The sequence below is a fragment of the Cebidichthys violaceus genome, unplaced genomic scaffold (genome assembly GCF_023349555.1).
Source record: "Cebidichthys violaceus isolate CVI_PGR_0920_01 unplaced genomic scaffold, fCebVio1.0.p SCAF_181, whole genome shotgun sequence".
Classification (NCBI taxonomy): Eukaryota; Metazoa; Chordata; class Actinopteri; order Perciformes; family Stichaeidae; genus Cebidichthys; species Cebidichthys violaceus.
Genome location: NW_027176352.1, coordinates 121,604 through 182,699, shown reverse-complemented (window position 1 = coordinate 182,699; position 61,096 = coordinate 121,604). Strand labels below are relative to the sequence as shown.

Sequence of the window (61,096 nt, the reverse complement as noted above, 5' to 3'; positions counted from 1 at the left end):
CACTTAACAAGCAGCAGCACCTTGCAAGTGGGTCAGCCATTACAAAAGTATGCTCTGCAGCCAGACAATGCTCAAAGATGGCACTTATGTCTAGCTGAAGTTTGGGGAAATGTGTATTAAATGATGCACAGTGATGGATAAAAAAATCTGGTTCTAATATTTCCCTATAAAACATTGTACAGCTTCAGTAAACAGTTGAAACAACCTGTCACAGAATATACACATACATATATGTATGAGATACTGTCAGGCAGAGTGATGTAAGATTATTTTAACATGAGGGGTGGGGTGTTAAGTTGAAGTTATTGCATCTGTTCTCTCTCATATTTCAGCAGCAGTTTGGTTGATTACTGTCCTAGTTTCAAAAGGTTCAATCTGGTTTTTTTATGCCAACAAGGAGGAAAAACCAAAAACATCTAAATTTGCATGGTAATTGTGAAACTCCATGTGCTTCAAATAATTGCATTAAAATCTCCAGGACAGCTAATAAGTGGACATTGTGATGACATTGTCTAAAAAGGGAATAAATGTGTAGCAAGGCAATCAAGAGCAGTGACACCAAAATACATTATAAAACAAAATCAAGCACCAACAAACACCAGGCAGCAAGACACCCCATGTCTGTGTGTACCCAACCATGGACATGTCTAATGTGGGCAAAACATATGACAATCGATAGATTAAAAAAATAATAATCTCTATTTACCATTAAAATGGCTGGATGAGGCGTGTCGGCGATAAATCGTCCCAGGCATAAGTGCACGTGTGTAGGTATGTCTGTCTGATGGCGGACGAGGGGTTAACTCTAGTCCGAAAAAGCATTCAATTAGTTGGACACTTTCTGTCGGAATAATGTCTTTCTTCAGTAGTTTACAGCTGAAACGTTAACATGCTAAACGTGTCCCTTCATTGCCTTTACTGCGATGTATGTGGCGGACATCGTCTGACAGGAAGTAATCATGGACCCAAACTAACGCAATTCCCTTGATGCTGTCTGTAAACTCTCTCTCTAGACTTTGAATTTCAAGAAGCGATTTTTTTTAATTTAATGTAACTCATAGATCTAACTCAACAGGCCCGTGGTGTGCTAATTTAATACCACCTGAATGTCCGAAATGTAACCTTCCGCTCTTCTGCTCCAACGTTCCGCCCCTACAGTGGAACCCTCCGCACAGCTCCGCACACACTTGACATTTAAAAAAAAAAAGTTTCCTCCGTTATTTATGTACCTTGAATATTTTATATGCCTCTTAGACCTGTGTCAATTTTCAGTTATTTATTATAACGGAACATTTTCTATTTTTTAGGGCAGGGTTTTTGTCTAGATGAGAACCATCAATGTAGTGGCTTCAGAAATTGTAATATAAAATATATAATATGTACAAGATAATGATAAAAACCATACTCTAATCTTAATCTTGGAACTCTAAACTTGACTAAAGTTAGACCCTTCCATCGCCACTGCTTAAAAATGTGAGGCGTAGGTTCTCTGTGCTCAAATAAAGTGCACTTAAGTGAGAGGAGGAAACTCCTACAGTGTAAAAACACTCTGCTCCAAGTAAAAGTCCCGCTTTCAAAATCTTTCTTAATTTAAAGCGCAAAAGTATTTGCATCAAAATATACTCATTATGCAGATGATATATTTTTTACAATTGCATTACTTTATTTACTGTTATGTTGCTTAATCCATAAGAATACATCATCATTTAATAGTTAATTTATTGTTTGTATAAACAAGCTGAATTTGAAGTATAAAGCTTTCAGATGAATGTAGTGGAGTAAAAGTGAAAAGTGAAATATTTCCCTCTAAAATGTAGTGGTGCCATAAAATGGAAATACTCCACCAACTGCATGCAGTAAATTCAAGATGTCAGAGAGGTTTGATTACTTGTTGAATAACTATCCGTCCTTCTAGATGCTCCAGTAATCCTGCCCGAGTCCTCCTGCCACCTGACAGGGGGAGTTCTAAAGTGTGTCTGCCAGGCTGAGGCCTCCCCTCATGCCGCTATAAACTGGGCCATCGATGGAAATGACACTCTTCCATCCTCCTTCAGAATTGTTTTCGCAAACACAAAAAAAGTAGTCTCTGGGGAAATGTATGGCCCAGCTCAAAGCCAATCTAACATATCTTGCACAGCCACAAACTCCCTGGGCAGCGACACCAAACAGCTGTCTGTACACTTCTCCAAAACATGTAAGTTACTGTTGTTTCCCAAACTATACACTCAAAAGCAGACTACATCATATTTACTGATTAAGCTGTTTTCCATTTGCAGCCTCTTTGTGGCTGTCAGCTTTAACACTCCCAGGGATTGGTTTGCTGGTTGGTTGTGCGATCTTCATTTACAGAAAACATTCTGGAAACAGGTTGGTAGACTTCACTCTCTGTCAAACATAATGCCTGCACTGCTATGATTCATATTTTTTTTATGGTTATCATATTACCCATAGAGCATCGGGCTTTGTGTGCAACACTGGTATTCTTTCAAGGGATGAAACTGGAATTTATACTTGAGAATGATTTATTTTAAAATTTTCTGCATTCAAATCGCTACAAAGGCTACAAAGTTCACCAGACAATGTCCGACAAGAACAAACACACAGCAGTCTTCAAATGTAAGTAAACTAATTTATTGTCAATATCAGCACACAAATGTGTCTTTATGTACTAATATAATATTGCTATCAGATCACAAGATGAGGACACGCAATCGAGACCATGCAGTAACCCTGAGGTGGACAGACTTTCCCTTGTTTATGACAATGAATTTGTGGAGGAAATGAGCAGAGGGTTACAGCAGAGATACGCAGCAGCCTCCCAGAGAGAAGGCAAAATACAGCCACAGGTAAAGGTGCAGTGAATGTGACTGGTGATAAAATCTAGGCCGTGGTTCACAACTGTTTTGTCCCACATTGAGTGTCATTTCCCAATCTTTCAAAATGTTTGTTCTGTTGTTGTATTGCTCATGCATTGTGAATTATTAAAATGTTACTTCTGTCTTCCCACAGAGTGTGTATTCCAACACAGATGGCTACTGCTGATCAGAGGGCATCTGCTGCTGCTCTCACATAATAGGGTCCCTACAGACCCCACTTAAGTGAATAAAACAACTGATTGGTGCCACCTTTGTGTGCTGCGTAGTTTCCTTTTATAGACTTTCGTCAGACTTGAGTTGTATATATTCAGATTTGAACTTTTCATTCGTATTGACTTGTAAACAAACGTACATACACAGTCGTGCCCGTGGCCCTTTTAAACATAAAGGGGTCCATGTATATCTCCGCTGCGGTGGTAATTGATGCTCATGTAAACAGTATAAGAGGAAATCAATGTTCAAGCTGTTCCCAAGCAACAGGAAACAGATCTGCTGTCGGCTAGGACTACCCGTCTACTATTCTACGTTCTGTTGCTGAAAGATTTCTCCGATTTCTTTCCAGCAACGATGTCACTATGGAAAGAAAAAAAGGACGTCCTAAATTGAATATCTGTGTGGAAGAATAATTTGTTTATCTGAATTGATGCTCTGAGTTTGTGGTGTGGGCGTAGCTTTGAATAAATGCAGGCTTATCGCTTGATGAAATCCAAACTTAATTATGTCAGAGTTTATTCCTGCAGAGACCTAGTGGGAGGAAGTCCTTTATCAACAAGCCCAATATGAAAGTCAACATGAGCGTGAGTTTTGCATTTCAGTTAATATTAACCAATTGGTGCCTGCACACTGTTCAGTATAAACAAAAGGGGAGAGCAGTGAATCATACTGGAGTTGGAACCATCTTATAACACTTTGTATCAGCTCATCTTTGAACTCAGGAGATATAAACTCTTGTCTCATTTTTTAGCCTTAATATTTGGAAAACTTCTACCTGTAGGTAAGTAAATATGTTTATTTATCAAACCTAACATTGCAGGTGCTTTTTGAAATTCCACATCTGGCGTTCTTGTTTGTTCTGTGATCGCAGTCATGAAAAGCCATTTCCTAACTCGCTTTATTAAATCTCATATACAATAAAAGTCACCTGCAAACACATGAGGCATTGCAATGATCTACAAGATTGCTGAGGGAAACATAAAGATGGTGATTTCACTTCTTTTAAGTCAGTAAAGTGATCACATGGAGAAATTGCTAATAAATAAACCCACAACTGCACCAAATGTAATAATTGTGTTGGTGTCTAGTGACTGTATATGTGCCAGTTAATACCTCACAATCAATTTTGAATTGATGGCAGATTCCAATTGTGTTTCTTGGTTGGTGGGGCTATATGTTTTACATTCATGTGACTGGGACTTTAATATTATGAGGTTGTTAAAAGATGTTTTATATTCCCTAATAATCTCTGTTCATTATGTATCAGAAACAAGCTGAATGTTTCTTATTTGGACCAAATCAAACTTCACTGATTTACCATTATTGTCACTGGTACAAAATAATCGGTAGATTTTAACCACCTGTCTCTGTTATTTTATAATTTTCCTTCCTTTGGTTTAGGGCAATGGAGTCAATGGTGAGGAGTGAGGTCATTCTCTCAGTTTACATCATTTCCTTCCTCATAGGCCTGCCGGCCAACCTCCTGGCTCTCTACGCCTTCAGCGTTAAGATCCACTCCAGGCCACTTCCAACAGACATCCTGCTGCTCAATCTGACGGTCTCTGACCTGCTCTTTTTGATCACCCTGCCTCTCAAGATGCACGAGGCAATGTCAGGCATGCAATGGCATTTGCCCATCTTACTGTGCTCCATCACCTCCTTCACGTTCTTCTCCACAATCTACACCAGCTCCCTGCTGCTGATGGCAGTCAGCGTGGTTCGCTACATCGGTGTAGCTTTCCCCGTCGCCTATCATCAGCTGCTCAAACCTGTGTACGCGATAGTCATCAGTGCTGTTATGTGGCTGATTTCGGCCGCACACTGCAGCATCACTTTCATCACCCAGCACCACCCATCCGTCGCCAACAACTCCAAAGTCTGCTATGAGAACTTTACTGAGAAGCAGTTGGAGATCCTCCTCCCTGTACGCTTGGAGTTTTTCTTTGTGCTCTGCCTCGCACCTCTTCTAATTTGTGTTTTCTGCTACTTGCGCTGCATTATGATCCTGTACAGCCGCCCCAGGATATCCCGGATGCAGAGGCAGAAGGCCATGGGCATGGCCTTGGGGACTCTAGCTGTGTTTCTCATTTGTGTGCTGCCATACAACTTCTCTCATTTACTGGGTTACTTCCAGGGCGAGAGCCCGAAATGGAGGTACTACACATTGCTGCTTAGCACCTTCAACACCTGCATTGATCCCATCATCTTCTACTTTTCTTCCTCCTCTTTCCGCTGCACAAGCAAAAAGTCCATTTTCAGGAAGCATGTACTCACTCTTTCAGGATTAGAAATTCAGCCCGCAAGCATTATCAAAGTGTAACATACATGTCTGTACAATATGTACATATCTAATGATGTATATCAGAATGTGTATTGCTGCGCAGTTCACTTCATTTACCAGACAATGTCTCACATCTAGATTTTGCTGGTTACTTGTCCACAAAATATTTAGATTCTAAGGGGGATCTAATCCTGCTCAAAGGGACTGAGTTGCTTTCCATACCAAACAATCATAGATTATTTTATGGAAAAAAACCATAGGACATGTTTCGTGCATTTGCAAAATTCCAAATTTTATTATTTTACAGTAAATTCTCTATTTTGCAATGGGAATTGATATCCTTTGCACCCTTGACACGTTATCTCCTGTTTCCTTTAACGTGGGCCAGCCACTCTTCTGCACTCATGCATTCTGTAGGCACACATGTAGAATATACCTGCAAAACAAAACACAGGTCAAACGGCGTTTAATTACCACGGAGGCATTTTCTAGAGTACACAGACACATCAAGTACAAGGCAATGGTGTGAATAAATGTTAGATTGAAAATGTATAGTGGACATTTTAATGAGTGCAAAGCTGATGAGATGAGATACAGATGTACTAACTGAGGAATTTCTGTACATAAAATTTCAAGAAAATGAAAAGTGTTCCTGTGAAAGCATTGTATTGGTGATATCATGATTTGTTTTTTTTGAGATTTGACAGAACTGTTGAACGAATTTGGAATATTAACTTTTTTCCTTGGTCTGCGATAACTGTGTATAATATTCACATATTCACAACTGATGTTGCTTACTGTCAGCAAGAAGTAGTTACACCGAACTCTACTGCACTCTTTTATAATTTAACAAACCTGCAAAGAAGGTCATGAGCAGCGCCACCCAGCCTAGTATGTAGGACCAAGAGAAGCGCCAGTCACCAAAGCGCTTGCCCAGGAAGTTCACAGTCACTCCAGTGTAAATGGCCATTGCAAGCAGAACAAAGAGAGCTGGCATGGTGGACAGAGAGTGGCACATATTAAAACAAATATTTGTGATAGTAAAGGTCATCTAAGTTGGAAGTCACATAGTACACCTGCTATAAAGCTGCTAATATTTGTCTGGGATTTACATGATATGAAAATTCAACATATACAAAACATAATTTATGGCAGATGTGATATAAAAAACAAAATTAATGGACACTATTTGGTTGCATTTCCTCTATAGCAGAGTGTCCGAAATGAATTTGAATCCACTGCATACAGGACTCACTTGAAACAAAGAACATGATCCCAGCAGCAAATGAGCGGTTGAACCTCTCAAAGGCCGAGAAGTGGGCAAAGGAGAGGATTCCTGCGATGATGCCAGCAAAGCATGACATGGCAGAGAGGATCATGAAAGCACGAGTGGCATTCCAGTAGGCTGAGGGGGAGTAAAACAAGGGAGATAACATATTATAAATATATGTACAGGAAGATATATAAAAACCTTTCATTTGATATGAACCGTTTCATACCAAAAAGCACTCAATGTCATTAGAAAATTGACTGGAATGGAATCTATTTCCTAATATTTCTATTAACCCCTTAAACTGGAACATTTTATTCCACATGACTTTTGCCTTTGAAGTTGAAAATAGTTTCAGTGCACTGCTGGACTCACACAGCAGCCATCATTAACAGTGTCATGCTGTTTGAAGGCAAGCAATCAGAAAACAGTAAAGGTATACGTATAAAGTCAAATTTACAGTCAACTGTCGTCAACTAGTCAAGTTGCACAGCTAAGTGAATTTAGTCAAGAACAATTTTACGTTTCCTGGATCTTTAACTCATTGCATTTTGTCTAATATTAATGCATTCGAATCAATAGGCAATAAACTGCCAAATTTAGTTGTGTTAAATGTTAAAATACTACTTGCAGGTTGACACAATGAATCAGGAAACAGTGTACTATCACTTTTACTTCAGGAAGGTGCTTGTGTTTTTATTAGGGTACTTTTATAGTGCACTTTTATTGTTAGCCACACACGTGTATATATCAAGGGTCTGTCAATTGAGCAGACCAGAACTTTGGTGCGTCAAATATCTGCAACTATAAGATGGTTTTCTTTAACATTCTCCATATAAATTTGTGTTTCCAGACAATGCATCCTTATGACTTTGGTAATCCCCTGGTTTTTCCTCTAGTGCCATCATCAGGCCAAAATGTAACTTTGTTTTTTTAACCAAATACCTGCAAAACGAATGACATTCCCATCATCCTCATCTGTAATTTGTATTTAGAGCTAATCAGCAAATTGTAGCATGCTACATGCTAAACTACCTTGGTGAACATGGTAAACATTACACCTGCTTAGCATCAGCATGTTAGCATTGTCATCGTGACCATGTTAGCGTGCCAACATTAGCATCTAGCTCAAAGCATGACAACTAAACACAGCCTCACAGAGCAGCTAGCTTAGCTTAGCTCTTGGTAAAGGTCTAGTAGTGTTTAGGATTTGGCACCAATCTTGGTGTGGTTGTATATTGCAACCAACTGAAACTTCTCCCGCGTGCCAAGCGTGTAGGAGAATCGCGGTGGCTGATGGGAAAATGTGAATTTCCCTTTCTAGAGCCTTCTATTTGGTTTGTCCATTCTGGACTATTGTAGAAACATGGCGGCCGGCTCCATGAAGAGGACCCATGTAGATATAAACGGCTCATTCTACAGTAACACAAAGACAACTATTCTTATTTTCAGGTGATTATTGTCTAAAGAAAACATATTATATTCCATTTCTATCAACACCTCCCCAGAAATGTTTCACACTGTAAAATATATTTGACAATATTTCTTTCACTTTTGTTGCTGTCGTCACCTCAAGAACTTTTTGATTTTGCACTAAGTTAGGACACTCATTATAATCACCAGTGCATTCAGATAAGTAAACCTAGACTATAGTGAGAGTTGCTGTGCCTCAGGGAGAGCCAAGGGAATATTTAGGTGTCCAAAAAAAATATTTTCCCACTTACCAATGCTGTCAGTCTGCATGTAACACTTGCCAGACATGCAGTACCTCCAAAGGCCCTGATGGGCAAAGCTGCCAGACAGACGGTACTGCATCCAGTAGTCTGTGGCTGTGGAGACCACCAACAGGATGTTCCCCACGATGGCACAAAATAGGCCCCCTCCCATGAAGCTGTGCATCATGAGTGACACTATGACAGCGGTAAAGGCTCACGCACTGTGCAAGAAGAGAAGAAGATGGGAGTCAATATAGTCATTTTATAAAACAAGGGTTGTAGCTTTGGTTTTAATGTTTATTAAGTAGGAAATGGATTAAGGAGACAGGAATGGCTCGAAGGAGCGTATGCAGGGAGATAAGTTGCCACAGGTGAAAATGGGGACTAATCTTTGAGCCACAGTTAATGTTCCATGATTTCAGTATCTAATGAAGGAAATATATTCATTTACATTTCCTGTTTTCATTTACCCTTCAGGACTAGGGGGTTAAAACAAGATTCCTCCTGGCACACACCATCTACTCTGACCATTACTTCACCGCCAGGCAAACAATGTTAAATTTGTACCACTACATTCCCTCAAAGACGCAGGATACTCCTTCTTGTAGACTATTTTTGAGAGGGTAAAGTAAAGAAATGTGAGATCAACATCAGTTATTTTTGTCTTATGAATCTGACACACTAGTCGGCTACCAGCAACATTTTCAGTTCTTCATTCAAAGAAGATGCTGCCCAAAGATACACGAGGATGTCAGAGCAATGTGTATATATAGAAATATAGATATATATATATATATATATATATATATATATATATAGATAGATAGATAGATAGATAGATAGATAGATAGATAGATAGATAGATAGAGAGATAGATAGATAGATAGATATATATGCATATCAGCTTGTCTTGACTACGCAGTTAGCTGTAACAACAAAGCACGGAACTGATCATGAGAGCTGCTGAGCAGAGTAATCATACCAACCACAATACAATCAGCTCATAGCAACATGTGCTCTCTCTCTTTCTCTCTCTCTTTGTTTGAACATGTTTTTTATACTGCAGTTAAACAAGCCAAATATGTTAATTTCCTGGTCCTACCACATAAAACCTGAAATCAGAAAATATCCTACGAACACCACAGTCAACCCACATATAACTCATAAGGGTTTTAAAACGAGGACAATGACAAAAAAACAATTGGGTATTTTTTGGGTGAATTAGTCCAACACCTCATAGATAACCCTAAATAAAGAAGTTAAACCCCGGTCCCCTACATGTATGTAGCTGCATTGACTGTAAATAGCCATAATCTAAACACAGTGATATGACCCTAGCCAAATAAATCAGCATTTCACATCAGTTCATGTCAAACATCTGTGTCACCCAGGTGGAGGGTCTGAACACCAGTTATCACATATGAAAGGAGCCAGATAAATCTCAGATCTCAAGTTCGGCACATCATGAAGTGAGTAAAAACAATCCTTTAGGGATAATGTTGTAATACTTCAGATTTTGAACAAAACAACAAATCTAACTGACATTAATACAAAATGACATGGTGAAGGCCCTCCAGGCCCACCAGTGAGACACACACTCATTAGTTAGCATGCCATGATACGCATTCTACTTTATTTCATTTACTCCACATTCTTGCCATCCATGCGGCATCAGCAATTAACAGAAGAACCCGGCATCATCTTACCTGAATTCCTCAGGATAAATCAACCCTCTTAAGTATCAGCCTTTCCTCAGGGAAAGAGTGAGAGAGAGTGCAAGCCAGGAGTGAGCGAAACGTCAAAGAGGAAGCCCTAGGCTGGATTCCAAAAAGTTATCCCCTCCACTTTTCTGTTGATGGAGGCAAAATCCTTTAAAACAATCGGCACAGAACAAATGCACTTGAGCTGCTGGGCCAAAAGCCACGTGACGCTTTCACACTGAACTACATGGGAGTATTTTTTGGGGGGGGGGGGGAGGGGAGGGGTGATGGTGTTGGATGGAGATGGGGGAGGGTCTGGGATAGGAGGCCGCTACGCCGCAGTCCACGTCTGTTGTTCTATTAGGCGTTCTGGAACTGTGGATGTGCAAAGGCTTGCAGTACTGCTTTGGTCAATGGAACATGCTGAAGCGCACACTTTCTTTCAGGGTGGCTGGGGTGTGGTCATTGGACACACACACACACACACACAGACACACACACACACAAACACACACACACGCTTAGAACAGACACATGACCAAAAAGCTGCTTAGAAAAATGACACACTGCAGAGAGCGCTTTACCTGTTCACTCTGAATGTGTAATGACGTTGTGGAAACACTGAGGGTAAAAAAGCTGCACAATACTGCGCAATACACATATACATCAAAATGGTTCACCTATAGTATTTACAATATTAGTATTAACACTTTAAACTATCTGGCACGCATCAACATCATTTACACGGCTCGCACACTTTGTCAAAACAGTCACAGCTGTCACAATGGGTGGGTTATTGAAGGTTATTTAAGTGATACGAGCACCACGGCTAATTACATGTCAGACGGTCGGTGTTAATATTCAGAGAACTGTGCCCTGTGGGACACCTGAGCAGCGATTCCATCTTTTGTAATTAACTGCCTAATTAGTCTACATAAGGGATTTTTGTAAGTCAAGTAATTTATTTGACAATGCGATAAAAATGTGCAACCTGTCTGAAACACAAATATTATCAAAGATTAAAAAAACACAAGGTCTAAGGCTTATTTTTTATTGTAGATGCAGTGTATGAGTCAAACAAATCTAGCAGTAGTCTCTAAACTGCACACAGCTATTGGGTTGTTTAGTCTGCATTCACACCATAACAGTGGCACGCTTACTTATGTGGTTAGCAGTTGCACAAGACAACTCTGATGAACACTTCAGCTTTCAGCAAGTATAATAAGCGTGTCATTTACCACAGTGGACAAAGGGTTTTACGACACAGCTGAGCTCAAATGTGGTGAATGTGATGAGGGCTCTCTTAAAGTGGTGTAAGGTAGTTACTAGTTAACTTACAACTCATCCTCCTGTAGTGTTGTACCTTGTAAAATGGGTTTGGAAAAGAGCATCACTCAGTTTAGAGCATTAGACAATCAGCTGCTTTTTTTCTCATGATTTATTATGGTGTAATGGGATTTTGGACGAAGGTTTGTTCACCTAATCTCCAATACGAAGCTGCCAAAAGATTAAACCTGACCTACGTTACAGAACAGCTGGATAGACAGAGGCACAGTCCTTGTCTGAGTTAAAACACCTATGCATGTGGAATCATTGTGTGAATTACAATCATTTGGATCTGTATTTGAATGTGGAAACAGGCGATGAGCGCTACATATAATCTTATAAACTCACATAGGGAGTACTTACACTCTGCACTGTTGGCCCTGCCCAGGGCGTTGACTGATGTTGACTGTCAGGGCATAATCGGATAGTGAATATGATGATGTGTGCACTTTGGTTCAGAGCTGTGAGGTATCCACCCCTCATGTTCCACAGGAAGTTTGAAGTTTACCATCAGTGGCGCACGCTAACTAAACTGAACCGCTGTCTTGTCCAGAGAGATGTAAAGATGGCATCTGAAAATAAAAGAGGAAACAAATGACATGATGTGATTGCGGGACACAACAAAAGTGTAACTGTGGTGAATGATCTTGCATTCAATCCCATCATTTCTGGCTAGACATCTGCAATGTCACACTTTCCTCAATTAGCACCAGCGGCGTAAATACAGACAAAGCAGACAGTGCGGCTGCACTGGGGCCAGTGGGTCGGGGGTGGGGGCCTGTAGAGAGAAGCGGGCCCTCAAACAATGTGTTGAGAAGAGAATGGGCCCTTGTGATTGATTCAAATTGGCAGACTCGGTTTAAAAAGAAAAGCAGACAGTTAATAAACAGTGCATTAACTATAAAATGTTTTGTCATATACACAGATGTGACGATGATTTCTGGGTAATATGTATGTTAATGCTGTCCAATGTCCAAAGTCTCTATTTGATCATGTGACGAGGCGATACAATATGTGGTCGCTAACCCTGATAGTTTTCTCTTTGACCGCTCTACTTTCCTATTACAAAGCTTAAGTAACTATTTTAACTATAAAATCAAACACATTGTTGATAAAATCTATATATGCCTAATGGCGTGTGTGTGTGTGTGTGTGTGTGTGTGTGTGTGTGTGTGTGTGTGTGTGTGTGTGTGTGTGTGTGTTTCATAACCAGTAACTAGCGTGCACTAGGCTTAACTACTTAACTATTTACAACACATTACATCTTAACTACATTACACTGATTCGCAGGAGCATGCGTCCTCACTTCATCATCACAAGCGTCATTTCTTCCTCAAAGTGTAGGATAATGATAGAAATCCCCATTTTTTACTGCAATATTTATAAATGATGCAGACAAATCTTCACCAGCATCAGGAAACATTAATAACTTTTTAACATTCGGTTGTTGTCAGGTCAGTATTATTAAGTTATCAGTCACTTTAGGAGCTATTGCAGGTTTTTCCAGTCCTGTGTTTTTAGTTTTTGATAGTGTTGCATCCTTGCATTGGATTGAGCCTTTACCATGCTGTGGCTGTTCACTTCGTTTCATTTAATTATAGTGATAAGCTAATATTAGTATGAGTTGGTTAAATTAAACAAACAGATATCAGAGATGCAGGCAAACAAAGACAGTGACTGCAGCATATTATATATTCACAATAAGTGTTTTCAATTTCCATTGTACTAACAGCTGTTGAAAATCTTTATGTGATGGTCTGTATTTAGAACCGCACAATAGCACCATCTGCTGCACAAACATATACATTAAAAAACCATCAGATCACCACAATGGAAACGTCTGAGGTATTTGACTGTTTCCTCACAACAGACGATGCATCAGGGTAATATCGTATGCACTGTAACTCTGACTCCTGGGTGCACACTGTTCTCCTCAGTGAGCGGCCTGACCTTAAAGCCTGCCAGCTTACCATGACCGTCCTCCTCCGCTTAGGCAACAAACGGCAACGTTGAGAGGAGGTGTCATTCACCTTCTTCCTCCATTGTGTTGTCCACCGCTACTTCCAACTCTGTGCCTCCCAAAGGAGAGGAAGGGGAGGAGGTGAGGGGCAGGAGCATCTGACCTCATCGGTTAACCTGACAGCTCCTGCCTCTGTGGGCCGCTGGTTCAGCTGCTGTTTATGCGTATGCACAAGGAAAAATCCAAAAGGATTTCAAGCACTTATTTAAAAAGAGAGACTTTTCTTCTATGCACTTGTATTGCTGTACTTTGCAAGCTGATAGCTACCTACTATCCCCTTCAGAAAGAACATTTAAATCAGGGTTCACCGGTTCTTTGCATTGTGCTGTGCTGAAGTCAAGGGCCAGTTAATACAGCAACTCGACTTTACCTCGAAATGCCTCTTCTAGCTTTGGACTGTGCTTGTGTGCTGCTGTAAAAGTAGTAATGTGAAGTATCTTGCAATACAGATACTAAAGAACGATGGGTGATCCAGCTAGATCCTGTCAAGTCAGGCACCAGGCTCTGCAGAGTAACCCTCCACTTATCACCAACCAACACCTCACTGTAAAACTGACAGGAAACTGATCAAAACAAGCCAATGAAAGGGAATGATGATGAGACACGCTGTGTGCGGCTTATGAGCACAATATAACGTCACAGGAGGAAATCACTGGAGCACATCTGACATCCTTACAAATGCTTCATCTCGTTATCCACCCACTCAAGGTCGGGACTGAATCCATTGTGTGTTGAACACAGCAACGCTTGTAATGAACTTTACAGAGAAACTATTTTGCCAGGAGAGAAAAACCTCGAGTGACTCATCTGTTCCACAAGGGAATCATAAACGATGAACTTCTCTCGTAATGCATTTGAAGTTTAAACACGTTTTCCATATTCTTCACATTCAGTTGTATTTGGAATTTAAGACTACGTCGCCAAAAAAAAAAATCAAGATTACCTTGGCTGTTTTTTCCTGAACAGTGTCATGTGTATTACTGAAGGCTCTTTACTTTCATGGATTGAATGAAAGATTAATTACAACATTACCTTAATAATTCAATTTTATGGAAACCAAACATCTCTGCCAAGTCATGGTTGACTGAAAATCAATACTCATTCCTGTGTGTTCAGCCATTAGGAAACATATACAGAGTATATAGGTTGTAGATATAGTGCTTTATATGGTCCTAATCTGAATGTCTTATTGTAACATAAATGCTTATAAAGAGCATGTAGGTGCAAGGATAACTGCATGGTGGGATTTAACCTGCAGAGTATAACAAATATTTCCAGTAAATATGGACACTTCCATTATGAAAGGATTAGTCAACTGGCAATTTCATCAGGGACTTTATGTTTTGCTCTGTAACTTTTGAACTCCAAGTGTTTTTGTGGGTCCAGATTCATCTGTAAGCAACAGCCCTTTACATTTAGATTGACCATTAGGGATGTGTGCAAAGAGGATTTTTCCATACAGTTTTCCAATACCTGGCCCTCATAGTTAGCTCAAACGCTGTGAGCTTATATTATTAAAAAAAATATCATGTCAGTGTTATCAACTGAGCTGCAAGCAGCACCTCTGAGGGGCCAATCAGCCCGATCCAGACGGGCACTGCACTAGTAAACCTAAAGCAGAATATACACTACATTGATCAATATGTTGATCACAACGTTGTGTATGTGAGTATTATGTTCCAATTATATACTGAGGACCTAGTGGAACAGCATACTCACAGATGAGATATATAACTTGTAGAGTTACAGTAAATAAGACAGAAACTGTTAAGATAGTTTGTTATTTAGCTAAATAACTTTACAGGCATGGCTTATATTTGGATTTATTATGAATAAATAAAGTTACAAAATGATAGAAATTTAAGTTGCGGATTACAAAAAGGAAAGTTATACAAATATCCATCTCTACTGAAATACATTGATCCTTATTTCGGTTAAAATAATAATACAAATACATAAAACTCTCATACATTGAAATAAAACGCATAAAAAATATAGCATGCTATACAAAAGTGAATATATACATCACAGCAAATTGTTGGAGTTCAGACAGTTGTAGCAGTTCTGACAGGCGGTGGAGGAACAAAAGCTGGAAGAGCCACTGATCTTTCAGAGGGAGTCTGAAAAAGACAACAAGCCAAATAAAATATTATAAATCCGCAAAAGAAAACATAATTCCACTTAGATGCGTTTTATTAGAAAGAGGACCTGCTGTAATCTGTTGTAATCAGGTGGAGACTTCAGCCCTCCTGTCAGCAGGTTATGAGGAGTAGTTTCTGTTGGGGTTGTTACTACCTGTGAGCGACAAGAAAGAAGCTGAAACAACGAAACGCAGAGCTTATCGTGCAACATGTTCATGAATGAAAACACACTGTATCTGATGCATGATATGCAGAGTATGGCATATACATGTTATACTCCACAAGCTCCTCCTAAACTGTAACTATCAACTAATGTGTTGTTTTGTGACGCGATTCTAACCTTCTCAACTGCTCTGGATTTTGGATATTTTGCCTGCCGACCTACAAAAGAGAAAAAAACCCGTCAAAACACATTCATCACAGAATGTTAAGAAAACAGGTCACCGTGTTTGAAGACTTGATTCAGATGTTTTTGCCAAGCAGCCACCTACTTTTGTTCTTGTTAAAGTAGACACAGAAGTAGATTAAGCCAGCCAGCAGGACTAGGAAGAGAAGGCCGCAGGGGATTCCAGCTGCAAGGCCGGCGATGGCAGATCCACTCAGCCCTTCACCTAGTGTGACCAGGACAAACAGTGAGCAGCGAATTTACTTCCCTAGCGCCATGCGTGACAATGCGATAAGAAATGCAACGCTTTAGACACACAATCTAACAATTTGCCATACCTGGACCGATTCTCTGGACCTCGGACGGCCGTCCTTCAGTCATGCGAGCTTTGGGGACGACCCGAAAACTGTACGACAACTTGGGATCGAGGTTAAAGATGTCGGCGCTCCTGGCGGCGCCAGGTTTCTGCTGGATGGTGTGAAATGTGTTTGAGCTGCCTCTGGTTTGGGTACCATTACGATTTCTGCTCAGGCCTTGTGGTCCTTTCATTTGGATGTCAAACCCTTTGCAAAAGCACATGTATTGTATGACACTAAAGCATCAAAGTTGATCCATCGCAAAAGCATATAGTATTACCACATGGCCGGATTTCACTCGTCAGTCTTACAGGCCTGTTTGATTAGGAAAGTCTTATATTATGGACATAGAGAATAAGACTGACATTTACTTTTCACACTACTTTTATCCTGAACATACGTTTTTTTTCCAAAACACAGCGCTGCTCAGCTAGAGGATTAGCACACAGCACAATATTTACACCCCTATCCTCAATGCGGAGTTTCTGTTTTCAACACTGCTGAGTTCTGCTGAGATGTACACATTCAAAACAAGAAGGTTGGGTTTGTGTGTGATGTTTAGAGATCTCCCCTCTTAGAGTCAAGTACTGCTTTACCTGTAACGATGGAGGTGGGCGGGACCTCCCAGGTCAATGTGACGATGGTTCCATTGTGATTGGTGAACAAACTGGAATCTGAGATCGACGGTCCTGGAAAGAGAGGGATTATGAGCTGGAGAGAGGGCAGGAGAGGGGGAGAGAGGGGATACCAAGACTGGAGAGCTTTGTTTAAAAAGGAAAAGAGCAATCTCAGGTTTTACTTAGCTCTCTCTATAAAAGGCCTGTTGTTTCCTTTTACTCTGGTAATGCTAGAAGTCCAAATTAGAAGCTGAAACCAACAGAATCCTTTAAAAATGACACATATAGTCACTGTACTAGTCTTTAACCATCAATACAACACTCAAAATAGGCTTTGTAGGTGACATGAAAAGTATTATATAATATCAAAAGTAAGTGTAGTAAAGTGGGGTTACAGCTAACAGATATTTCCATTCTCTGTTAATCAGCTGATCATTCTCACTATTGATTGATTTAAAGTTTGGTCTTCAAAATGTCAAAAAGTAGTGAAGAATGCCCATCTTAGTCATCTAAAGCTTAAGGTGACATTTACAAATAGCTTCTTCTGCTCGACAGTCCAGAAACCAAACATATATAAAATACCATCACAGGCTACAAAGAGAGACAGGGATGCCTTACAAATGAGACATTTGAACAAGGGAATGTTTGGGTTATTTTTTTATTTTTTTATTATCAGAATAGTCCAATTATTTTCTGTCAATCTACAAACAGATTTACTTTTTTTATTTCAACCCTTTTTTGTAGAATAGCTCTTCAGTGTCAAATTACTGATTCATTCATTTACAAGCAGCATTTCAATATTTCAGCTGGTTCATGTGGGGCTAAATTGATGTCGTTTATATACCGTTGAGTAGTTTAACCTAGTATTTAAATGTCTCACCGTAGGTCATCTTAAATATTTTACACATAAAATGTAGTGCATACAAGTACAAGTACTGCAAAACTGTATTCAACAACAATTAATACTTGGTACTTGAGTAAGTATCTGGTTATTTTCCACTACTGATTATGTGACAACCAACAAACCAAGAACAGCAATACTGTACCTCTCAACTGAATTTCCCTTCTCTGGCTGCCAAGTGGGTTGCGACAGATACAAGAGTAGTTCTGGAGGAGAAAGTTGCTGACGTTGTAGTCCCGTATCTCGAGCTGCGTGGCGTCCCTGCTGATCTGGTACGGTGTCGTGCTGGTGACAGCCTCGCTGCCTCTGGACCATGACACCACGGCCTGAGGCGAGGCCTCACTGACGCAGTGGATGGTCACCACTATTTTGCCGTCAGAGTCCACTGTGGTTCTCACAGCTGGCAGGAACATCCTTGGACTACCTGAGGAAGATAAGGTTCTTGTTTGGGGCCGGCTACTAAAGTCACTGATGCGTACAACAGATTGTTGGCTTGATAAACTGTGAAGAATCTAAAACTTACCTGCAGTAATACTGCAGTTATTGGGTTCGACAGGGTGGTCCGCCACGCACTTGACAGGTTTCCCGTCGAGGTTATGCGAGGCGGTGACGGTCAGACTGAGGTTCCCTGCTCCACTGCTGGTGTTGCTCAGTGCTGGGAAAGAAAGCTGGGCCTGTGGGGTCCCCCCCGACCACCGACAGAGGTACTGCAGGTCGACGTTATTCACCGACTGCACAGAGCACATGGGGTCGCCCGACGGCCTCTCTGTCCAAAGAGAAGATTAATGAGACATTATTAAACTGAACCAAGCATTCATTCATGTTTGGGTCCGTGGTTCCTAATTTGATTTTTTTTCCCTTTAGTATGTTAATACAAAAAGGTCTTTAAACAGTAGATGCAATTATGGTAGAAGGCTGTAATCCCATAGCTCAACTGAAGATAAAACATTACCGCAAATTACATGTAACAATGTGTAAATTAAAAACTGAATTTTGTCTTTCCTGAAGTAACTAAATCATAATATTCGTTGATTCAGGAACAATCAAGACAAATCACTAGCAAAGTCCTATCACATGCACACCAAAGTGGTAAAACTCCTGCTGTTCACACACCATAAACGTTTAGAATGATGCTCTTTTGACTCTTTTCTCTCGTCTCCTCATTGAGCAGCGTGCAGGTATAAACGCCTCCTTGACTGGTCTGTACATTTGTTAGATTTAAGACTCCTTGGGGGAAATCAGAAAGGGTCTGACTGCCAAAGACCCACTCGGCAGTCGGCGTTGGGAACCCGTCAGCCTGCCAGGAGACACTCAGAGAGTCCCCTTTTACATAGAAAGGCCGAGCTGGACGGGCCTCAAGCACGGGCTCGTCTGGTCCGTCTACAAAACACACCACAAAGAATGGAGAGGAGAGTTTAGAAGAAGAGGGGTCACAAACAGACGGAGGCGTAGAAAGACATCTACGAGTTCATCTTACACAGCACCGTGACGTTTGTGTCAGTTGTCACACTGCTGAAGGGGTTCGTCAGTAACACCGTGTAGCGTCCCGTGTCGCTTCGGTTTGGGCCGAGGATCACAAGGTTCCTTTCCTCCACCAGGTAGTGCGAGTTGGATTTTATCGCCATGCCACTGAAGAACCACGTCTGATCCTCGACCACTCCTTGCAGCATGCTGTACTGCAGGGTGAACCGGTCACTTCCCTCCTGGGCAGAACCAGACTGTGCCTTCAGGATCACATCCTGGATCATATCTGTGGATGAAATGGTGAAGGGATGGAGGAACAGGTGGATCTTGCATGATTTTTCAGGGCAGTCCACCTTCAACTAAGGAAATTGGGGAGCTTTTGTGAACACAGCCAGCGGCTTGATAAACTATTTTCTCCTAATTTCATCCGGCCCAGAGACACAATTCAGACAAACATCGTTCAAACTCACAACTCTACAGGAGATCTACTGAATCTGCTGAAGACCCAAATGTGGCCAAATTTAGAATTTTTTCCCATTTCTGTAATATACAGCAAGATAAACTGTGGGACAAACCAATACAAAATATCCCATTTAAAATCCCATTACAAAATCAGACTCACCAAATACTTTCAGAGTGAAAGTGGTGGAGGATGTTCCCAGTCCAGACTTGGTCATTTCAATGGTGTAGTTACTGGTATATTCAAGCGGCACGTTTACAAAGCTAAGGGATCCATCCGTCTCAATCCTCAGCACCTTGTCTCTGTTGTCGGCTATGTCAGGGGGAGCCCCGGAGGTAATGGCCCACGTGACTACAGGTAAATCGGCCATGAACCAGGTAACCGCCGGGTCAGTGGCACCGCTGAAGGACACAGCCAGAGTCACATTGCTGCCAGCTAAAGCGTTCACCAGCGTAGGACCAGCAGGGGAAACCACCAGTTGACAGTATGCGCCTGTCAGTGAGATAATCCGTTCACAGAAGAAATACTCATCTCTCAGTTCTCTAAAGCCTGGTTACAGTTCAATAAATGATGGTGATAAGTGGACAAAGCATGTACTGTGTGTCCGTTATATAAGCACAAATACATAGAATTAGTGGTTCAAGGTGAACTAGAAAAAATGATTAGCAACAGGAACACATTTTAAAGCCTTTTCTTACTTTGTTACAGGCTTTTCTCTGTAAATTATCAAAGAACAAACCAAGCAGAGCAAGTATTTACTTCAAATCTTACCTTGAAAAGTGAAGCGGAGTAAAATGGCCAGAAGAACTGCGCTTAATCTCCCAAATTCACCCGGCCAGGTCATTTTCATTAAAACAGGACTGACAGCAGAGTCGCTCACCAATTAAATCGAGATTTTTTTTTTTTTAGCTGATTATGAAGTTAAAATCCCAGCACAAAAAAAAAAACCCAAACGAAGAAATGTCCTTGGTGTCTTGGACAGAAGTGACTGGATCCGCCTGCGTGTCCTCCTGTCAGCAGAGCGCGTGAGCGGCTCACCTGTTCCGAGTCAAAGCCTTGATTGTGCATGTGAGGCCACGCCCCTTATCCAATTTCACATAACAGTGCCGACTTTATATTTGTTTAAACTCCAATATTATTACATTTTAACGTGTGTCCGTTAGCCTACATAAGGCACATGATGTCGATTTAATTTATAAATGTAAGTATCTTTCATATAATGCGGTCATTGCTGGTACCCTTACCTTTGACTATCAGTAATGTGAGACAGTAAACAAGCCCTTAACCAGCGAACCGCATATGTTCTTTTACACTCAAGTCCTTGCAATCCTTTGCTCGATCTGTAAACTACATCTAGCACAGATTACTGCAATATAACATTATATATATATATATACACATATATATATATACATATATATACACACACATATATATATATATATATATATATACACACATATATATATATATATATATACATATATATATACATATATATATATACACACACACACACACACACATGATACATGTTGGATCAACACTGCTATAAAACTGAACATTCTAACCTTCATAAGGTTTTACTGCAGGATTTCTGTATTAGACTCATTTAGGTTCAGCTAGGTGAACCCAATAAAGCAGTTATTTTCAAGTATTGCTGCTTTATTCAGCATAACATGGCTCAGAAATGTGTTACTGTAATGTAATACAGCATGTGAACCGGTAAGGACACAGCTTCAGACATAATACTATAAAACCACCAGTGTGAAACACTTGATCCGATAAATCCCCCGGTCTCACCACCACAATATGTTGCCTATTAAGAGTTGTTAACAATGTCAAGTTCAAACCAAAAAGGAACATTCTGAGGCGTTCTGAGATATGAAAAAGACTGGCTGCTTTATTGTCGTGGTAATGTTCTGTACAATCAACAGAGAATTGAGGCGCTTACGGTAAAAGTCCGATCATCTTCCCTCGCTCATACTGAGAGACACCGTCTGAAACCCGGTTACAATTACACAAACTATACAATCACCAGCGGACATGACACTGACCTTGAGAGACATCTCAACATGTTCGGGTCTTTATCTACATACATCATTTACAAAAACTGCACCGCTTAACATGTGTGACTACAGATGCACGAGATTAAACAGCAGAGTCATGTAACGGTTGGTGAAATGCATCGTCCTGGTATTGTACAGTGTAAAACAAGCAGCAGCAGCATGAATGATAGTGATAGAGGTCTGGCTTTCAATTGTTGCATAAAAGACTGCTTGTCTGAAGTCAGATTAACAGCCTATGATACAGATGAATGCAAGTTAAAATGCACATAAAAAGACAAGATGATCCTCTTGGGCTCGTCTGCTGCAGGACAGTGTTTCTCAGTACCTCCCTGCATATCCTCAGGAGTCGCAGTCTCAAAAACAGAGGGATTAGACCGAAGCGTAAGACAGTCCTGCGGGTGCGCTAGCGCAACACAGTCCAGTTATTCATTAGAGTCCTGCAAGGAGAGAAGAGAACGTAGATATGTAATCCAAGACAAGAGTTGCAATCACATTCTTTAATTAGCTTTCTTTCTGTCACCACAAGATACTAAATACTCAGAGATGGTGAATCTAAAAGGATGCAACATTAATATTCCAAACAGATAATTCCTCACAAGTGGTAACCTCGCCGCACGTATACGCAAGATGAAAAACTGAAAAAGGTTTATTAATAATGCATTTCTTCGGTATACAATGTTTTTCTTACCAAATGTTCAGCAATTATTTACTGCCCACTTTCCTAGAAAACTAAAATAAAGTAAAACTTGGCCTTTTACCCCCCCAAAAACAAATACTTTGAAGGAGCAATATATACGACAATCTGAGCATTAATATCGCAGCAAACAACTATTTTCCAACAGGAAATAAACTGGGACATTTGACTTGGAATATTTACAACTGTATAAAGGTCTATAAAAAGGAGTAATGGTGTCCTTAGGAGAGAATGAAGTCACGCTCCCTCATTGTGTGTTGTAATCAGAGTTTATCTTTTTGTTGTCGTGGTAGCCGGGCCGGCCGTGTGTGCATGTGAGTGCATGTGTGTGCATGTGAGTCCCTCCCTTTGAAACTGTAGGCCCTCCCTGTTTCTTCGTGATGATGTGCCACTGGCTGGCTAATGGCCGTGTGACATTAACACTTAACACGGTTAGCTCCGTCAGCACTGTTGTCATTGTTAGCAATGTTCCTACTGTTAGCTGCTATTTGACCCAGACTTTGAAATTCGTATATTGCTCCTTTAATGTTAATTTGTATGTTTTGGGCATTATAAATTGTTACAATAGATTTTACACACTAATCTAAAAATCACGGTAGAGTGCCAATATATCAATTAAAATCATTGGCTGACATTAGAGCTGTAACAGTTGATTAATCGATTAGTTAATTGAGGGGAAATAAATCTGCAACTATCTTGATAATCGGAGAACCCCCCCCCCCCCGGCGCGGTTTAGAGGTTAAGATGGCGACCATCGCTCGCCCTCATTACCTCTCTCTACTGGCACTATCTAATTAAGGCATTAAATGCCCCCCAACAAGCAATTTTAAAAAAAAATTAATTAACCATGTAATTTTCTAAGCAACAACCTCAAACTTTTCAAGCTTCTCTGATCTGATCATTTGCTGCTTAAATCATTCTTCATTGAACATTTATGGGCTTCTGTTGGTAGGACAAAAAAGGACATTTGAAGACGTCACTTTGGGCTCTGACAAATTGGGAAGTGTCACATCCATTTTTCTCCCTGACAACTTAATCGACAAAGACAAATAAAAAGTTGGTTGTTTATCATTACAAATCACTGTAAACACTCTGAATGTGTGGGATCCTTGCTAAAGATGTGAATTGATACATTAAGTTAGTTATAATAATCTAGTTTCAGTTAAAGGCTCTACTTTGCTACATACAGTGATACGTCTCATTAATTCCTTCAAACTTATTTATTTGAGAGAGATGATTGAGGGGCAACCCTCATTTACAAAAACAAGCTTGACAGACAAGAACAGGATAATTAAGATGTAAACACTCACCCTTCTGCCAAGTCCTGTGCTCCCCTGCTCATGCTCCTGAAGCCTCTATAGAGTCCCTTGCGCCTTCAGTTTGCTCACCAGGTCGTCAACCGTCTCCACCTTCACTCCCGCCAGTCTCTGTGGGGGCTCATCCACTCTCAACACCTCCAACCGGGATGTCATGTCCAGCCCCAAGTCTGCTGGCTTCACTTTAGCGATCTTCTTCTTCTTGGCTTTCTGAAAGCAAGAAAACACAAGAGAAGTACAGATTCCGTTCTACTAGTTTTTAAAAACACGATACGTCAACCCAACATGTATTAATTATGGAATAAACATTTTATATAGATTTAGATAAATGGGCTTTCTGAATACAGCATTTCATTTTCCCCTGCTACCCACCATGATGTTAGGCAGGGTGGCATATCTCGGGGTGTTGAGTCGAAGGTCTGCGGTAAGCACTGCTGGTGTGTTGATCCTGATGGTTTCCAGGCCACCATCAATTTCTCTCACCACTTTCACCTTGTCTCCTTCCAATGACACCTCTGATGCGAAGGTACCCTGCGATATTAACATACGGTACAAAGTCATACAATTGAATCCACAAACAAAACATTGCTAACTTTGCAATGGCAGCCAAAAATGATGTGATGTTACTTGAGTTCATGAGACAATGAATGTGCTGCTTCTGATTGGTTCTACACTTTAATTAAACAGCACAGGCGGGTTAGTTACAGGTGTAAATAACACACTTTAAAAACAGTGGAATTTTGTAAATTAGCTGGTTAACATGTCTGGATTGACATTATAAGCAGTGCCTCACGCTGTCTCTGTACACAGTGAGATTACAGGTCAACAAAGTGCTCCACCTCCTGGTCAGCTAGTGGAACTTCACCTCAACCGCCCGAGCAGCATTTGACCTGCTCTGCTGATCTGAGCAGGATCACTGTAGCTCTGACTGACTCAAACTAGTCTCAGCTGACCTTGATAAGCCTGCACAGAGGCTCAGCCTGATATCAGCGCTGTTATGTCAACGTCACATATCTAAGACAAAGTGTAAAAATAGAAACTGGGTAATCAAATTTACAGTAATCAGATAGGAGTTGGGCCATTTCCAGATCATAACATAATCTGAGACCGGTTGGCAAACTCCTTTTAGGAATAACTAGAACTCACCTGAGGCCAGTCCAGTAAGGCTGCCGTCATCTGGCCGGTCTGATTGCAGTCGTCATCGATGGCCTACGGAGGCAACACAAGTCATTGGTTTCAAGTTGAAGTTTAAGGTTCTTTATGATCATATGCTCAACAATTACATTACTGTTGGCAATGTAGTAAACGTATATGCATGTGAAAAGTGATACATATTAGTCGATTAGTCAACTATTCGTCGTTTTAAGCAAAGTCGACTATGATTTATTTCCAAGACACTTTTGAGGACATCTCTGGTAAACAAAGCGGTGCTTGTGAGCGATCCTTTGTGGAGAAACACAGTTTGACAGATCTGTCGATTAAATCAAGTAATCAATTAGTTGACAAAGATTTTTTTGTGGTTGAGGAGAACCCAAAAGCAATATTAATTTCAGACAGCAGGAAGAGTGATCTGATTTAGAGAGTGAAATGAATCCTGGTTTCAACCTGTTTGCCGAGGATGATGAGTTGAGCCTCCTCCGTCTTGGCCAAAGCAGCCATGATCTTAGAGACCTGCAGGGGTCCCATCGTTTCGTAGTCTTTCCCGGTCATTTCCACGTGAATGCCACGATCCGCTCCCATGGCAAGGGCGGTACGGATGGTCTCCTAAGGGAGGCAGAAATACACGTCAAAGGAGCTTCTTTTGAGAGTCAAGAAGAAGAAGAACTGGGAGCTGCTGCTCCCCAACTTAAATTGTATTACCACAATATGGTAGGGACTCAACTGTATATGACGTTTATATCCATGTTAATAAATATAATAACTACATTTTTAATACTTCTTTCTCATGTTGGCTTGCTTCTGAAGTTTGCCCAGATTAATTACAGTATGAATAATTCAACATTCTGGACCTGAAAAACTATTTAAATGCCACAGGGTGTTTATATACACATTACAGTATATATTCCAACAATTTATTTAAATAAAACAAATTGTAATATAAGTAAATCTAGACTACGCCTGCACTCTGGTTTGGTGATATGTACAAACAAATGACAATTATTATGAACTTATTTTTAAGTCATCTGCAACACATTGAATAAGCAAAGCGCTTTATATCCAATTGCACTGGAATAGATTTTCAAGTAGAGTTATATATCATTTCTATTTTCTATTGTATTCATTTATTCTCACAAACAATACACATTGATCAAAATCACTGTAAATATGCCAGTGTTACCCAAAAGGCTAATTTTCAACTGTTGTCCCTAGGCCTGATGTTTGAGGTGGCCATTAAAAACAACAAATAAAACACAAAACATATAAACCACGAAAAAGAACTCCTCCAAAAGTAGGCAAAATGCCACATTACACTGTGCTGTGCTATGTGTCTCCAGGACATTGATGAACAAGAAAGGGCTGCAGAGTCTGGCCCAACCTCACCCACCTGCGCTTGCTGTGGCCCACAGCTGACAGCCACAACCTCCTTAATAAACTTCTTCTCCTTCAGCTTGACCGCCTCCTCCACAGCGATCTCACAGAAGGGGTTCATCGAGTGCTTAACGCCATCCGTCACCACGCCGCTGTTGTCCGGCTTCACACGAATCTGAGGAGGAGGAAGACCAGAGGACAGAGTCACTACGGGGGCGTCAGATGACAAACAATCCAGGGAGCCTGGATTCTAGGGCCAACTGCCAGAGAGAGAGAGAGAGAGAGAGAGAGAGAGAGAGAGAGAGAGAGAGAGAGAGAGAGAGAGAGAGAGAGAGAGAGAGAGAGAGAGAGAATTGTCTAGAGGTGAGAGAGCAAGACATCTAGTGATGCAGGTTTAAAGTGGAGCCCTGTAGCTAAACATTCATTTTTGGATATACTCTCATCTCCTCTTTTATTGCTTTGCTTCACTACTGGAAAATGATAGCGAAGAACTTCTGAGCGTATTAAACATGTAATCTGGGGGGAAAAAAAGGGTCTGAATATTTAATTCTAAAAAAGCAAGAGCATTAGTGAGGTGGAGCGATAAGGTTTAGCTCACAGCTCACATACCAATTCATGCCAAAGGCCGGGCCGAACAAGTTCTTCCAAACCAAAGCGATAAAACTAAATGTATTTTTGGACCTGGCTTTGAGCAGGAAGGCACCGTCATGTCGGAACAGAAGGAGATGGTCTTCCCCAAACTGTTGCCACAAAGTTGGAATGCATACGGTTTGTATATTGTCCCGTCTATTAGCATTGCATGGAGAAGCTTTAAGATTTCCCTGAAACAAAACTGAAGGACAGAGCCAAAACCCCCGGAAAAAAAAAACAGCCACAGAGGTAGCAACACAGAAGTATGTGGACAGGGGCGGCCATATACCATACCTGTATCATGTATATAAACATGATGATGAATATGAATAACATCAGGATTAATGATATGATGGTTTTAGAGGACTCAATCTGACATAGACCTTACAGCATACATAACAAGAGCAAATTTAGATTCTCCCAAAACACACAAAATCTAAACAAAAGGTATTTTTGCTGACTCATTATATTATGATCATCTGCCTGATGCAGAGTAAAACTGCAGATGTGTCACCGCACAGATCCTGCTGAGAGCTGCTGGAGCAGGACTGTTCTTGCTATTACATGAAACAGCTGCAAATATTGATTGTGAGTGTACATTGGAGACTGAAACCTCGCAAAACGAATTACAACAAATTGCATTCATTGTTTGACTGCACCGTGCACCGTTGTCTCCTTAAAGATGGAGGAAAAGCTGAAAAATGTACATGTCCTCCATATAGACATTAGCTAAGTTACATAACTTAAAAACATCAGCCTTACACAACTGTTATGGAAACTAGCATTGCTAACAATAATCTAAATTATTCCCCATGCTACATCCTGTTAGCTGCCCATATCAGTTTAGCTGGTTTATCTATCAAATACGTGAACAGGTAGTTGTGCTCCTTAGCTGTTGAATCACAGCCAGCTGGTGCCAGCAGGCTAACGTTAGCTAGCAGAACCTAGAAAGTCAAGTGAGTGAGTACAGGACAAATGTACTTGAGAAAGTGAATACGCCCGTTGGAAAGGTGAAAGGATAATTACCTTGACTGCGTAGTCAATGACACGCTTAACTCCAACGAGGACACGGCCAGACATTGTCGCTGAAACGTTCAACTATGCGGTACAGTAGACAGCTAACGAGACAGTGTCACCGCAGTGAACCTTCACCCAAGGAGGAGAGGTCGGACTTATTTTAGGGTGACTCCAGCTGAGGAAGCTGAGGAAGCTGAGGATACCGCCTCCCGTTCCAGCCAATGAGAGCAGACCAGAGTGAACGCTCTCTATACTGATTGGCCAAGAAGCGCTTTGAAGCCGTTGTTAAATTCAATAAAAAAAGTCAGTCGGTGTCGCGTTTTTAGTGAGTTAATGACAACTAATACTTATTTAAGAGTTTTGGGAAAACGTTTTAAATCCATTTAATGCACACTGTCAATTGTCTGATGGTTTAAATAGCTCAAACTATATGAATAACGACAAATCACCTGTGAATAATGTGGTGCTCCTCATATCTGTGTCGTAAACAAGAGCCGAGGAAGAAAGGTTCTGCTTTATGTGTGGCAAAGTTCAAGGCAAACGATAGAGTGAGTTAACATAATACATTGCAAGTTATACATAAGCGTGACTTGATAACATATTTCAGATTTTAGGATTTTCAGAAACGTGTCTTCTAATGCTATATTTCTGATTTTAGGATTTTTCGGATTTTCCGTGTTGAGTAGAAGTTAAGTAGAAAGAAATAGTATACATTTTATTACTGGGCTATGTGGCAAATTATTAATTGCCCACATAGTAATTAAATATGAATTACCTAATTATGAATTAATAATTAATCAATTGAGTTTGCCTAATGTATATGCTATGTTACCTTTGTATGGTTTCAAAAAAAGCCATTCCAATTTGCTTCCGCTATAATATCATTTTAAATTAGGGAAAGGGAGCAACATTAATCTAAAATTACAGCAATATCATGTCCCTCACTGACACATATAGGGTGGACCAAATATTAGAAAAAGTCCACTGGGTTAGATTTAGGAAAAGATCGTTGTTCGGGTTAAAACTACTGAAATGTGTTACATGAGAAATAAATCAACTTTGACATCTGGTGTCACATGAGGAACGGACAGTTTGTATTGGACTGTATTAGTTTTGACTAGGTGTACTAATAAACTGGTGTGGGTGAAGTGAATGTTTGTTGTTAACCTTGGTAAAGTAAAGTAGCCTAATTCAAAATCCCTTAGAAAACCACTGGTAACGCACCCTTTACATTTAAGTCTTGCTGGAAGAGTTGGCTTTCCCTGGATAAATAATAAACTTCATAATTTTAGAAGTAAATGTAAACTTCACAGTGATAGAAACATTTTGGGTGAAAGTTCCTGCCATTGTAATGACATGTAGTGACTTAGGCCTAGTATTTCAAAATAATGAGAAACATTTGCAATAGTTTGAATCAGGCCTACAATGCCACTAATAATGTATTTTGAACTAATAAGTAATTATTTCGAGATAAATAAGTAATTATTTATTAGATTTTATTATTTCAAAAATATGTACTCATTATTTTGAGATAATAACTTGTCATTAAAGAAGGTTCCTTATTATATTTCTCATTATTTTAGCGGAAATTACCAAATTGTGTCCGTGAAGACTAGTAAAATTAAACTGAAATGAAAATCAAAGTAACTAAAACAAATATTAAAATGAGCTGAATGTAAGAGATTTGCAAGGAGAGTCTTCATTCTCTGGGGATCAATAATAATGTGTATGTGTCATAGCCTATAAACGTTTCATTTTGAATTTTGAATTCGGGGTCAGAGTAGTATGTATGGAAGCCCATTTCCGCAGCGAATACAAAAAAAATGCACCAACACTTTTGGTGCATCCACCTATAACCATGACTCTGACCAGATGTTTCCAGTTGCTGTTCAATGAAGGTTGCCACATCGGTTTTATTCTTTCTACTCCAGAGCTGCTTCTTGCTTAAAATCCTTTCAAAGGTGCGTTTGCTGAGTACAATCCCATGTGAAACAGCAAGCAATTGAAGTATTTCATCTGTTGTAAAGCCACGTTAAAGTAGTCTTCAATGTACTTACAATCTATTTCTATGTCAACTGTAGGGTAACCTGCCAAATAGCTGCTTCTATGACTGTTGTGTTAAAGTATCTTATAATTATGACTTTCTATCATTTTTGTTTGTTTGTTGGCACAAATGGGCTTCCATATATTTGCCACCTTGTAGCCCTTGAAGATACATTTGTTACTCTTAGGACACTAATTGGTGATTCACTTTTTTCATTTTAATTCGACTGTTTTACTCTTTTCCACTTTCTCTCATGTTTACCAACAGATAATAATTCCCCTGGTAACGTTTCAGTATATTATTAATGGGTTAGACACCGTTGTTTTGAACGTGTTAACCGTGTGGGAGGCAAAATCTTCCAGCGCGACGGTTGGAGTCAGCTCGGGTCACCCAAAGGCAGCAGCAGCGGCAGCGGCAGCAGCGGCCTCCATTTTGACTCCGACACCGAGCCATACCTCACGTGTCCTGGGCTGTCTCTCTCTCACATGACCCGAGTGTTTGTTCCCGTGATCAGCACTTCCATCTCCGTCTGTGACACCGAATATCACTTTTTACTCTAACCCTGATGGATATGCTTGAACAGAGTCTGGACAGCGCAAGGTAACCGAGAGTCGGATAAAAAATGGCTAACTGGGACAAGCTAGCTACAACATGCTATTTCAGATAGCTAGTTTAGGACGCTTTCTAAGGCCCAACCTAAAGAACTGTTGTCAAAACGAATTCAATATAAAGACAGCAGTTGAATTAGAAAGAGCAGTGGAAGACTTTGCTAGCTGGATAGCTAACTAGTTGTATCCCATACTACCCATGTACAGTTGAGGAAAACATGATCATGATTAGCTAATAACACAATAGCTAAGTTAGCTTAAGCTAGGTATTTTAACTGTGTTATAAGCCGAGTACAGCAACTTTAGTTGTGTTGTATACATTGCGGCTGTGCTTTTGGTTGACTGGCGTCTTGTTGATGTGGCGACACATTTGTTATCAGCTAAAGCAACGTTGAGGATCAGTAATTCTATTTATTTGTATCCAGAATACTCACGGAGACGTTACTGGTTGCGTTAAACTTAATTGTTATCTTGGTTTGCAGCCAAGAAAAGCAAGAGGAAGAGGTTGTCCAGACATCTGAAGGTAAGAATGTATTCACCAAGCTGTCAGTTACACCATCTGGAAACCTGCACAGCAGTGATGTAGAATATATTCTGTACTATAGCCCAAATTAGATAACATTAACGGATGATAAACTGCTCTATCTGATTGATGCATAAGGTGTGTGTGTCACAACGTATAGCATGTATTGCCTATTATGTTGATCATGCAGCGGTACATATGCAACTCAGGGCTTGTTAGCCTTCTTTATTAGTTATCCTTCTCTTCACATCTGACTGTTGCTGTCTTCTTTTCCTCCTCAGACGGAACGGGAGAAGAGCAGACCGCTGTCACCATAGCCAGTGTTCAGCAGGCTGCAGCATTCGGTGACCACAACATACAATACCAGTTCCGCACTGAGGGTGGTCAGGTGAGTGACTGATGGATGGAGCTATGGGACTGATTGTTGTTTCTTACTTTCCAAGTGCCCCAGTGCAGTTTAGGAAGAACTATACGGAGCCTTTACCCAAGTAAAAGTACATAAGTATAAGCATCAAACTATACTCATTATGCAGAATTGTGTGTTGCTATGTTGCTGTTTTATGTAGTGTATTTATTTTCATCTGTTGTTTTTTTTTTGTGTCTACCAGTCGAGGGACAACAGATGCAAATAAGCTTTTAGTTAACTCCGGTGCAATTAATTTTAATTGTGCGCTGTCCCTGCAAAAATACACAATCAAATTAAATATATTATATTGCTGTTCCGTAATTAGTGATGCAAGCTTCACTGATGTTGCAGCAGGTACAGATGGAGCTAATGTTAACTACTTTTTATACTACTGGGTAGCTTAAATTGTACATGACATATAGGAATTTATTTGTTGATTTATGTTTTTGTATTAATTACCTAAATCTGCAAAGTGACTACTAACTAAAACTGTCCAATAATTGAAACGGAGTAAAAAGTACAATATTTGCCTCCAAAATGCAGTAATTGTCCAAGTTGACGCAAAAATACATTTTTATTTTTAAACATCGTCCTAAACCATGAATTAAAAATAATTTATAAAATCCATTCATCGCCCGGATCAATATTCAAGTAAGGTACCTCAAAATTGTACACAAGCACAGTACTGGAGTAAATGTACTCGGTTACCTTTCACCACTGACCTCATGGCATATTGGTGGAGAGTTTAGGGTTCAGCACTCACAACAGAAAACAGAATCACTTGAGATGTGAGGTGGACTGAACATCAGCAGAGACATAATTAGCAACCGACAGCGCTTCACATTACATGTTGATGAATGGGGTTGAATGGATTTGGTCGCATGAATAGAGCAACGTGACAGAGGTAGATGATATGATTGCCTGTAAACATAATTCCCCCCCCCCCACATGTACTGCATGCACGCTTTGTAATTCATGGTCTGTCATACTGAGCGTTGGTGTGAGCGGCGTCACCTCATAAACATGGCTTCCTCTCACGAACAGTGTTATGCTGTCATGTGTTTTCTCCCGGATGTTTGGGCTCCGTCCTCTATTCCGAACACAAGTCAGGAGGATAGCAGGCTCTAAATTGCCTGAAGCTATGAGTGTGTGGCTTTTCTTTTTCTAGTCTCATGATTGGCTGGGGACCAAGAGAATCTCCTTGTCGTCCACTAATAGGGTATTCCCTCCAGCGGTGGTCAGTGATTGACAATGGGACAGTGGTGCAAAAAAAAAATTTGATTTATGAAAAAGTAAATGCAGGATTTTCCTAGTTGGTTTATCCTTATTGGGATGATTTAGAGGGGATTAAGTCAGGCATCCATGTGGCTCATTTGACGTAAATAAGGCTGGTGTGAGCGATCATGTGATTGCAGCCTGGTGTGGGATTGGCATGGGAACGCTGTCACATGTCAGTCAGGAGGAGAGTCACATGATGGAGGGTTACAAATACGGATTCTTGGAACAAACAAGCTAATTTCTGTGAAAATTGAATCAGCCACATTCTGAAGCATAAGCAAATTGAGAGGGATACAATATGCCCAAGCTTCAGATTGTGCCTGAAGGGAGATCAATGCACTACTGGAATAAGGACTAAAGTTTTAAATACTCGGCGCTGCTGAACTGAAGCAATAGATATGCTAAACAAATCTACATGTCAGGTAAGGTTTTGATTTGGACACGGCACGCCTGTCATAGGGACTGCAGTAAACCACATGAATAATCAACCGGTTCCTCTGGTTTGCTCTCCTCACATTTTCTATTGTTCCTCTCTCCACCTTGCAGGTGACGTACCGTGTTGTTCAGGTGACTGACCAGCAGCTTGAAGGGCGAGATGATGGGGGAGGAGCAGTGAGCGTCGTCTCTACAGCCGCCTTCGCCGGGGCTCCTCAGGCTGTGGCTCAGGTACCAAAGTCTCCCCCTCTGTCATTGATCAAAGAGAACCCACCGCTTTTAAATCTCACCGCAGCCGTTTAGCCTTTAAGTAACGCGACAGCCTTTAAGGATAAGGCTGACAAAATCTCAGCTTTTATCATTTCAACAGTCTTCCTGATTAAATATTAAAACCAACAATGAATCTTGCTAGCAAGTATCGTCTCTGTGGACACGCCATAAAACTCAGTGTTGTCCAAACGCCATTAAAAACACATGAATGAGACGCACCATTGTACAAAGCAGTATAAATAGTGAAGCATGTGTCTGAGGATGACGTGTGCCCGACACAGAGATTCAAAATGATGTTGCAAGGCACCCTGGCAATATTCAGGACATGTTTTTGGTTAAAAACACACGAGTATCCTCGCAGGAGCTGATCAAATTAGTTTTTATTTGCAATACAACGATGGCTTCACTGACCTTGCTGTTATCTCCGCTAACAAGATCCCGGCTCCGTCTTTTTTTTCTTTTCTTTTTTTCTTTTTTTTTCTCCCCAGCTGTCAAACTGCACTGTGTCTTGCTCGGGGGGGTCTAGAAGGGGATGCCAGTATTGAGTCTGACAGAGACTGAGGTGTGCGTTTACCTGCTGTGACCGCTCTATTGCGACTTGTTCAATCCCCCCCCCCTCTCTGTCTTCCTCTTATCTGTCACAGGCTGTGATCCAAAACCCTTTCAGTAATGGAGGAAGCCCAGCAGGAGAGACGGTGGGAGGGGAGACGCGCTTCGCTTACTTCCCCGCAACCGCGGTGAGCGACGGGGCCGTGTCTGTGCAGGCCGCCGCGGACCCCACACTCACACAGGCAGGGGGTGAGTCGGTTCTCACACTTAATTTGGGTTGAAGCTGACCACGGTGTCACCGACAATAACGGCTGAATTAGCCCCAAAGCAAACAGCAGTGCATTGAGTTCCAAAATGAGAGAACAAGTAGTTGTAGATGAACCAATATCCCCGCAAAAAGTAGGACCCTACAAAGTACTTAAGATTATAAAAGATGTTTCCTTTTGCTGAATACTGTAACAATACGACATTATCAGAGGTCCAGATGAAGTTAGTTGCGCTGATCATATGTGTGATGTGTTTGCCCCGTGTCACATGTCCACCCACTCTGCTGCTCTTCCTCTTTACTGCCGTATGTCGCCTGGCTGTTTTAAGCGTCCTTGCGGTTTCATGGTGGTGATCCAGCAGAGGCTGGTGGACTGTCAATGAGGGTGATCAGGGCTGAGTCGACCTGGAGAGCAGCATGTTCTACACAACCAGCATCTGCTTGTTCTGGCACACTGTCGCCTAGACAGTGTTTATGAGAGGGCCGTGTAATTAATAACCCTGTTTTTCCGCTGGTGTCTGTGCGTTCTACTGCACTGTTGGCCCAGACTAGTCCTCCGCACGAGCATAAAAACCGAGACCCAAACAAGACCTGTACCTGCATCTAGAGACCCAGCTGTAAGCCAGTCTGAGTTGATGTTGTATTTGAGTTATTCCTTTTTAAAAGAGACAAATGTGCTAGTCAAGGACTGTAACTTCCAATTATTTTCATTATGGATTAATTTGCCGATTATTTTCTTGATTAATCGTTTAGTTCCTAAAATGTTAGAAAACTTGATTAGGTATGCTTGTTGTGTTGGACCAACAACAGAGGCCAAAGGTATCAATTTACTGACTTATATGGAAAAAAAATCCTCTCATTTGAGAAGCTGAAACTAGAGAATGTTTGCTTTGAAAAATAACAGAAATGATTCACCCGAACAGTTGCTGTTCAGTTGATCGACAAAAGAACTATACACAGTCAGAGTCACGGGTCATACGAGGTTTGGAAGGTTTCTTCCCTGAATCTTTGGGCTCTTGATGAACTCTCTGTTTACTTTCAGGCTAATGCAGCACATTCTCACACCCTGCCTGTTTCTCGCCACGCATACGTTGTACTGACTAAAGGCCATTTATCCGGTGACGCACCTCAATTCTAACTTTTATGATGCACTCATTAGTGCCTGCAGCACAAAACCAAGCTCTGCCTGCTGGTGCCACAGAGAGGGAAGCAGACCATGAGGTTTCTTTGCTGTGGGTAATGGCTGGAGCCAGGGCCTTGGAGGAGGAAGTGGGCAGCTGTCTTTTTTTTCTGCGAGCACTGTAGGGGATAGATAGTGCCATCTCCTATGAGGTGGGGGGGTAGTGGAGGGTATAGTGCATGGAGCTCTGGCAATGAACCACATCCTGGCAAGACTGGGTTCAGTTGTGGGAAGTGCTTGACCTTTTTTACAGAGTATCAAAGTGTCCCGGTGCAGACTGAAATATCACTTTTCTCCACGTTTATGCTTGTTGAACAGGTGTGTTGATAAAGTTTTGGCTTTTTTTTTACTCACCAAGGTTTTATTGCACTTTCATTAACCAGCGTAGCTGGAGGAGCTCCGACTCGACACAGAGAGCAGAGGAGATGCTGCAGCGTGATAATGAATTACTCCAAAACATAAAGGAGCACAGATAACGTTTTTCCAGTAATGTTTGAGCTTATCAAGCCACTCCGGGGGCGAATTGCATCGTTAAAATCGACCCTCGCACTCTTTATTTGTCGCGAGATAATTCATTAGAGCAACAAGAGTCGGCCTTTTGTGCCGCGTTGCCCTTTTGTTTCTCTCCGCATTGCTAACTGATGACTGCCCTGCCTTCCACAGGTCAGTTTTATGTGATGATGACCCCCCCCGAAGTCATTCAGACGGGCACACAGCGAAGCATCGCTCCTCGCACACAGCCTTACCCTGCGTGAGTATCCTCTGTTGCTGTCTGGGAGAAGGAGACAGCACTGATATTGCAGTCTGAGACGCAGCTATGTCTGACAACAAACTAACCGCTGGTCAGTTCTTGTAAAACACTATTGTTACCTTCAATGGGAATGCCACTCGAGATAGGCCATTTGGTGGTTTTAGCTGACAGGTTGTGAATTGCTCGAAGGGGAACATTGGTTGGAGTTTAAAAAAAAAAAAATGGGACAAATTGCTTTTTAATGTCTCGCGTTCGCAGCCATTCACAGCCATTACATTGGATATGATTTCCGATGTGACATTTTTGTTCTGGTTTTAACCATTTACTGCAAGAACGGCACGCATTTGAATCCCCCACAAGCTTGAGGGAGACTTCTTTCAGTGCAGGAAAGCCCATCTGGCAAAGCCTCAGATACACAACCCTTAAATCAACATCAACGTATATATTGAGTGAACACGCGCGCTAAATTCCCAGGAATCTAAATGCTAATGCAGGAGAAGGCTGGGGAAGTGGAAGGATTTGGTCTTTAGCAAAGAGAATGAGCACTAAATCCTGTTTGTATGGACCGCCTAGCTGTCAATCAGTTTGCTCAATTATTGTATGTTACTTCCACGCCTATTTGAACTACAGTGAAGCTCAGTTTATGCCAGATGAAATGCTAACGTAGTTTATTTACTTTGCTTTTCTCCTTTTTCCAATATCTTCTTCTGATATTTATCTCTAAAATTCACAACATGCATCATTATAATCATGCATCAAAAGACTCTGACTCTCTCCAACTGTTAGCCACATGCTGGTGATTGCTGTTATTAAGATAATCAGCAGGCTCTCGTGAGCAAAGACAAAGTGAGCGGTCGTTTCATTTGCATGATACCAGCCCTGTTCTGGTCGACTACGGATACTAATTCTAACAAGCTTTATCTCAGATTCAGAGTTCGCTTGAGTGGGAAAACGCACGTCGAACGCACGAGTCACACTTTTCTTTAAGGTCCTGGAACTATATGTTCTTTTTTTCCTGATTTGGTAAAAGCCAAAGGTCATATGGTCACCCAAAATGAACACATGACCCTCAGTCAAACCGAGTTAGCACTGACCTAAGTGGATATTCCTCCACCTCCTCCTACTTAACCTTTAACACGTGGAGCTGCATTACAGCTATTGAGCTAGATCACCGACCAGCTGTTTTAGGACACAGCATATTCGCTCTGGTTGTTTAATTAAGCAGATAAGCTCCTGTTTTGCTCCTCTTTCAGATAGTTGTCTTTAACAGAAGACGGACACTTTTAACCGTCTCTGCCTTTCATTTATTATTTGTCAGTTTGGGGCTAGAACAGTATACGGTTTCCACAGCGAGGATGTCGACTGCTTCTGTGATTTTCAAGGAACTTAAGATTTCTCAAAAGATTCCGGCTCTTTTTTGTTGCGGGCCGCATTACGGGGAGTTGTAGATCCGCCTTAAATTTGGCAGCCGCTCTGTCGCTTTTGATGTTGCTTGATATTCACAGCGCACAACCGACCGCTCTCCAGTCGAGAGTAACGAACGAGCTTCGCCGCGGTGCACGTCTGCGACGCCATGTGTTGAAATACAAAGTGAAAATGTTTTTTCATCTCTCGCAATGCCTATCTGCAATATGTTTGTTTCTATTTATTCCCTCATTCATGAATAATTTATGACTTGTGACACAAGCCTCGGAGTTATATTTAGGTGTAAACTAATGAACAGTGACATTATCGTTGACATGTGAGTAAAATGAACATTTCCCACCCTATCTGCCGTTCGCAGAGATGAAAACGAGCTGCTGCAGCATGAAGGTTTAAACTGGTGAGGACAGTTTCCACATTTCTCTTACACTTCTTTTTTTTGTTGTTTTTTTTACTGCAAATGAACCGATTTAAATTAGAAGAGAGAAGAAGCACACAAACCCCCCCCCCCCCCCCCTCTCCCCTCCCATAAGTCCCCGGTGATTCTCCCTGCTCCTGATGTTGTGAGACACAGATGTTTCTTCAGTGCTGACCCCGATCCATTGTTGTTAGTTGTGCTCGTGGCGAACTTGTTTCTCCATTAGGACTTAAAATCAGGTCATTGTTCTCCATCCGGAAACAAATGGCTTGTTTTATTTTAGTATCATTTTCAAAGTGTCCCCTGTTGTAGTTGTTTGAGTTTAGTACTTATTCAGCCTAGTTTTGAATAGAGTGCTGCAGGGATGAGGTCTTTTTGGAGGCCAAACACGGAAGTGAGCTTCACACTGGTTCCCTCGACAAAATGCCAAAGTGTTTTGTTTTTTTACGTTCAATTTTGGGATTATTGCAGAAAATAAACTCTGTGGCAAACACAAATTTAAGATTTTAAGATAATCCTCAAAAAACAATGCTCATGTCTGGGTTTTAAGACGCTTTCCTTCAGCACTCTATCAGTAAGTCACAGTTGTAGTAACAGTTATAGCAGCACTGGGACAAATGATGTGTTTTGTCAGTCTCATCATGTCTCTTCTATATATAATTGTTTGTACAAAAGCGATCAATGATCACTAAGGCTCACCTTTTTAATCATATATCCATGGAGAGAATGTCAAGCCCAAGCTGCAGCTACTTGTATCTCAATGTACGTTTAACACTGCAGCCTAATGATATGGGAGGGCAGCAGGAGAAACCATTTCATTTCCCTTTCGAGGATCAATTTTAGACGACACGAATGTCGTCCTCGTCGGCATCCTATTTTTTTTTCAATGATATGGATAAAGCACTCCGGCAGCGGGATTGTGCACTGCTCATTTTTCTGGATTTCTTCGGCAACAATAATTCTCAGGAGCACTCAGATGAGGTGTGCCTCTCTAACTTGTGAAAGAAAAAAAAAAAGATGTTCCTCTAGGCCCGTACATTTAGTTATTCATACAGTCGACTATCCACTTTTTTTTTTTTTTTTTAACACTCTGCCTAAGAGTACTGTTGGACTGAATCCATTATACAGCTGAAATCCCATTAAGATGCGTTGCGATACAAGAGAGACTGCAGTTTGGCTTGGCTGACTATCTCAAACAGAGATATCAGCAGTGGAGTTGTGTTGATGGGTCACAAACTCACTGCTGTAGAATAAAGAAGTGTCGTAGAGGGACAGGCGAGGAACCAGTGTGACCTTACGGGACATTAGAACTGTGAGTCGGCAGAAATGCAGCCAATAAACAACAGTACACAATATTTTACAGAGACATCATTTTCTGCACCGTTTTCTGTTCTTTTGCATGCTTGTTGATTCATTATACATAGATTGAGTGACGTATTAATTGACATATGATTACATGCGAGTGTGTTATTGGCCTGTTCATGCTGTGGTGGGTGGATGGATAAGTCTCCCCGTCACGTCTCAGGGACTTAATTAACAGAATACCTGAGGGAGGACACAGACAAGAGACATTTGTGTCATTAGCCATAAGCCCAGACTCCAATAGACAGCATCTGTGTGTCATTTTACAGCATAATAAAGCAGAGAGATCCCTTCAGGCCACACCTGGGAAGAGGGCAGCATTAAGAATAGGACGGTTGGATGGGTCTCACTATTCCAGTCACAGCAGCTTGTCTTCAGGACATCGGGGCGGCATATGTGGCCTCATATGAGGCTGTGCATCTCTCAGTATTTCAACTACACGACTTCAGACGCTCCTTTTTATATATATATATATATATATATATATATATATATATATATATATATATATATATATATAGCACACTGGTAGTGGCAGGGGCTGTGATTACAATAGGCTTGAATTTAGAGATAACAGTGAAGAATAGTTTTCAATAGGCACAGGATTAGGCGAATTTGGGGGATTGGATTGGACTTGTGCCTGATTGTAGGGCAGCCAGAGATGGGAGATAGCGCAGCGTGTGAAAAGTGTTTTATTTCCTCTCTGTCTGCAGGAAAATGGACGGACCGCGAACACCGAGAGATGAAAGGAGAAGAGCGCAACACAATGAAGGTGGGTAATTAGCTGTGATTGTGCCTTTTGATTTCATCAGTGTAACACAATGCAGGTCGGCGCCTAAATGGGGCATTTCTTCTTTCTTTTTTAAAGAAAATCACCAAGCCCTGTCTAAATATTCTATTAGGAATAGATAACGTATGTTTCTGGACTGGCCACTAGAGGGTGCTGTTAAGCTGTCAAAGTCAGGCAGTGTTTCATAGCAATAGGGCGTCAGCTGAAATGACCATATGTCAGAAATTATAACCCAAACCACCTCTGGTCGCTCAGTTGTTGCTGGTTGTATTTTTTTTTAATATATTTCATATTTTAAGCTGTTTTCTATTTAACGTTCCATCAGTTGAAAGGCGGAGAAGAGACAAGATCAACAACTGGATTGTCACGCTTTCCAAGATCATCCCAGACTGCAATATTGACAGCACCAAGACCGGAGCAGTAGGCAGCCTCCCTTCACTTCCGCACTGCTGCTAACTTTCCTCCTTGCCGTTTTCTGTTTTAATGTGGTCACCGTTCATCTGTCCTTCATAGAGCAAAGGGGGCATCCTGTCTAAAGCCTGTGACTACATTCGCGACCTGAGGCAAAGCAACCAGCGACTGCAGGAGAGCCTGAAGGAAGTGGAGAGGATACAAGTGGACAACGAGTTGTGCAGGCAGCAGGTAGGAGTATCAGTCTGCGCTCCAGCAATACAAATATTGGCACCATGTGAAGTTTCCAGGAATTCAATAATGGGTAAAGAAGGTCTATGAATGATAATGTCAAAATCTTCCTTTGAGGTTGGTCGGGTGTTGCGGATAAATAGAGTCACAAATAATAAGGTGGCCACAGCGGGCTGCATGTGTGTCTGTGAAGATTGCCACTGCATTGAACAGATGAGTTTGCTTTCGAGTGCATTGCAACATCCTCTCACTCGAGCCTCAGAGGCATGAAATCCACCTAGCTCCCGCATACACCCCCCCCCCCCCCCCCGAGACTTCAGCCTGTGTAGCTGATCATCACAGCCTGACAAAAAGGGATCAAAAGAGTTTGCACTTATACAATGTTACCTGAAATCAGCGCTTTGAGAGACTGTGGGAATAATATACACAGGGGTTGTGTGAGAACTAACTGCATGCTAATGCGCTCAAAAGTATTGTGAAATCTTGCAGCTGCCACATCTCCCCACCGAGTCCCGGGCCTGCGAGGCTCTTTGCAATAGACTCTTATTCTGATGCTCAAAGCGCTCTCCTCAGTCCCCCAGTGGGGGGCGCAGAGAATCCGGGATTCACTCAAGGGAAATGTAGCAGAGATGACATACCTCAAGATTTGATAATCCAGTTGGTTGTGGACAGGGGTGTCTTTGAAAAGCCCTGCACACACACTACTTCCATAATCCCAGGGATTGAATAGCCCTGTGTGTGTGTGTGTGTGTGTGTGTGTGTGTGTGTGTGTGTGTGTGTGTGTGTGTGTGTGTGTGTGTGTATATTACACACAGCCAGCACTCTCTGTCTTCAAACGGAAAAAAAAAAGTTTGGTCTGTAAACTTGGAGCTATATTTAGCTGTCACGGAGATGAAGACGGTGATAATGAGATTTTTTTTTTTTTTTCTCCCCCTCTTTGTTCTTAAGATTGAGGAGCTGAAGAACGAGAACGCTTTACTGCGAGCGCAACTCCAGCAGCACGGCATCGAGATGGTTGGAGAGACGCCGCCGCAGTAGTGAAGCAGAGACACACAACAAAAAAAGAGAGAGAGAGAGAGAGAACAGGGAGGGGCACCACCACTCAGACATACAACCGACACGCTGGGAAAGAAGAAGAAGATGATGGAGGGAAAAAAAAAAAAGAAGGACTTGTGAAGAATCCCTCTCTTTGAATGCATCCTTCCCTGGGTTTCCAGGTTGAGAAACCCTTCACGGCCAATTGCGGCTGTACTTGACTGTTCCCACCCTATTGAGATAACCACCTGTTACGACTCAGTAGAAATGTGCTCCAAGAAAAGATGCCCACTCACCGCCTTCACCAGCTATGAAAGAGAACCTCTGCTCCTCCCTTGTTTTGTATTTATGCAGCCTCACTCATGGACTATGATGTTTATCGTTTCATTTTTGTTCCCCATCGGTGTACCCCCCCCCTCCTCCTCCAAATTATGGATTTTTGATTTGGTTCATGCTTTTTATTCCGTTTGTGTTTTCCAGTTCTGTTTTAATGTTTGTTTTTTAGCTGCTTTAATTTATTAGTCCGCTTGCTGGCAGAAGCCTTGATGGAGACCAGTTACATCGAAGCTCTTGCACCCCAGAGTAGCAGATTGAATTTTTAAGTGAGAAAACATCAAAGTATGAAAAACAATCGTGAGAAATAATGCGGCGCACACACAGCTCACCTAGACCCAAAGACAAACAAGGAGCCGTGTTCGTGCTGGACTGATCTATTTAAATACGACTTCTTGTGTTTTAATACTGATCTTACACAATGTTAGAGCAGATTATCTCTGGGAGTAAACAATCAATAACTCATTAGGTTCACGCTGGCCCTTTGTCATAGTAATTACCATGAAGTGTGTGCAAGCTTGGGAAAAAACACACACAAAAAAAAAAGTGCTATACTTGAATTGTTGGGCATTTGCTTAACCAGGAAAATCATTTTTAAAGATCTGACCGTTGAAATGCTATTTTAATTACAAATTGAAATGTACAAGTGTGGAACATGTAGACGATTAACAAACCCAACGCGCTGGAGAGGGGCTGCGGTGCAAATTCCAACTTTTGTCAAACTATCCCTCGATGCTGGGGGGGGGGGCTTTTCCTTTTCATCTGTTGGTGTGTGATTTACCGGTGTCTCGATACGCGTAAGAATAATCCTCACATGTTTCATTTCAAGCTGTTTGCTCTATTTTGGTATTGCAACACTTCAAATGCAGCTCAACGCACAAGGGTGGGGTGGGGTGGGGGGGCACCCTGGAGAGCGGCACTCTGCTCGCTATAGAAAAGGAGTACACAGAAAGTACTGCGTTGAGCACAACTCGGTCTCCGTGAAATGAAGGAATACTTTGAAAGTGGTGAAACCTGGAAATGAGCTCACGTATTTCTCCACCCACTCAGGCGAACAATAAGTAAACTGGTTGTACAAATGGCAAAAACCAAGATTAACACTGTTGATGATTTTTTTTTTTTTTTGCGAATGAATATACATGATGTGTTATTGCTCCGCTTTGGGCGTTGTGAGCGGAAGCGGAAGAGAGAGACATCCAAGCTTTGGAGCCACTTATTAGAGCACGGCTGCTTCTCCCTGTGTCAACAGCCGAGGATCCAGCAGAGCAAAACCAACACGGGCAACGGAGAAAAAAAAAAAAAATCAGGCCGACGATCACGTTTTAATATCTCAGACTCTACAAGTTCACAGCTCGGGCTTTGGAAGCGCTGCTCTGCTACTACTGCTAGATTCAAACCGGATATGGATGGTGCAAGTGTCTGATCTGTCAAACGAGGCTCCTCGCCAAAGTTGAACGATCAACGTTTTTGCGGTAGATTTATTATTTTTGTTTAACACCTCATTGAGAGCAATGCAGAGAATGTGAATGTGTAAGACATGAATTATGCTTTGACGGATGTTCACAAATGAAAAAGGTCACTCGTGGCTAATTTTTTTTCCTTTCTTTTTGAGGAATGGCAAAAGAATGATGAAAAAAAAATAATCCTTTCTGTAGCAGCCTCACTTTTCTCAGGTTAGATTTTAAGACACCTTTTCTAAGTAAAACGGTGAAGAATAAAACTCTCACTAGCTAATAACCTTCATGGACTTTGGTTGTGGCTCATTTTCCTTCTGCAGGTCTTGGACATACACAAACATTTAATTACTTTTGTTCTAATCTGTTAGTTTGCAGGATGACAGATAGATTAGAACTATGATAGATTACAGTGAAATGAACTTAACATTTTGGCTCACAACTCAATCTGTAGCTCGTAAAATGTAAAATTCATATTTTGCTTGCTCTCTGGGTTTCAGATGAATTCTTCAGTAGTCCTCACCCATCGCTTTCCATCGAAGCAAATATGCCATCTTGAATTTTCTATATTTGAAGCCCATTTAAAATCTTTGGCATTTCTCTATAACCTTAAATATTTGTGACAAAATTTGCCTACAATCAAAGTTTGAGTAAAGGGGGAGAAGACGCCATATTTATTGTTAATTAATAATTACAAATGTAGCTAAACTGCTTCAGCAGATCTGTGTGGGGGTTTATTGACCAGATTTGATTAACAGTGTTGGCAGCAAACAACCCACCAACTGTCATCAGAGTTTGATTCAAATCATGCCAAACCCTGATTGGTGGACAGAAGTGCGAGGTATCATCTTTTTCCAAATGGAGAAGAACACAGACCGACACGCAAACACAGAAGTCCTTCAAAGCAACCAAAACTGTTCTAACTTTGGCATTAAAAGAAAAATAGTGTTCATGTAGGACTCCATCCCTCACAGTTAGAAGCCGATTGAGAAAATAGAGCCTTTTAGATGAGCCAAGAAATGTCCTATTGATGTGGGCTACTTGAGATTATCTGCCACACTTGTACTCGACCAAATTTAGATTCATACATTTACTCTGAGGGATCTGGGGGGGGGAGGGGACAGATTGGGTTTTCATCTACAGAAATATGATGCATTGAGATGTCAGAGCGACTGAAAATAACCACAAATCACCTTCATACCAAGCTCTAATATCACTAGACATTGTATGCAGGTATTCTCTAAAGCTGCTCAGCCAATCAGCTTGATTCACTAAGCACTTCCAGATCGACGTCGTCTCTTGGAAATAACACATCTGGAGGAGTATGCTTCCTTGGAGAAAGCGTGCTCCTCGCTCTTCAGTTCACCCAATCGATTAATCAGCACACTGGTACAATTGAAACCAGTTAGTTAGAACTCACTGAGGGCACCTTGGGCGAGGGAGATCAATGGTGGATAAAAGGCGCATCAGTGAGATTGAGTTTGACTTTGCCGGTCGGGGCGTTGGTAGCGTCGTTTGCGCCGCTCTTAAAGAGGGAGCAGCCGTGATGCGGATAATCTTTTAAGTGCAGACCGGGGTGCCGCACGTGCCCAAACCGTGAGACTATTTATAACTCAAGACTCATTATCTATCAGGATTCATTAGGCTGCAAAAGCGTGCGTTGCATTTGCCTCGGTTTTGTCTTGCTGACCCCCCCCCCCCCCCCTCCAGAGTCTCCAGGCTCGTCAGCTGCCATTCAAAACACACTCAGCCAGCCAGCCAGGCGTCTGTGTGTTCCTGTCTCTGTTTGAAGTGGCTGATCTCTGATAACACGTACTTCTCTGATTGGGACATACTGCTCTGTCTGTCTGTCGGCCTCTTTCACCCCAATCCTGTGAAAGCTCACTGAAGAAGGACCACGCGGAGCCGAAAATGAAGTCGGAGCTCCGGAACGACACACACACACATTTCTCTTCTCCAGCAAATGCAACGTGCCAGGGAGTGTCGCTTTTACCTCTCAGTGCGGATAATTCACCGACAATTAATTCATGTATTAATTGGAAAGAGGAAAGTGCCTCCGCTTTGAGTTAATTGTTATTGCTGTAATTATATGCAATGGATTTGAAACAGCGGCCCAAGTCTGGTCAGTATCGAGCAAATGTCTGTCTCCACGTTTTTCTGGAGGGTGGGACAAAGCCAAGTACAATCCTTGATGTGAATTGGGAATTACCTTCTTCTTTTTTTTTTTTAATTTGTGTTAAGGCACGTCTACCACACAGCACATGGTTGACTGGTTTTCATTGAACCCGTGCTGGCCAACACATTCTGCTGGCACAGTTTCATGTCCTGCAGGCTCGTCTTACCTTTGTGCTTTTCCTCAGCCTGTTTCACATTCCCCCAATAAGGAGGTCGTTTTTTGTTGGGGAAAAAAAGAAATAAATATGGCTGACATAATAGTCTTATTTCATCAAAGATACAATGCTCCTCATGCCTCGTGCATCACACTGACTCATCTTCCTACGTTAATAACTACACAGCATCTCTCTCGCTCGTAGCAGCATCAGCACAAAGGTATGTTGCTGCCGTAATGACATGGGGCACAAGGACCAGCTGAGGTGGTTTTGTAGTTGTTGTTTTTGAGCAAACATGCTGTTGGATTCTACAGTATTGTGATCCAACTGACAAATGTAAAATTCTGTTTGCATAATGTTGAAAGACATGTTTGTGAGCAGTGAGTGCTGCAGGAATGAGTCCTGAAACCTGGAAATGAGTCAGCATTCATGCACTTCTGGTCCCTTCGTCACAAAGTCAATGGGCCTTCTGAGTGGGTTTTTGGTTAGATGGCTAAAATAAGGTTTGTTGTTCAGTTTAAGAAATTTTCAACATTTTGTTCTACGACGTGTAGCAAATACATCAGCAAATACCCCAAGGGTCCATTTTTAGAGCTTTTAGGTGTCTTGAAAAGGGCAGTTGCTAACTAGTAGCTAAATGAGGCTACAAAGCATCATTACCCCGACTGGCCTGCCTTCACAGCCTCGTTGTGTGTACTCACACTCACACGACGTGGTCTGTAAATAGCTTAATGTTAGCGTTGTGCTTCGGCTGATTGCGTTCACGCTTCAAAAATCATAAAAGTGGTGTTCATTTGTGAAGATTATCTTGCTGAACAAAATGTGTCAGCATCATCAACTTAGCTTCAGTGCGATGGTTGGCCTACATAAATGTGTCATCCCTGCAGTACTCTATATGCTGTTGTAGAGGATAAACGCTCTGTTGTGTGATGCGATCGTTATTAAGCATTATATAAGTCTTCCTGAGCCATAAATAGGAACATCAGATGAGTCAGGTCAGAATCAGATCTTAGATGTTATGCTTTCTGTCATTGTTATTTATGTCAGTGAGGCCTGTTCAGTACAACGAACGGTTGATTTCCTGTACAACAACCAGATTAACGCGAAACAATGATCCAAAAAAAGGGATGTGCAAATATACCACTATACGACTGAGCACCTTTTCAGTCGGTAAAAACCTTATTTATGTAAAGCAGCTGAAATCAACACTGGACTGGAGGATCCACGGCCTTGGATTGTACTGCGTCTCGGCCTCTGATCAAGCTGACCCACCAATCAGAAGGGTTCAGTGGTCGGCTGGAGCCTGGAAGACGTTTCACGTAATGAAGAAGACACGTATGCAGGGAAGACGCACCGATAATGTTGAAGATGATCATTATTGTATATATTTAATAAGTAATGTTCTAACCACAACCAGGAGTGTCGGAGATGGTTAATATTTGGATTAAAGATGCATTTGAATCACTCTGTGAGGCTCGTTACAGTACATAAAATGGTTGACGCCCGATGATCAAAGAAGGGTTCTGACACAACATCACCGTGGTATAACAACTTGTCAGGCAGCAAAACATCATATAAAGCAACTCAAAACAAATGGAAATACACTTTACTACAAGATCATAGTGGAGATGATATTAAAGAGCAAAGTCTCCCAGCTACAGGCAGACAACTCCATATGGGATTTTACCTTTACATGATGATCTATTACCACATTGCAAGAGACTCATATCTCAGCTTTAAATCCCACATCAAGAGAATATTGCCACGGTGTGGCGGCAAGTTGCCGAAAGGCTAATTCATGCTTTATGCCATCTTGAAAACTGAAACTTTATTACAATCGTCACAAACATGCAAGCGCATGCATGAAGTTTGACCTTTGCGTTGAACCTATCCTACGCATTCGGAGCAGTGGACCGCTGCGAGGGATCGAACCGCCAACCTCATGGTTGAGAGGATTACTGAGCCACAGCTGCCCAAGTAAGTTACTGTTTTCATTCACTTTTTACTGGTCAACCTTTACATTTGTGCTGTTAGACCACGAACCAAAACTTAAAGAAAGCGCATGCAGTATCATTCTGGTTTTAACCAACAGCACCAGCTCCCTGTAACTGTTTATTTAAACAATCTTGTGATTACATAAAAATCTTTGAATGGATTTTCTCTGGTCTTTGTCAATTTTTCAGACTATTTCCATCTTTATTTTCATTTTGCTGTGGAAAGCTACTAGTATTTTTGCCATGAGATGCGTTTCTCTTTCTGTTCAGTATATTTTGGGGAATTGTTTTGCCTTTAGAGATTCTGGCAGCATAGAGAGGGGAGAGAGAGACTGAAGGGTCATCTCTCAGACTTTGAACCAGGAACATGGACAGCGCCTTGACCTCATGTTAATTTTATAACTTTTATCAATGTAATTCTGTAGTCGATATATTTTGTGTGTTTTTCTTTACTCTTTATTGTAAAGCACTTTGTGTTACAATCTTTTTATGAAAAATAACCACATAAATATGGTTTAATCCTCTTATTATTATTATTTGTAAGGGAATGTCGGCTTATTCTTGAATGCCATTAAGATTGACACTGTTGGAAATCCCAGCAATATATTGCAACATGCTTCCAATTCCACAAAAAATGGGGAATTCCCACAGTCACCATTCTCAGAAAGCAGAAGCCCGTCGACCTGATCTCCATCCTGCTCCCTCAGTCTGAAAAGCGACACTGCATTTGTGTAATGCTGCGACAGTCAGGAGGCCACGACTACCAAAACTTCCCATGTTTATTTACAAATTGACACGTTTATGTCATACCAACGCTGGTTCCTTCGTGTTCTAGTTTTGAGGAAAGATGTAAACACTCGGGGCGACACCCTGGCTGCGTTCTGGGGGCGAAGAGAGTTGTGGGTAGCAGATAAGCAGACAGAAGATGAGCTGGATATGTGGAGTGTCTCGCAGCTCCATATAAAGCAGGTAGGGACAGAGAGGGGGGGGGGGGGGGGGGGGGGGGGGGGGGGCAGGAACAGAGAGCGATGATGAAACAGGGACAGACGGGAGCAATGCCCCTCGACCGGGAGGGAAAGGTAGAGTGGCGCCTGCTGAGGTGAATCTGTCCGCCATGCTGGTGCCTGACTTTGTTTGGCCAGAAGATTCCTACCGATAGCCTCAGTGACTGATAGGAGGCAGCATGCTCAGGAAAACACCGGCCAAACTACAGTACTTGGAAAACCCAGAACTAAAAATCTATATTTCTCCCCCTTTACCTTTAGTTTTTTTTAAGTGAACTTGTTTCTTTTTTTCCCAATCTTCTCACACTCACAGTGAACCTGGATATTATATTTTGGTCCTGGTACAGTCAACCAGTGTCAGATCTGTCATGAGCTGAGTCATGCCCAGCGATGCATGGCAAAACAAAATGACACGCGTTCATCTTGATTCGACACGGTGTGCTAGTTCAAGTAGTGGCCCAGAGCCCGTTTCTGTCCCCTTAGTCACACACACACACACACACGACAAAAAAAAAAGGGGGGAAATGCATGAGCTACAGACAGTGTGATGCTCTCGCTTCATATTACACAAGCATGGGTAGATTCCAACAGATGTGGAGCCATTCGTGGTTGTATTTGTTGACACTGATGTTGTGGTCACCCAAAGCAAGCACGCGGGCCAGCGGGGTTATCAGTGAACGAGACAGACTGACGCAGGGGTCCCGCCACATGTTGTTTCACTAATTGAGTCAGCACAGGCAATTTGGAGACACTTTGAAGGTATAATGAGAATTCAAATGGCCCCTGATTTTATCAGCTCACACAGCCTCCCATTTATCAGTTTGTACCTTTTTATTTTGCCTGTTTTTTTGTTATTTCATTTCCACATTTATTGATTTTCGTACTATTCACAGCCTGATGCCGTTGTGGAATAGTTCTCTCTCTGACAGGCTAATTAATCTCAAGGTTTTTATCGCTGCTTCAGTGATAAGGGGAAAAATGATTCATACCATTTTTAGGGTTGTGGTTTTTCTACGCCATTGTTAACAATCAGGGTTATTATTATTATGACATTGTCATTAAATCCACACAGTTTGAAATATCTATCAACCTGTTAACACGCTGTGTGTCGGGAATTGCTAATTGTGTTTTAATGGAACAAAAGCGGCTGTCCCTTTGTTATTTATTGTAGGCATGTTGGGATACAAACGCCGAGGAAAGATTGTGACGTAGTCATGGTAAACAGCAGATTTGTTAAGTTGCGGGGTAAAATACCTGGAGCAATGCAACTTAACACTTTGCATACATAATAAACCTCATCAGATCACATTATATTCATCTTTAACAAATGCATATTGAAACACCTTGACTCTCAAATGGAGGATTTTAATCCTGGCTACTATTCCGATCGCTCTCAAAGGGATTTAATTTGGTTCAACTGCAGGTTCCTGTGTATTATGCAAAAACTGAATGTGTTGAAAATGAGGGGCTAATTATTCCATTTGAGAGGTTGTAATTACATCCTTTAGACTGAGCAATGGATATTCCAAAGTGGCTCCCTCTCCTTAGTGAAGGATTTCCTGAGTGGAAAAAAAAAAAAAAGTGCGGCTCAGTCAGCCGTGCAATACATTGACCCATGCAGTCTTGACCTTTGCTGTGGGAATCTCCAGCGCTCTTTCCAGCATGTCCACATCTTTAGAGGACGCTCTGCGACAATACAGAGTACATATTGCTCCCATATATTGTAAAAAATGATGGTCTCCAGCAGCAGCAGCTTGTTCATGTGTGGAATTACAGTACGTGTTCTGTCTGCGGAAAGTAATTTAATTCAAAAGTTCATTTTTGATTTGATATTGCTGAACGGACAGTGGGGCCCGCAATCAAAAATAGATCACATTTTCCCCCCCAGTGTTGCAGCACAATGGAGGGGAGAGAGGAGGAGGTCAAAACTTCCCCAGTGGAGTGTGGTAACTGCTGCCAGGAATGGGCTGGGCCTCCTGGAGGGATGTGGCAACACTGAGCCCAAGTGTGTATAAATACCAGAATGCAGACTCAACCATCAGACAGCGGAAGGACTCTAAAGAGCTGACAAGGGTCACCAAACATCTGAAGAAATCCACTTGCCCAGAATATCAACATCCGTCACTGAAGCTAAAGAGAACACATTGACGATATTGTGGTGCTCTTCGGTGGCCCGACACCCATGAGAAAGAAGACCTATCGACTCTAATCTTCAAAGGATTTAATAACTAAATTGTTTTAACCCCCCCCCCCCCCCCCCCCTAAAATGAAGGCATTCAGCATTGCAGTTGCAGTGACACTCGTGCTCGCTTTTATTTGCATTCTGGAGAGCTCTGCCGTCCCATTCACCGGGGTAAGAATTTGACTTAAACTCACTTCATGCGCTTATTAGCTCTAAATGTTTTCTCAGGATGCGAAAATGTGGCTCCTAAATGTGCATAATTCATTAACAGGTGCAAGAGCTGGAGGAGGCAGGGAGCAATGACACTCCAGTTGCGGCATATCAAGAAATGTCAATGGAATCGAAGATGGTATGTTCAATTGACTGAATGAATTAAGCCAATTACCGTGAGCAAATTAAAATTTAAGTGGATGTGTTTTCCCCACGGAGTGCCCCCGGTGCTCCCGCCACACAAGGAGGGGATGAAATGCCGGAGATGAACGCTCTGCTCACGTCTCTTGTCTTTCGCACAGATGCCGGATCACATCAGGCAGAAGCGCCAGAGCCACCTCTCCTTGTGTCGCTGGTGCTGCAACTGCTGCAAAGCCTACAAGGGCTGCGGCTTCTGCTGCAAGTTCTGAGGATTCCCGCAACAACCACGGAATATTAATTTATTACGCTTTTTTTGTCCTACCCGATTAAAAAAAAGACCTTTTCTTGGCCTATTTCTCCAATGCATTGCCTGTGCACCACTGTTTTATATCATGTTAAAGGTGGTATATGATTCATGGGGGAAAATGAAGTGCTATACTTTTGTATTTATTTTATATGTTTAAATACTTTTACCCTGTGAGTCTTTTTGTAAGGTCAATGGTATGTAAATTTTGTTTCCAAAAAGAATCCAGATGTGAAAAGTTTCTTCATTTAAATTGAGTCCAACAAGTTAAAAGATGGTGTTGAATAAATGATGAACATTTTAAGCAACTGCTAAGATGTTTTTTTGTGTCATTAATAAGGAAATATTTAACAACTGAATCAGATATTATGATCATCAGGGATATATGTTAAATATGATACCTGTTGACAGACATAATGTAATTACAAGTGGTAACAAAAGGCAGGAAGAGGGCATTTGCCTTCAGACCGGAAGGAATGACACACAGTGAGCATTTGATCAAGTCAAGGGCTCAACACAGTAGGGGGTCTGAAGTAGCACCCAGGTGTCATTTGGTTAGTACGTCTGCACTGCCCACAATGTTCTTTATCAAGGTTCACTAGAAACCTCTTCAGCTCAGACTCTAGCAGGGCCTCTGCCAGTGACAAGCCCAGACCCAGATTCGGCTTTGCTGCTGCCTTCGACCTGCAGTAGGAGCTCTGACGGGGAGGAAGAGAGCGCTGGTCCAACAAGGCACCACGCTGCTGCAGAACCCGGCCATATTTCTGGTCCCGCTGGAGGAAAATGGGGCACGGGAGAACCAGAACCAGGACTGCGTTGGGAAGAAGAGTTTTTTTTTTGGGGACTGTGCTTCACTTGAAACACTTGACACAATACATAGTGTTTAATCAATATGCACAACTTTCATATACAATAAAAACAAATATATTATAATGATAATGACAATGATGACAAGGACTCTCTTAAAGACATTTTTCATTGGTTATCACCTGGTTACTTGATCACTGCATCAAACTTCTAAAATAAAAGAAAGAAGGAAAAGAAAGCAAAAGTGTGATCAATGAGTGGAATCCTGTGAAGTCTTCCTGAAACTGGCTGTCCTTTTCAAGTGGGGGAGTTTTGCACATTGAAACCTCGCAAAAGTGAGGGACCACTTGACAGCAATGATCTTTTCCCTGTTTGGATAACAACAAATATATTCCCGTTCTTTCTTTAAATCTTAGCCATGTGTAATGAGTGTGTTCTTCTCAAAACACGTCCTCTTGTTCAAGTTTCCTGCAATTTATTTGGGGTGCAGTAAATAGAAGACTTGTCAGCAGAAACAGTTTTACAGACAAGCCAGGTGGGGTCAACATCTAAGCTGCTGATTTATTGCAGATCCCCATCACGACATAATATATGATCTACATAAAAAGCAGCTGAACTTGATTTACAGGGGCCTCTGGTACCAACACAGTTACACAGTACCGATAGTGTTCGAAAGCAAAATAATAGAAATCTAGATACACGTGCGCTTCCATATATCCTGTATATCTGTGAGAGCAGAGACGCTCCTTCAGTATCAAACATATTACATGTAGTGGAAAATTCATGAAAGCACTGGAGTCGTCAGATTACCATTATCGACAGTGTGCCCTCTGCTTGCTCAGCTAGTTATTGCAGCCGCTGCTGGTGAGACAATAATCAGTTAACTCAAGAAAAAGGTGTAGCTCTCGCTATTCCACCTCAGAGAGCGTGATATCTACTGCTGAACCATTGCAAATCAAATCAATCAATCAATAAGAGCCAGAGAAAAGAAATACAAATCGTGTTGTAAAAAAATCCTATGGTGTATTCACAAAAGAAAAAAAAAAAAGAAAAAAAAGAGATTGAATTCCCTCAATCAAAACTGACGTCATGCATGAACCATCAGGTTTAACAGTAAGAGGGTGGCTCACATGAATGACTGGCATGTACCTTGCCTTTTAAAAAGATGTGAATCAGTGTTTTTTTTTTCTCCCCAAAGATTATTTCGGGCTATGTGTGTCGTATCGTGTGAGTTACGTTCCTGCTTTTGCTTTTCATTAAGTAACTGCTGCAGGCAAAACTATTTCAAGATGTCACGCTGGTGTGTCAGGCTACATAAAGTACTGTTGGTGTTGGGAATTTGAGATCTCAAACAGATACTCTTGGTTGTCATTATGTCACTCCTTGTATGTTAGACAGAGAAGATGTGTGTGTGTGTGTGTGTGTGTGTGTGTGTGTGTGGGCAGCGGCAGCCGCCATAGCCGAAATAAAAAATTTTTAAAAAAATGAGGGAAGAGCATCACATGCAGAAACGCAGACTTCTCCCACTAGAAATATCATGCAGGCAGCCAAAATTGAGAGAAATGTGAAAGGCTGAGTTCTCACAGGCTGAGTGACACTTGAAAGGAGATAAACATGAAGTGTTTTTACTGTTAAAGAAAATATTTGATACCAGTCTGCATTTGACTCCATTCTGATTCTTCTTTGTTTATTCACGTCTCGCAGCAGTAGACAATATTTTGCAACAGCCAAAAAGATGTTTGTGTGGTGTGTGTGTGTGTGTGTGTGTGTGTGTGTGTGTGTGTGTGTGTGCCAGGGTTTGAAAACCAAAATCCAGACACAGTGAGTGCAAACAAGACTCAGCAGTGACGTATGAGTACAACCACTTTGTGCTTTGAACACTCCCATCAAACTTTGATTTATTCCACAGAGGCATAACAAAAATGGGGGTCAAATTGAAAACAAAACAAAAACACAAAGTGTCTCAGTAAGGTGCTCCTCCGTAGATTGAATCATGTGATGTGCAGAGGTGGAGCAAGACGCCCCCCCCCCCCCCCCCCCCCACACACACACACACACACACACACACACACACAATTTACGGCAGCTATATGCATTATTTTCCAAGCCATTTGATACTAAGTCTAAACATCTGCACATAATTTACAATATGCTGAGGAATATGATCCTGTAGAGCATACATCCTATTTTGTATTTAATTGTTCTCCAGCTGTCTTCATCATTCTGAGGACCCTAACACAACTAATGTTGAGGGTGATGCATTTTTTTTAGCATAGGCCTTAAGTAGGGTAGGAATTTGGCATAAACAACATTAATAATCTTGAAACCTATTTTTGTTATTGTATGCTGGAGTAGAGTTCACATAATTCATGTTTAACTGACAAATCTGCTACTTTTGAATCTAAATGCCATAATTATCTGACCTGCTCTAATTGCAAATCAAGGATCCCCATCAATGCCAAGTACAGGTGGTTCTCAATATTCTGAAATGAATGTTATGTCACAGAAGAACATGTAATCAATTATATTAGATTTCTGTAGGGAATAACAAAGCTAGTGGACATATATGGCAGTATATATTTTGGTCCATTGATTTGCTGATCCAGTGGAAATGACACAAAGTTGAAGGTATTTTAAAAACCTAAAAGCCCCTCCGCCCCTCATCATGCGTTTTCCGTTTCGGTGCGATCTCCATCCTTCAACTTAACGGATGTGCAGGTTGGGCCACTGGAGCCACTGATGCAATGTGTTTGGAAATGCGGGTAGTTTTTAGAAATTTGTCTACTGAGTGCCATCACCCTGTTAAATGCAACATCACACCAGCAGACTATTTACATCCTTCTCACACCGTTTACAGCCTTTTTTATTTATCCATAATGGAGTGAATGTCGCTTCAGGCTGTCTAAGAGGAAACTTGTGCCATTATGTTCTAGCAGACAGGGGACCGCTGTTATTCTTAAAGTGTGGACCCTTTTTTTATATTATGTGTATCAACAGAGAAATTGCATTCCTGTTGGAGTAGATTGGAGTAAATTCAAGTAACCCTGCTTTGAGAGCTTTATTTGGACTAAAAATGTTTTAAGCTCTAGGGAAAAGTCTGATGTTAGATGTATTGTGAGTGATTCATTTAAATGAAAAGAGATGATGTTACTGCTGACTCATTTATTTCTCTCATCCATATTGTTTTTCTTTTTTTGTATTATTTATTCCCCTGCCTTCTTGGTTGCCCTTTTATTTTGACACAATGTGAGGCCTGAAACTAGTTAGGACATCCATTAAAGACGAATCATTTTCTTTTGCAAAACGATAATAAAAAGTCATGTTTTAGAATACTGACTATTTTAGAATGTAGCCTGTTAAATGGCCCAACTGTAGTCTGAAGGCCTGCCTGGGGCTGAAGGCCATGCACCCGATGGAGGAGTGTGACCAAAACAACTTGTGCCAGCGAGTCATTTGAGTCCCTTCTCCGGCCTGCAGAGGCAGTGCTGAGTTTGAACTTTAACACTCATACACCTGCAGGTCCCCTCTTGGCCACAGTTAATGTAAATTCACCAGAGAGTTTCAGCATGATTTAATGCAACAGTGGACCTCCAAAATGTCCCCTGTTGGCTCGTAACTGAACACACGCATGCACACAAACGCTTATGGAGAGAATTTGCTGCCATCAGTCAGTTTTGACTCTTCATCATATCATGATAATCAATGCCTAATGATGGGTGTTCATTTTGTAAATTGTCATGTCTTCTGCGTATCGTCATCGTCACAACCGCCATGCACACTCCAGAGTGAGATTGCAAGCGACATCCTTCAACCTTTATCATCATCTAACAACAGCCATTGGTGTTTTCACATGATGGATTCATGTGGAGACTGCATTTCTTTCTTTTTATTTTGGCCTGATTATTTGTCTGAGCATCCATATAAATAGGAACAGTAAACATTCCCCCTTTTCGTATTAAGCTGATAAACGGTCGTCACTGTGGTGGAAATGTAAACGGCATCATGAATTTTCTCAGAAAAGCTCTACCTGTTTAATACATATTGAAAAGCTTTCATGAATCACTATTACAATTTATCAACTCGCACTCGAGTAGCAAAATGGGTTGTTCTCATAAAAAAAAAAAAAAATTGCAGATTATTATATCAAATGAGGAGCCAATTCGGAAGAAATAACCCTGTTATATGGCCAGACACGTTTCCAGTTTCTATTGGAAATACATCAAGTAAAAGAAAAAGCTTTTAAAATGCCCTTTCATTTAAGTGTCTGGTGAAATGAAAATAAAGACTCAAAACGGTAAAATGTTATATTTCAGAGTTACTCAAACCTGGCAGAATTGTGCCCTCCTCAAGAGTTATTTCAACCGAGACCTCGAGTTATTCTGGAAATCAAGTGTCTGCCAGTGGTAGACAGCTGCACATCATGGGGTACTTCTCAGTACTCAACAACAGGGGAAGAGAAGCGAGAGCTCAGTCCAAGCCTCGTTCGTCCAATAAACTTAATAAAGTCAGGACCCGGCCTTTACAATGCCCAACATAGTCAAATGCCAGAGAGGAGAAAAAAGAAAAGAAAAAAGGAGTCATCACAAGAAAATCAACATCGTTGAGTGCTAATGCAACTTCAATAAGAATTTTTAATGACAAGAATGAATGCCATGGGCATAACTAGCACAATGATCCCTGTGTTGTCTCATCCTTGATAGCTCAGCGCTCCCACTCCAGGCAAATTTGTTTATTGGATTTCATTCAAATTAAAGTTACCTCATCAAGTGTGATAATGCGTGTGTGGAATTTAATGTGTAGGAGGAAGAAGTGGGGAAGACTCCACTCTTGGGAACAGACAATAGACAAAGGGTTACAGAGCATTTTGAGTAACATCAGGCTCACAGGCAGAAACTAGAAGCAAATAAACAACCAGGCAGACGTCTCAACCAATGCACACAAATTGTGTGTGTGTGTGTGTGTGTGTGTGTGTGTGTGTGTATACTGGGGGAGTTGATGAGCAAATGAGAAACAGCTGCACAGGCAGGTGGCCAATCAGGTGTCAGGTGAAACTCCCTGTTCACACTGAAGGTGAACAGGTAGACAGGAACATTTAAACAACAACAGGTACAACCAGACTGAATGTGGAAAGCTGTGTGAAGACACCACTTCCATTCATTTGCAATGAGAACACATGAGTCCCTCATGTAAAGCACAAACTCTCTACTGAGAGAGAAATGCTGGGCCCCAGTTCAGTCAAAATGGGTCAAAACTTCTCTTTTTCCCCCCCTCTATTGTAGAACATTTATAGAGTCACATTTCCCCCTACCAGATTCTGTTGTCCATTTTTAACAAGCCTTTTTTCACAGCAGACATTTTGACATAGGAGAAGCACAGGTGTTTCTGCTGACATTAACGATGGCTCTGTTTTATTCAAGGGTCCCAGTGAGAGGGACAATGAAAAAGCATGCGCGACCCTGAAAGAAAAGCTGGAATTCAGCCATTGTTCGTTTTATTATTTACACCTGTGTATTTCCTACTGTGACGAGTCAAAATGTGTTTCGTGAAAACGGTCTATTGGTTCAGTCTGGGAGAAGATTAATTTTAATTATGCAGATAGCAACCACCCCGAGTAATGAGTGCGTTGAAGTGTATGTTTCAACCTCTGCTCTCTGATGTGTTCCTGACAAACTCTGAAAATATGCCTTGTAGCAGAAAAAAAAAAGCACAGGTGTATTTAATAACATTCATGATGGCTGCATTCCACACAGGGGAGGTCCCGGTAATGCTGGCTCGCTGTCATGGTTTAATGGGACACTGCATGGAACTGAGGCATTGTTAAAGACGATTCATTCACCTGAGCTTGTCATGCTATGACAAGTCTACAGGAATCAAGCCTTCAATAATGTTATTATTTACATCTTTCTTCTAATGTGACAAACTCAAATATCTTCTGTGCGAAAGGCCAATGATCTCTGTGAGACCGTAAAGTTGTTCTATTAAAGGTGCATATTAAGAGATTGGGAGCATTTCTATCGCCTCTCAATATGGAGACGTCTGAGCCGGCGGCTTGTAGCTAACGTTGCTAACAGTGCTAGCTAACAGTACAAACTACGGCAAACTAGCTGTCGGTCAGAGCGGCTTTCTCAGCTTTCTCAACTATTTAGTGAACTAGCCGTTAACTAAAATAGTTACGTTTGCTGCTATTTTCATATTTTGTTCCTTTAATTGTGTTGGCTACAAAAAAGTGCACTGTGTGGTTCTCTTGTCTACTTTCTATGTTCAGTCTGAGTTGTTGATCTGGCCCCTGTAACACATTTTCAAATGCGCATGCCGTCTCCTCTAACCTGACGTGCCAGATGGTTTCTTACACAGAACCATCTGAGAAGCTGTCATTGGAAACTCTTTGGAAAAGGGCAGGTACCTTCAAATAATACTTGGTAGGTGATTGGATGAAGCATCTGTCAATCAAACTTTTGCCAAAGCCAGTTGGGAGATGACCGAAAACGTCTTTTCTATCACAAAAAAGCCTTCAGTGCCATTTGTTACTCTTCTTTTCATAAGGTAATAACCAATGCTATTCTACGCTACGCTAACCTCTTTTGGAGGCGCCATTGTTGCTTTAAACGAGCAGTCAACTCTCCGTTTTGCGTCAAACAAACTGTAGCTGCCTTAAGCTCCTCCCAGGACACTGATTGGTCTGGACACAAAAGCTTGATACTTGAGACATGACAACATGGATTTTCATGTGATCTTGTGATACTTGTCAAGCTGCCATGCAAGATAATCTCCCCTCTGGCTCTCTGCAGTTTTGTCCCAAAAAATGCAACCTTCTTATGTCTTAATTTGGTGTACATAGTCGGTGTATCCAATCCATTGTGCACAAGTCAGTTGTTTCATGGTGCGTCTTTACCAACTAGTAAAGTTAAGAAATATAATGTGATCATGTTGTATTTACTGTTGCCTTCAGTTGGAAACCAGTTACCGACAAATACATCACAACACAAAGCCACTGCAGAAATGGAAATTAGTCATTAACTCTTTTTTCTTCTTCTCAGTTGCCTGAATATGTTGTTGCATTAAGTTATGCTGCGGTTTTGCTGCAGACGGCAACAGAAAAATGACTCTTTACAAGTTTACAGGAATAGGCCTGTTTAGCCTCTGTGAAGATAGACCGTCTCATTTCCGAAGGAGGCACCACTGAAATGGGATGCAGCTACAAAGTCAAGACTGATGAAGGGAAATAGGGAGATGGTGCAGTTATGACTATGACAGGGACAATATTTGATGTTCAGGTGAACTGAATTTTTTAAAAATGACTTACTTACCTATGATTCAGGTTTTATTTGTTATTAAAATGTGAATAATTCCCAAGAATGCTATGTGTTAACACAAAGTGAAGCCCAAAACTTGTGTTCTTTCTAATAGCCAGTAAGGGACGACTCCTCTGGTTGCAAAAAGAAGTCCGATTGTATGGAAGTCCAAAATGATACTTCTCACATAATTTATTACCTCAGTAAACATTGTAAACATGAGCTTATGGTCGCTAGTTTCAAGTCGTCCTTAATACAGCATGATGTTCATTTAGTTATTACGGTTCTATTTAGTGTAAAATAGACAATAAAGCAGGATGCTTTAGGGCGTGGCTACCTTGTGATTGACAGATCACTGCCGCGGCGTTGTCGGGTCTAAGAGACGTCTTACAACTTTAACCCTTTCGCAGTGTGTTTTCAGCTCATGATAGTCAATTATAACATTCTGGTTGCCTCAAAATGTATTTTCTAGCATCCGGTAGTACTTAGCTCCAGCCTATTGTGGCACTTGTGGTTGCAAAAAAACAGTTGGCAACGGCCAAAATGCCGAACTCCAGGCTTCAAAACAGCAGTCCACAAACCAATAGGTGATGTCACGTTGACTACGTCCTCTTCCTATATACAGTCTATGCTTTACACTGATCACTGTGTCTGCAGTCTTTGTCACAGGAGAAAACTTTGATGTTGAAAAAGTTCAATACTTTGATTGCAGAATCTCCAGGAGGCAAACAATCTCTCTCCCTCTCTGTCACACGGACAGTGACACAATTTTAATAAGATCATTGTGCAATAATGTGTACAAAAATCATATTTGAAATCTTTGAATCAAGTCATTTTTTAAATTTTGGCTGGATGTGATGAATGCCGTCAGTGGGGACTTAAAGGTCATCATATGCTTCAAACTCCCTTTTAGTCAAATCCATTTTCCAGAATTAAATTCACTTGTACTTTACACTCTTGATATTGGCGGCAGTATCATGAAGGTAACCATTTGTCATAATTATGGATCTGTGCAGTGCTGCCTTAGGCCAGAGCCACACTCACACACTGCGTGTATGTGTGTGTCAGAGGAGTGCCGGGATGACCT

At 41.4% G+C, this 61,096-nt stretch overlaps 6 protein-coding genes and 1 long non-coding RNA gene across 8 annotated transcripts; 4 read left to right on the top strand and 3 right to left on the bottom strand.

Moving 5' to 3' along the window:
- The first annotated feature begins 1,921 nt into the window (after positions 1 to 1,921).
- On the top strand, positions 1,922 to 3,124 carry LOC137874275 (uncharacterized). The gene is made up of 5 exons (XR_011103281.1): positions 1,922 to 2,194; positions 2,277 to 2,367; positions 2,560 to 2,616; positions 2,690 to 2,846; positions 3,010 to 3,124. It is a non-coding gene; the product is annotated as an uncharacterized lncRNA (long non-coding RNA).
- Positions 3,125 to 3,791: 667 nt separating this feature from the next.
- On the top strand, positions 3,792 to 5,435 carry si:ch211-231m23.4 (free fatty acid receptor 2). The gene is made up of 2 exons (XM_068712902.1): positions 3,792 to 3,870; positions 4,491 to 5,435. The coding sequence occupies exon 2, from the start codon at positions 4,495 to 4,497 to the stop codon at positions 5,407 to 5,409; it is 915 nt and encodes a 304-aa protein (XP_068569003.1). The 5' UTR covers positions 3,792 to 3,870; positions 4,491 to 4,494; the 3' UTR covers positions 5,410 to 5,435.
- A 22-nt stretch (positions 5,436 to 5,457) lies between these two features.
- On the bottom strand, positions 5,458 to 11,793 carry lim2.5 (lens intrinsic membrane protein 2.5). The gene is made up of 6 exons (XM_068712903.1): positions 11,745 to 11,793; positions 10,062 to 10,204; positions 8,365 to 8,576; positions 6,626 to 6,775; positions 6,226 to 6,360; positions 5,458 to 5,806 (listed from the first exon to the last, which is right to left on the bottom strand). Exons 3-6 carry the CDS (start codon positions 8,540 to 8,542, stop codon positions 5,745 to 5,747), a joined length of 525 nt encoding a protein of 174 aa, XP_068569004.1. The 5' UTR covers positions 8,543 to 8,576; positions 10,062 to 10,204; positions 11,745 to 11,793; the 3' UTR covers positions 5,458 to 5,744.
- Positions 11,794 to 15,228: 3,435 nt separating this feature from the next.
- vsig10l (V-set and immunoglobulin domain containing 10 like) lies at positions 15,229 to 20,709 on the bottom strand. Its single transcript, XM_068712901.1, has 12 exons — positions 20,497 to 20,709; positions 19,888 to 20,217; positions 19,279 to 19,551; positions 18,915 to 19,181; positions 18,325 to 18,567; positions 17,947 to 18,225; positions 16,880 to 16,972; positions 16,266 to 16,490; positions 16,034 to 16,153; positions 15,883 to 15,923; positions 15,610 to 15,696; positions 15,229 to 15,521 (listed from the first exon to the last, which is right to left on the bottom strand). Exons 1-12 carry the CDS (start codon positions 20,573 to 20,575, stop codon positions 15,447 to 15,449), a joined length of 2,112 nt encoding a protein of 703 aa, XP_068569002.1. The 5' UTR covers positions 20,576 to 20,709; the 3' UTR covers positions 15,229 to 15,446.
- An 891-nt stretch (positions 20,710 to 21,600) lies between these two features.
- etfb (electron transfer flavoprotein subunit beta) lies at positions 21,601 to 28,129 on the bottom strand. The gene is made up of 7 exons (XM_068712908.1): positions 27,990 to 28,129; positions 26,350 to 26,508; positions 25,410 to 25,568; positions 24,951 to 25,013; positions 24,177 to 24,335; positions 23,799 to 24,014; positions 21,601 to 22,231 (listed from the first exon to the last, which is right to left on the bottom strand). The coding sequence occupies exons 1-6, from the start codon at positions 28,041 to 28,043 to the stop codon at positions 23,844 to 23,846; spliced, it is 765 nt and encodes a 254-aa protein (XP_068569009.1). The 5' UTR covers positions 28,044 to 28,129; the 3' UTR covers positions 21,601 to 22,231; positions 23,799 to 23,843.
- Positions 28,130 to 30,440: 2,311 nt separating this feature from the next.
- Positions 30,441 to 44,032, top strand: LOC137874277 (upstream stimulatory factor 2-like). 2 transcript variants are annotated; one of them, XM_068712906.1, is made up of 11 exons: positions 30,441 to 30,624; positions 31,115 to 31,155; positions 31,437 to 31,543; positions 33,386 to 33,505; positions 34,189 to 34,342; positions 36,202 to 36,289; positions 38,073 to 38,111; positions 40,205 to 40,263; positions 40,607 to 40,701; positions 40,795 to 40,923; positions 41,872 to 44,032. In XM_068712906.1, the coding sequence occupies exons 1-11, from the start codon at positions 30,590 to 30,592 to the stop codon at positions 41,959 to 41,961; spliced, it is 957 nt and encodes a 318-aa protein (XP_068569007.1). In that variant the 5' UTR covers positions 30,441 to 30,589; the 3' UTR covers positions 41,962 to 44,032. The 2 variants fall into 2 exon arrangements, with proteins under 2 accessions (XP_068569007.1, XP_068569008.1); XM_068712907.1 differs by lacking the exon at positions 38,073 to 38,111.
- A 7,095-nt stretch (positions 44,033 to 51,127) lies between these two features.
- On the top strand, positions 51,128 to 52,218 carry hamp (hepcidin antimicrobial peptide). The gene is made up of 3 exons (XM_068712905.1): positions 51,128 to 51,426; positions 51,527 to 51,604; positions 51,768 to 52,218. Exons 1-3 carry the CDS (start codon positions 51,340 to 51,342, stop codon positions 51,873 to 51,875), a joined length of 273 nt encoding a protein of 90 aa, XP_068569006.1. The 5' UTR covers positions 51,128 to 51,339; the 3' UTR covers positions 51,876 to 52,218.
- Positions 52,219 to 61,096: the final 8,878 nt, after the last annotated feature.

Excerpts from the sequence above, each read along its gene's own strand:
- etfb (XM_068712908.1), bottom strand. The coding sequence starts at position 28,043 with ATGTCTGGCCGTGTCCTCGTTGGAGTTAAGCGTGTCATTGACTACGCA. Across the intron at positions 25,569-26,349 it reads GTGGGCCACAGCAAGCGCAG|GAGACCATCCGTACCGCCCT; the intron begins GTGGGTGAGGTT and ends TGCCTCCCTTAG. Across the intron at positions 24,336-24,950 it reads CCTTACTGGACTGGCCTCAG|GGTACCTTCGCATCAGAGGT; the intron begins GTGAGTTCTAGT and ends TTAATATCGCAG.
- hamp (XM_068712905.1), top strand. The coding sequence starts at position 51,340 with ATGAAGGCATTCAGCATTGCAGTTGCAGTGACACTCGTGCTCGCTTTT. Across the intron at positions 51,427-51,526 it reads CTGCCGTCCCATTCACCGGG|GTGCAAGAGCTGGAGGAGGC; the intron begins GTAAGAATTTGA and ends ATTCATTAACAG. Across the intron at positions 51,605-51,767 it reads TGTCAATGGAATCGAAGATG|ATGCCGGATCACATCAGGCA; the intron begins GTATGTTCAATT and ends TCTTTCGCACAG.
- si:ch211-231m23.4 (XM_068712902.1), top strand. The coding sequence starts at position 4,495 with ATGGAGTCAATGGTGAGGAGTGAGGTCATTCTCTCAGTTTACATCATT.
- vsig10l (XM_068712901.1), bottom strand. The coding sequence starts at position 20,575 with ATGAAAATGACCTGGCCGGGTGAATTTGGGAGATTAAGCGCAGTTCTT. Across the intron at positions 20,218-20,496 it reads ACTCCGCTTCACTTTTCAAG|GCGCATACTGTCAACTGGTG; the intron begins GTAAGATTTGAA and ends TCTCACTGACAG. Across the intron at positions 15,697-15,882 it reads AATCCAGAGCAGTTGAGAAG|GTAGTAACAACCCCAACAGA; the intron begins GTTAGAATCGCG and ends TGTCGCTCACAG.
- lim2.5 (XM_068712903.1), bottom strand. The coding sequence starts at position 8,542 with ATGATGCACAGCTTCATGGGAGGGGGCCTATTTTGTGCCATCGTGGGG. Across the intron at positions 6,361-6,625 it reads GATCATGTTCTTTGTTTCAA|CTCTCTTTGTTCTGCTTGCA; the intron begins GTGAGTCCTGTA and ends CCACCATGCCAG. Across the intron at positions 5,807-6,225 it reads GCTCATGACCTTCTTTGCAG|GTATATTCTACATGTGTGCC; the intron begins GTTTGTTAAATT and ends TTTGTTTTGCAG.
- LOC137874277 (XM_068712906.1), top strand. The coding sequence starts at position 30,590 with ATGGATATGCTTGAACAGAGTCTGGACAGCGCAAG. Across the intron at positions 36,290-38,072 it reads CGCACACAGCCTTACCCTGC|AGATGAAAACGAGCTGCTGC; the intron begins GTGAGTATCCTC and ends TGCCGTTCGCAG. Across the intron at positions 38,112-40,204 it reads CAGCATGAAGGTTTAAACTG|GAAAATGGACGGACCGCGAA; the intron begins GTGAGGACAGTT and ends CTCTGTCTGCAG.